Source organism: Durio zibethinus, chromosome 2 (genome assembly GCF_047325235.1).
Source record: "Durio zibethinus cultivar Kanyao isolate XHJ-2024 chromosome 2, ASM4732523v1, whole genome shotgun sequence".
NCBI lineage: Eukaryota > Viridiplantae > Streptophyta > Magnoliopsida > Malvales > Malvaceae > Durio > Durio zibethinus.
This window is the reverse complement of record NC_143163.1, coordinates 34803030-34874113: the sequence shown is the minus strand read 5'-3', so window position 1 is coordinate 34874113 and position 71084 is coordinate 34803030. Positions and strand designations below refer to the sequence as shown.

General features: G+C 31.3%; 6 protein-coding genes and 2 pseudogenes across 12 annotated transcripts; 5 read left to right on the top strand and 3 right to left on the bottom strand.

Annotated features, from left to right (window-relative positions):
- The first annotated feature begins 14026 nt into the window (after positions 1-14026).
- On the top strand, positions 14027-15939 carry LOC111317491 (F-box protein At1g67340-like). The gene is made up of 3 exons (XM_022919924.2): positions 14027-14457; positions 14558-14720; positions 14864-15939. The coding sequence occupies exons 1-3, from the start codon at positions 14216-14218 to the stop codon at positions 15617-15619; spliced, it is 1161 nt and encodes a 386-aa protein (XP_022775659.2). The 5' UTR covers positions 14027-14215; the 3' UTR covers positions 15620-15939.
- A 14040-nt stretch (positions 15940-29979) lies between these two features.
- LOC111317490 (snRNA-activating protein complex subunit-like) lies at positions 29980-34035 on the top strand. Its single transcript, XM_089753841.1, is given in 10 exon segments — positions 29980-30116; positions 30701-30764; positions 31707-31846; positions 31942-32023; positions 32593-32688; positions 33033-33158; positions 33244-33259; positions 33262-33284; positions 33287-33505; positions 33668-34035. Coding segments are annotated over 10 exon segments (987 nt in total). The 3' UTR covers positions 33752-34035.
- A 500-nt stretch (positions 34036-34535) lies between these two features.
- Positions 34536-37182, top strand: LOC111317489 (uncharacterized). Of its 3 annotated transcripts, XR_016333086.1 has the most exons (4): positions 34536-34662; positions 34796-35142; positions 35948-36627; positions 36750-37179. XR_016333086.1 is itself a non-coding variant. In XM_089753388.1 (3 exons), the coding sequence occupies exon 2, from the start codon at positions 34826-34828 to the stop codon at positions 35108-35110; it is 285 nt and encodes a 94-aa protein (XP_089609514.1). In that variant the 5' UTR covers positions 34536-34662; positions 34796-34825; the 3' UTR covers positions 35111-35142; positions 35948-37182. The 3 variants fall into 3 exon arrangements, 2 of the variants coding, with proteins under 2 accessions (XP_089609514.1, XP_022775656.2); XM_089753388.1 differs by having other exon boundaries at positions 35948-37182; XM_022919921.2 differs by lacking the exons at positions 35948-36627; positions 36750-37179 and having other exon boundaries at positions 34796-35246.
- Positions 37183-44869: 7687 nt separating this feature from the next.
- On the top strand, positions 44870-48678 carry LOC111317487 (snRNA-activating protein complex subunit-like; annotated as a pseudogene). Its single transcript, XR_016333323.1, has 10 exons — positions 44870-45351; positions 45591-45643; positions 45815-45881; positions 45991-46046; positions 46335-46523; positions 46832-46972; positions 47068-47149; positions 47720-47815; positions 48165-48290; positions 48376-48678. The product of XR_016333323.1 is annotated as an snRNA-activating protein complex subunit-like (transcript).
- A 1057-nt stretch (positions 48679-49735) lies between these two features.
- On the top strand, positions 49736-51430 carry LOC111317996 (uncharacterized). Of its 2 annotated transcripts, XM_022920589.2 has the most exons (3): positions 49736-49879; positions 50016-50331; positions 51215-51430. In XM_022920589.2, the coding sequence occupies exon 2, from the start codon at positions 50046-50048 to the stop codon at positions 50328-50330; it is 285 nt and encodes a 94-aa protein (XP_022776324.1). In that variant the 5' UTR covers positions 49736-49879; positions 50016-50045; the 3' UTR covers position 50331; positions 51215-51430. The 2 variants fall into 2 exon arrangements, with proteins under 2 accessions (XP_022776324.1, XP_022776325.1); XM_022920590.2 differs by lacking the exon at positions 49736-49879 and having other exon boundaries at positions 49911-50331.
- Positions 51431-51842: 412 nt separating this feature from the next.
- On the bottom strand, positions 51843-53116 carry LOC111317995 (REF/SRPP-like protein At1g67360; annotated as a pseudogene). Its single transcript, XR_016333069.1, has 3 exons — positions 53006-53116; positions 52677-52910; positions 51843-52496 (listed from the first exon to the last, which is right to left on the bottom strand). The product of XR_016333069.1 is annotated as an REF/SRPP-like protein At1g67360 (transcript).
- A 123-nt stretch (positions 53117-53239) lies between these two features.
- On the bottom strand, positions 53240-60861 carry LOC111317693 (meiosis-specific protein ASY1-like). Its single transcript, XM_089753826.1, has 23 exons — positions 60702-60861; positions 60392-60465; positions 60196-60252; positions 59459-59555; positions 59293-59361; positions 59105-59197; positions 58884-59010; positions 58709-58778; positions 58568-58609; positions 58114-58242; positions 57915-58028; positions 57729-57771; positions 57581-57622; positions 57270-57394; positions 57107-57119; positions 56896-56972; positions 56717-56809; positions 56177-56327; positions 56005-56081; positions 55862-55919; positions 55609-55775; positions 55371-55499; positions 53240-55268 (listed from the first exon to the last, which is right to left on the bottom strand). Exons 1-23 carry the CDS (start codon positions 60859-60861, stop codon positions 55215-55217), a joined length of 2061 nt encoding a protein of 686 aa, XP_089609952.1. The 3' UTR covers positions 53240-55214.
- A 696-nt stretch (positions 60862-61557) lies between these two features.
- On the bottom strand, positions 61558-66719 carry LOC111317994 (uncharacterized). 2 transcript variants are annotated; one of them, XM_022920585.2, is made up of 7 exons: positions 66031-66719; positions 64910-65114; positions 64574-64710; positions 64270-64354; positions 63741-64184; positions 62744-63081; positions 61558-62121 (listed from the first exon to the last, which is right to left on the bottom strand). In XM_022920585.2, exons 2-7 carry the CDS (start codon positions 65061-65063, stop codon positions 61903-61905), a joined length of 1377 nt encoding a protein of 458 aa, XP_022776320.2. In that variant the 5' UTR covers positions 65064-65114; positions 66031-66719; the 3' UTR covers positions 61558-61902. The 2 variants fall into 2 exon arrangements, with proteins under 2 accessions (XP_022776320.2, XP_022776321.2); XM_022920586.2 differs by having other exon boundaries at positions 63741-64154.
- Between the last annotated feature and the right edge of the window lie 4365 nt (positions 66720-71084).

The following is a 71084-nucleotide window of genomic DNA, read 5'->3' as shown; positions in this document are numbered from 1 at the left end:
GAATTTCAATTAAGTTTGTGAAAAAAGATATATATTACCATTAGTATAGAGTAGGATTATATATATATATAGTTCAAAAAAAAAAAAGATGCTTATCTAAAGTTAATACATGCGAAATATAGTTAGAAATTGGGTTTAAATAGAATATTTTATGAGTTTATATTTAATACATTATTAACGTATAGATTTTATATATTATTAATAAATTAAATAATATTATATCATTAGTAAATAAATATCAATTTTTAAAATATATACACAAAAACTTAATATCCCTGCTTTATATATATAACTAACCTTTTTCATAGCATATGACAAGAAGTTATGGGTTATTTTGTATTCGTGCGATAGTCATATATGTATTATATACTCCCTCTGTTTCATTCTTTTATCTATCTTTTCCTTTTGGAATGTCCTTAGATGTCTCAAAAAAAAAATTTTTTTTAAATATCTAAAACTTTTACTTTTTTTATTTTAAGATTTTATTTTATGATTTTTTTTACTTTTTGATATTAAAAATCATGAAACTTTAATTTTATAAAAAAATTAAAATTTAATATTAAATATATTAAAGTCAATTTTTTTTAAATTTCATAAAAGTCAATACATAACAAATAATATAAGACAAGGGGAATATTAAAAAAAGAGAAAAATTAATGCACAAGTTAGTTTATATACTAATCTTTTTTTTATAAATTTATTCCCTAATTATTGTTTAATGTGCATTTTAATTTCTGTTTTATAAGTCAGCGACAGATTCAAAAATTTTTTTGTATTAACTTATAATATATATAAAAAATTATTGATGAATTTTTTAAATTTGTAGACAAAATGGATCTCCATGAGACAATTTTGGAGTGTCCAATAAATTTTTTATTCAAATTTTTTATTTTTTAACCTTTGCTAGTATTCAATAAAAAATTTTCTTTTAAATTTATGTTTTATATTTTAAATTTTATGTCTATAGACACCTTTGAAAGGGTGGATTAACCCCTACCATAAATAGCTATCTTATAGTTTAATTAAAGCATGCAAGAAGCGTAGAAGAGTGAAACCGAAAATTTCACCAATCACTACCCTTAATACTTAATAGGCTTTAAATATGGACCGAAGATAGCGTGCAATAGAGTGTATTGGCTTGGCTTACCGTTCCCTTCCTTCCCCGCTTCCAAGTTCTGACGCCATTCTTTTAATTGAAGTTTTACACTCAAATGACAACAGCCATCCACGTGAGGTTGTGGATTCTGCCTTACTTTTGTCCTTTTGGATGCCCACGTACCCGCCTCATCGAAGAATTATTGGCGATCAAAAGATGGTCACGTTTACTTGCTCATCTTTTTTTTTATATTTATATTTTAATATTATATAATTATTAAATAAAATAAAATTTATTATTTATTATTTTATAAATTAATTAATTAATTTACAAATGAGATATTCACATTAAGTGAGATGATAAAAGCTTTGAAAATGAAAATGATGGTGCCAATAATATTTTTTTAACAAAATTATTTTACTTATAGTAAAGTTTTTAAAATTCATAAATAAAGTTAATAGTATTACATATATATTTTATATTTTAGGATATATTAAAAATAACAAGAATAATTAAAAATAAAATATTTATTAATCTTTTAATTTTATTTATAAAATTAAAAAATTACAATACATCAAAAATGATTTTTTTAATAATATTACTATTATCACTTTTTTCTCCTCTTACTTGCCTTGTTTCTTAAAGCACCCGTTCTTTTAGCCGATTTAATGGTCGTGATTGATGGAAAACAAAGTTTCTGGCAGTTGAAGATAAACCCCGAGTTTAAAAAAGTTGGTTAGCGTTTTCCTTCATATTGAATAAAAAAAAAAATCATTTTCTCTTTATCTCCGTTGCCGAGAGGGTATCACAGTGGGACACCACTTAGCTCTCCATCAACCTTGCTTTGAAAACACAATTAATAAACTATAACTATTTCAGGAGTATTTTACAAATATTTGTTAGGATTAATTGAAATTTTATTTTTAAAAATTATTTTTTTCAAAATTTAAAATAATATTTGTTGGTTTGAGCTTCAATTTGAAGGTGTTTTTATGAATGAAAAAGAGAAAGACAATTAGAGGTAAATGTAGAGGATATTTTCTGTGTTTATATTTTGACACACAAGTCAATAAAAATCAGGTCGATAAGAAAGTAAGAATAAGAAAAAAATATAAGTTAAACAAACCTACATTTATGATGCATGAGTTTTTATATTTATAGGTAACCTGAAAGAGACCATAAATGGACAATTAGCACAAGGTTGAGCTGAGGTGAAATTGATCATGTTAAGCCAACCTGACATGTTAAGTCAGTATAAATGATAAAGATACATTTGATTGTCTGCCGAAGGCTTTGAGAGGAAAAAAATCATCATACTCTTATGACTGTTAAATGCCGTTAACCTTTTATTCCTTGATCAGGTGATCTGAGTATCAGATCATCAAATATAGTACCGACATCCATGGTGTAGGATAGATTAGTTAGGGGAATAGATTGGCAGCTTGATTTGTCAAAGGTCGACATTGCAAAAGAAGATCGATTTTAGATGATGACTAGCTTTGAGTTACAGTCCAACCTAATGATTATCCGATCTCATGCATGTATTTTGGATTTAGTGCATAATCGATTTAAAGGTTACCAAAGTGATAATTGTAGGGGGTAGTTTGAGATTAGCTATTTTGATTTAGCTAAGCTTTTTTGGCCAAGCTGAGCTTTTTTAGCCAAGCTAATCATTTTAGCTGAGATGGCCCAACCAAGCATTTATATAGGTAATTTATCGAGATGAGCTCTTTGATCGAAGTGATCAAAATGAGCTCTTTAGTCGAGGTGATCAAGATGAGCTCTTTTGATTAAGGTAAGCTCTTTTGGCCAAGTTGATCACTTTGGTCAATGTGAGCTATTTTAGCCAAGCTAATCATTTTAGCGAGGTGAGCTCTTTTGGTCAAGATGAACTTTTTTGGTTGAGCTAAGCTTTTATGAAAATAATTTATTAAGATGAGCTCTTTGATCGAGGTGACTGAGATGAGCTTTTTTGGCTGAGCTAAACTCTTTTGGTCAAGCTGATCACTTTGGCCAAATGGAGCTTATTTTTGTCGAGATGAGCTCTTTTGGCTAAGCTAATCACTTTTGTAGAGGTGAGCTCTTTTGTTCAAGGTGAATTCTTTTGGTCAAGCTGAGCTTTTTCAATCAATGTGATAACTTTGGTCAATGTGAGCTCTTTTGGTTGATATGAGCTCTTTTGGCCAAATTGAAGAGCTTTTTTAGTCAAGTTAAGAAGCTCTTTTAGCTGAGCTAACCACTTTAGCTGATGTGAGCTTTTTTGGCTGAGCTAAGCTTTTTGGCCAAGGTGAGATTTTTTGGTCGAGGTGGCTGAGCTAAACCTTTATGAAGATAACTTATCAATATGAGCTATTTGACCAAAGTGGTCGAGCTAAGTTTTTGTAAAGATAATTTATCAAGATAAGCTCTTTAGTTGAGGTAGCCGAGCTAAATTTTTATAAAAGTAATTAATCAAGATGAACTCTTTGACCAAGGTGACGGAAATGAACTCTTTCGATCGAGCTAAGCTCTTTTGGCTAAAATGGCCTAATTAAACCTTTATAAAGGTTATTTATCAAAATTAGCTCTTTGACCGAGGTGTTTTATCGAATTGAGCCTTTATAAAGGTATCTTGTAGATCTGAGCTCTTTTGACAAAATTGAATCTGAGCTCTTTGGCTAAGTTATTTGTCAAATGGGTCTTTATGAAGGTATTTTGTAGATCCGAACTATTTTGACCGAGTTGAGTCCAAGCTATTTGATCGAGTTATTTTGTTGAATTGGGTATTTATGAAAGCATTTTGTAAATTTGAGTTATTTTGACTAAGTTGAGTTCGAGCTTTTCGATCAAGTTGTTTTGTTGAGTTGAGCCTTTATAAAGGCATTTTATAAATCTGAACTTTTTTTGTTGAGCTGAGTTCGAGTTCTTTGAATGAGCTATTTTACGAAATTGGACTTTTATGAAGGCATTTTGTAGATTTGAACTCTTTGGTTGAGTTGAGTATAAGCTCTTTAGCTCAATTGTTTTGTCAAATTAGATCTTTATGAAAATATTTTATAGATCTAAGCTCTTTTGACCGAGTTGAGTCTAAGTTCTCTGACCAAACTGTTTCATCAAATTGAACCTTTATGATGTCATTTTGTAGATCCGAACTTTTTTTATCAAGCTAAGTTCGAGTTCTTTGGTCAAGTTGGGTTGGAGCTTTTTGGCCAAGCTAGGTTCAAGCTCTTATGCTTTTTTGTGATGCCATTTCGAATTTAATTAAGAAAAACACTTACTTGGCACGCTAAATATTGGTACCGAATTCCAACTTGAAGGTGTTTCGATGAATGTAAAAATATTAAAGGCAAAAGTAAGAGATATTCCTTATATTTACACTATGATGCGTAAGTTAATAAAAATCAAGTTGATAAGAAAATAAAAAGAAAAGAAAAATATGAGTTAAATGATGAATTTACCTTCATGGTATATGAGTTTTTATATTTATGAGCACGCTGAATGAGACTATAAAGGAACAATTATGATAGGATTAAGCTAAATTGATATTAATTATGTCAGATTAAATTAGTAAATTAATAAAAATATCTCTAATTATTTACTAAAAACTAAAAAAAAAAAAATTACTATAACTTTTTTATTATCAAATGCTCCTAATAATATATACAACATTTGAATATTACAGGTTTTTTTACCTTCAAAATCTAATTCCATGACGAAAGGATACTAAAAAAGGAAAGATATCTTACGGGAGAAGAAGCATCTGGATATGGTTGAATGCAACGTGTCACTTGGTGGGAAGCCTAGTTTCAAACTTAGATCTCATTTATGCTTAGAATAGAAACCCATTTTTTGTTCTACGTCAACGGGTAACCAAATTTTTTGCTCCTTCACCCACTAGAACTGAACTAGAACAATCTGGTACGCATTCACGAGGATGAATCAGTTAGCTATCAAATCAGATTTCAATAACATATTACATAATATACATACATACACATATATATATATATATTTATATATCTTATTATTACTTCATAAAAAAAAATAGAAAATGTTTCACTGTCCATGAAATGAGTTACAAGCACCAGATTCATGTGAATCTCGTAACAGCTTTGGTCCCTATCTAAAACAATTATGATAAGGATCGATTCCATAAATCTGAAAACCCAGATTATTTCGTGAGCGACCAATGCTCTTTTTCTAGAATATAGTTTTAATGGCTGTCCTAAATTAATTAAGCTCTTACTTATCTAAAAATAAATATAGTTATTAAGTGTTATTTGAATTTATTCATATTTTTTTTAATAAATAACATTTAATAAGTCTTAAATTCAAATTTTAACATTTGTTATCTTTTTATTAATATTTAGATTTCGATCTTTTTTATAAAAAAATAAATTTAACTAATTTAATTAACTAAGCTCTCAAGCACGTTGGATTTGTTTGTATCTCCTAGGAACTAAAATTATATTCTAGAAAACATATGACTTAAAAACAATATAAGAGTGAAAAATAAAATAATTTCATTTTGTTAAATTTTCGACTCTGTATTGTTAAATTACTTATCTAATAAGAATTTGTCAATATGAAATTTTTTTTTAATTAGCTTAGAAGTTTCTTATTTCTTATAGTCAAGGGAGAAAGAATGGAGAGAATAGTTCAGAAATAGAAAATATGTAAGGTTGCGTCTGAAAACTTCAATTTTAAAATTAGTGTAAATTATGTAATAAAGCACGTGTAAATATAACTTTTACAATTATTTTTCAAATTCATGAATTTGTTTAATAATTATTTAGTGGTGAATTTAAAATATTTATAGAACTTTGTAAATTTTAAATTTATTTTTTTTATATTTTTAAATATATTAATTATATTAAATAGTAACTAACTTGTACATAATTTATATAATAAATAAATACAAATTCACTTTTTCAAATTCATGTGTTAAAAAATAAAATACTCGTGAAATGACCAAAAACAATCCCGTGAGCAGATAAGAAGCTACAAAATAATATCAGAAGATGGATACTCTTCAAATCTTGTTATTAAAGTAAAATGAAAATCTAAAAAGTATCGAAGACAAAATCCGGAATGATAACTTGGTACGCCTTTGCCTTTGATTCAAACACCACATTTTACTCGAGAAAGCTATCATCCTCCCCTCCTTCCAATTTAAGTTACCAATCTTATAATTTGTAACATTAAACGTACAAATAACCTACTTGTCTATCACGTAATTCAGCTTAGTGAAGCTCTTAAATAAAGTAATGTTATCGCTTAATCAACAGCTAAACTATATTATTAAGTGTCAAATCTAATTTCACTTGTCTGCGCCGCCCCTAACATATATAAATATGATATCCTTTATTTAATTAATTGGAATAAAATAATGTGTAAAATCAGAGCAAAATTGTCTACGTGTAGTCATGTGAAGTGAACTTTGATTATATTTTAAATCGTGCATTAACAATGACGTCGTTTTTGAGAATTCGTATTCTTTTTAAATAAAATATACTTAACACATTTAATTAGAGATCAGTGTTGTAAGGAAAAAAAATTTATATTAAAATAAATAATTATATTATAATTTTATAAGCAAAAATTAGTTTTTGAGAGTCAAAATCCATCCAAATGAGGCTGTACTAATTGAAGAAAAGAGGGCAGCACAACGGCGTCACCGCATCAACAAGTAGCACTCAAATTTTGACATCGAAAATTACGAACCAAAATCGGCTACGGTGACTGCTTTTGTTTCGAAAAGAAAGAAATAAAATAAAAGAAAAGGGACCCACCCGTTTGTTAGCAATCCTAAAATGTTGTTCCCCGCTTCGGAAGGAGCTGTAAGGAGACAGCGAGGCCCACGTGGAATGACACGAGTTGTCGATATCACTCCTTGATATCCACGTCATTCCCCTTATCATCTCTTCCTTTTTTTTCTTTTCCCTCCCTTTCACTTAGTACACTTTGCCTTTCACTATGGAGCTTTGCTACTCCTGCACGCCTATGAGTACAAGAGAACAAAATTTTTTACGAATCATTTTTAATATGTTTGATTTTTATTTATTTATTTATTAAATAAATTAAATATAAATAATTATTTATTTATTTATTTATATTTATAAATAAATAAATTTATAATTAATTTAAAATTTATTCGTTTAATATTTATTTATTGTCCATTTATAATAATATTAATAAAATTATATTTTTATTTTTTATCGTAATCTTATTTTAAAGTTCGTTTATATTTATTTGAATTTATTTATGTTTGTTAAAAATTTATTTATTTAAATTTATTTAATTATAATTTATTTATTATTTATAAATATATTTATTTATATATATTCATAAATATATTCGTTTAATATTCACGAATAAATTTATTAAACTTAATTAAACAAATACTAATGAAACATGAATAATTTATTATTTAAATGAATAAATATATATAAATAAAATAATTTTTTAATAAATATAAACTGAATACAAACATCTTTAAAAATAAATCAACAAATATAAATATACATTCATTTATTTTTATTCAATTCATTCACGGCCCCATACACGACCAACCTACAACAAATAATTTTTTTTATTCTGTATGGATAATTTTCGGTAATATCTTTCTTTTTGGTAAACATTTAATTTTTGTACATACTAATAGTTAGTCTTGCCTCCTCTTACCAGATTTCACCACTTTTTAAAATTAAATTTTAACCATTGACGTATCTTTTCAAAAACTTCAACAATTTATTATATTTGCAAAACAAATTAACTCTTACGATGGATTTATGATAATTGAAAATTTGATTATATGATGATCCAATGATAGTATGTATTTTTTTTATAAAAAATGTTGTAACTTGAAAACAAAAATAAAACTTTTAAATTTTAAATTTATTAAATGTTTAAAAAAATGACCAACTAAATTAAGTGCTAAATTTTATTTAAGATATACTTTTAGAATAAAGATAGATGGAAATTACATTAAATAATCAATTTAATGGCGAGTGCATGTATTACATTGTTCAAAAAATTGAATTTAAATTGTATTTTTAAAAATTAAGGGATTCTATTTACATATTTTTTTAATATTTTATACACTACACTATTAAATACGTTCTAAATTCAAAATTAAAATTCTTATTCTTATTAAAGACACCCCCTCAATTTTTTATTTTTCCTTTCTACCCTTTCACTTTTTCATTTTCTCTTCACATTTCAATAAAAAAAAAAAAAAAACCCTAAATCCACTAAACTAACACAAAATTACCTGTGTTTTTAATTTTTTATTGATTGAAAGTAAGATTTTTAACTTTTGTTTTTCAATTGATTTAGTTGAAATATATGTGAATATATGTTATGATATATAATTATAGTGAATTCGAGTTTCTCAAAAATAAATTTTTAAAAAACTTTAAGTATTTTGGAAATTCATTTTTGAGAAAGCCTAAAACTTATCGGAAATGGATTTTTTTGAAAAATTTTAAGATACAATTATTTGTCTTTTGTATCTAATATCTAAATTGTTTGCTAATTGATCTTATTTTGTTAGTAAAATTTTTAAATTGATTTACATATCATAATATGTTAAAAAAATAATTAATAAAAGTATAAAGAAATTATAATGTGTTCTTAGCAATAGATTTTTGATAATACAAAATAATCGAAAATCTAAAAAATGGATTTATGAGAATTACTTTATATTCCCAAAAATTTTTCAAGAATACAATGCAATTCTCATAATTTTATTTTCAAAAGTTATATTGGATTTTCAAAGATGAATTTTTCAAAAGTTTGGAATATTATTCGAAAATTTTTTGTAATCTCGAAAATGGGTTTTAGAAAACATAAAAAAAATTTAGAGTTGATTAGACGGGATTTTATTACTTTGTCGAGCTCTTTTCTCCTATTGTTGTTTTTTATTTTTAAATTCATTCTTAAACAGTTTGTAAAATTTAACAAAAATTTTAAAATTTTGATTCTAATTTTAAAAAATTAGGGTTTAGTATGTGAGAAAGAATAATGAAAGAGGAAAAATAAAAAGGAAGAAGAGGGAAAAAAGAAAAAGATGATTTACGGGGTGTATGACAGTTTGAAGATGTTTTTATAATTTATTAAAGATTAACTTTTATATTTGATATATAAATATTTTAAAAAAAAAATTTATAAGATGTATATAAAATATTTTGTGGTATAAATAGAAGCTCCCGGTAATTAATTCAAAAGGGAGCGAAATCTTTGACTTACGCTATCAGATAAGTTTCAAAATTTCCCCCAGCAACTAATTAAAATAAAATTAACCTGTCCAAAAGTTATTTTTATGTTTTTAAGTTATTATCATATTTAAACTCAAAATTTTTAATTTTAAAATTAATTTTAATATCATAAACTTTTCTTTTCGAAATCGACTTCAATATCAATTAATTAACAATTCATTTGTAAACCCTACTACACGGTTTCCTTCTCTCTGGGGGAATGCTTATGAGCAGCTCCTTATAAAGTAAAATTGGAGTGGGATCCTATGCTTTAGGTTAGGTTTTAGTGTTCGGTTTCAGTTATTTTCACGTAATAAAATTTGGGGACCGAACCTATGATCCCTTGTTACGACTTTTAATGAAATTGCTAGTAATATATATTTTTAATCTATGGATTTTTTATTTTTTTTAATTGTAACAATTTCCAACCTGCGATCCCTATGCCAAAAAAAAAAAAATTCTCCACTTGATTGCTATTTTTTTTTAATTATGATTCTTAATGTTGAGTCAAGAATTAAATCTGAATTAAAATATAGGAAATTAATAATCAAAAGCCACAAAACACCTTGAAGTTTCTTGAAGTTGAAGATATAATATGCTTGGAATTTGATCGACACAGAGTACGGCAATAATTTATTGAGTAGTTTGGTCCTAAAATGAAAATAGTCCTGTCATCGAACAACAAACATTGTATTACGTATATATAGATGGAAAAAAAAATGAAAAACCAAACTTTTTATATTTTTTTACCAAACCCAGCCTACTAGCAGTCTGTAAAAAGAAGATATGCTCTGGCCTCTGGGGCCACCAAGATCCACAGTTGACTGGAACTCGGTAAAATGATGTTTCAGTGGACCCCCTCGGCGATAAATGTGGTTGATTTACTTGATTGGCTCAAGGATAAAAATAATTTTTTAACAAAATTTTAATAATTGATCAAGTGTTTTTATTATTTTATTATAATTAATTAAATTTTTAAATATTTACTTTTATCTATTAAATTTTTTATTAAATACAAATTGCTTAACCTTCAGGATCAATTTTCATATATTCAATAGCTCAATTAACATTGAAATAGATATTTAAGATTTTAATTGAATAAAAATATATGTTTAAAAATTTAATTGATTTGAAATATAAAATTTAAATTTAATTGATTATAATAAAATATAAATAATTAAATCATTATTAAATTTTTATTTGAAATTTTTTTTATCTTTTACCTACTTGATTAATCTTTCAAACTATTTTTTATAATTTTTTAGTACAACAAAATTAACACCATAAAACTTAAAATTTTGTTTAATTAATTTTGTAATCATTTATAAAAAATTATATTTAACAAATTAAAATTTTAAATTTTAATATTTATAAACTCTTTGCTATCATTAAATTACATTTTTTATAAAAAATTAAATCACTAACACTTGTACACTGTTTGAAATGTCCAATTCAATTGGCAAAAAAAAAAAAAAAAAAGAAGTCCAACTCCAACCTCTGTTGTACTTGGAGATAATTGATATGCGAATTTTTGTTTCATTTGATAATACTTGCAAATCCAAGAGAAAAACTTGACTTTTAATCATAATGGAAAAGATGAGATCCACTTTATAGGTTTGGCGTGATATTTTTTAAAATTTTAAATAGCCTTCCGTATTTTACTAGTATATTAGTAATAATTACAATTTGACACCTTTTACACGGGTGAAAACGAAAAATATTTTATAAAAAAGGTGTGATGAGTAATTTTTTTTATCTAATTCTTATTTTAAAAAATTATAGAAAAACATATACACTTCTAATCTTACATTTTCTTATAACAAATTTATTGTTTTCTAAAAGTTCCTTATTTTGTGTAACTTAATTTAATGACACGAGAATTATTTAATCACTTTATTAATAATATAAATTAGTAAAAGTTTTTATTAATGAAAAGAATCAAGTTAAAAAAAATTATATATTTTTAATCATTAATTTTAATAAATAAATAAATACAAAAAAATTAATTTAATCTTATCATTGAATTTATTACACTTTTTATTTATATTCAATAATTCCAGGACACAAAATTATGTTGAAGAATATTATTACTAGATAATTACAGTTATATATTGCGTCATATTTGAATTTATTCCCGCCGTAAGGTTTTATTAATAAATAAATAAATAAAGATAACAAGATTTTGTGTCTTGGTGGGACCCATTAGATATTAGAATTTTGGGACTTCAAATTTAAATTTCAAAATAAGTGAATTTAATCAAGTCTTATATTAAATTATTTAGTTATACATTGATTCTACAATTAATTTATGTTTGATTTAATTTATTAAAATTTTATATATGATTAATTTTATTTTTAATTAAAAATTTATTTAAAAAATTAGTAATAAATAAAAGGTAATGTGCATTTGTGGTGCCCAAAACCTTTCATTCGGATTCTAGTTTAAATAGTCTCAAACCTTTTCAAATGACATTAATATAGTGCTCTAATCAAATTTTGTTGGAGAATTATATACAGAGGTGATAAATTCATAATTATTATTTTTTGTTATAATACTAAAATATATTTATTGAAAATAAATAAAATTTTTAGAATTTATAAGAATGAAAGATAATTATTATTTTTATCCTTGATTTTAGAAATTATAAGAATGAAAGATAATTATTATTTTTATCCTTGGTTTTAGAAATTTAACTTAAAATAAAAAAACATACATGATAATTTATTTTCTTTCATAATAATTATAAAAATTTTATTTATTTTCTAATAGATACATTTTGGAACGCTAACAAAGAGTAAAATTCTAGGTCCATTATGATTTTATTTTATTTTTTTATTTTTATTTTATCCAATTTTTTTTTTATATTTATAAAATTTGATCAAAGAATAAAAATTTAAATTTTATTAAAAATAAAGCTAGAGTAAAAAAAAAAAAAAAACGAAATGAAACGTGTTCAAATGATGTTTACACTTACTAAATATAAATAAAGAATAATAATTGTAATATTGTCAACGAGGCATTGGTCTAATGGCAAGTAGAAGATCATGAATTCAAGTTTCACTATATATGAATTTAATTATTTAATTAACTTATTATTTGTCAATTAATTTTTTGTTAATGTAATAATGTATTATTCAATTAATTATATGGATCGACGTAATATTTGATTATAAGTGTAATTTCAAATAAAAAATCCCATAAAATATTTTTTTGTAAATTATTACTAGTATAATGAATATAATTTAAAAACTCTCTAAAATTATGCTAATCTAATACAAAAAACTTATTTACTACTATAATATCTTAAGGAAATATTTTATTAGAAGTAATTGATTTAATATCACTTAACAAATAAGTATAGCTTCACAACTGTTCAAGTTTTTAGTTAGAGTATAAATTTATTAATTAAGTATTTTAGTATATATAAGTATTTTATTTTTTTTGAAAAAATAAATGTCAACATTTCGAAAGTCAAAATTATTTGAGTATGTTTCATTAGAAAAAAAAAATTGTAACATTACTTTTAATAGGATTTAATTTTATATTTTATTTTTAAACTTCGTAAATATTAACGAAACAAAATTTAATAAAATAAAATAAAGAAATAAAACAAATTAGCATAATTGATCCAAATTTATTATTATTTAATATGATTCAAAAATGTATTTAGTAGAAAGAAAATAAAATTTTTATAATTATTATGAAGAAAAATAAATTACTATTTTTGCTCATAATTTTATGTTGAATTTTTAAAATTAAAAACAAAAATGAGAGCTCTATTTCGGTTTTAAAAATTTATTTATCTTTTAGAAATATATTTTAATATGATAATAAAAAGTAATAATTGTTATTTATTATCTTAAATTGTAATTCTCTTACTTATCACTGTGAGATTATTATTAAACAATTTAAAAATAAAAAATTTGGGACTTCAAACAAAATTTATCCAATAAAAAAAACTAGTAATTTATCAACAATTTAAGTGAAGAAATTTAAACCCAAAAATAAGTTGGACTAGATTTTAATTTCTTTTAGCTAATTAAAAGGGTAAAACGGAAAATCAGTAAATAAATTGTCATGTAAAACATGGAAGAGCAACTGAATTTATACGTTTGACCTCTGTATAGTCGTCGGGCGAGTGCCCAGAATTCGGTAACCTGAGTTTGTTAACGAGAAGGCGATTTCCACACCCGCAAACCAAGAGCATGCTGCTCACTCCCGAAACGAGAGCCCAAAACAGTCGGCGTTGTGCACGCGCCGGAATTACGTTGATTTTTTATAACCTAAAGCAAAACTGAATTACAGAAAATAACCGAAGTTAGTTGTTTTACTTTCAACAAATTTAACCGCTTTTAAAACAAACCCACAAGCATTTTTTACCTGCACCAAACAAATCGTAAAAAACAGATGAGATGGTAAAAACCTTTTTTTTTTAACCTTTCTCTCAACCGCTCTCTCTTCTGTCTTCAAGTTCATGTAAAACAAACAGATTAAAAATAAAGGATAAAAGAGTGCTCAGAGTTTTTCATTTTTTTTTCCTTATTTTTCTCAGTGTGAAAACCTCAAACCGATGACGAGAAGATCTGGGTCAACGGTATTTGACCGTAGAAACGATTACTAAATAGGGTTAAAAATGTAATTAAGAGTTAATTATTATTAAATATTATTTCATTCGGTTCGGTCGTTGTCATTGTTTTTGCTCTGATCGTCCTTTTAAGGCCATGGCTTGTGCTTTTCCCTTCTTATATATAAGGTCTTATTTTGCTTATCTATTTCCTCTCTCGAGCAGCTAAGGGGGAAAAAAAGATAAGGGAAAGCAAAGAGAAAGAGAACACACAATTTGAGATAAGTTGAGATATAGGGATAGAGAAAGAAAGAGAAATGAGAACAAGGGGAGGGGTTTGTTACCCTAGGGCTGACGTTTGTGTAGAGAAAATAGTTGTTAAAAGGAGAGATTTGGCCGGAGATAATTTGACTTGCCGAAAACGGCAAAGATTCTCGCCGGAGATTGCAGTAAAAAGTCATTTGTTCGATGCTTTACCCGATGATCTTGTCATTTCTATACTCTCCAAACTGAGCTCTACCGCCAGTTGCCCTTCCGATTTCATCAACGTTCTGATTACGTACGTCGACGTTCACTGGACTTTTCGGTTCTTTTTTTGTTTTTGAGGGGAAAGTTTGGATTTTTTTGGTTTCTTACGATTTTTTATTTTGTGAAAACAGATGCAAGAGATTAAATCGTTTAGCACTCAATTCTCTGGTATTATCCAAAGCATCTCCAAAAATGTTTGCCATTAAAGCCAAAAACTGGTCAGAGTCAGCTCATAGGTTCTTGAAGACTTGCGCTGATGCCGGAAATGTTGAAGCTTGTTACACTCTAGGCATGGTGAGTTAACTCAGAAAAATTTTATTTGATTAACTGATATAATTATTTGTTGGCAATTCCAATTTTGTTTCTGCTGCTTATCAAGTTTAAGTCAAGAATATAAATATTCTCTAACGAGTTAACTGCTTTGTGATTTGCCACAGATTCGTTTCTACTGTTTACAAAATCGAGGGAGTGGAGCCTCTCTTATGGCTAAGGCGGCGATTAGCTCCCACGCGCCGGCGCTTTACTCTTTAGCTGTGATTCAGTTCAACGGAAGCGGCGGCTCTAAAAACGATAAGGACCTCAGAGCAGGTGTGGCTTTGTGCGCTCGGGCTGCTTTCCTTGGCCACATCGACGCCCTGCGTGAGCTTGGTCACTGCCTCCAGGACGGGTACGGCGTGCGGCAAAACATCGCCGAGGGACGTCGGTTTCTCGTCCAAGCCAACGCCCGAGAGCTAGCGGTGGTTTTATCATCACCAGCTGCTTCTAACATATCTACGCGCTCTTGGCTTACTTGGAGCCCACACCCGATCCCGCATCCTAACCAACGTCATCCGACCGTACCGGGATGCCCGTTGCTGAGTGATTTTGGATGCAATGTGCCAGCGCCGGAGGCGCATCCGGCTAGCAGGTTCTTAGCGGAGTGGTTCGACGCTCGGGGTGGGATGCCCGGACCGGGTTTGAGGCTATGCTCACACGTTGGTTGTGGAAGGCCGGAGACAAGAAAGCACGAGTTTCGCAGGTGTTCGGTTTGTGGGGCTGTGAATTACTGCTCACGCGCTTGCCAGGCACTCGATTGGAAGCTGCGCCACAAAGCCGAGTGCGCGCCAGTAGAGCGGTGGCTCGATGAAGAGGGTGATGGTGGCGACGGGAACGGAGCTGTTGATGGAAACGATGACGTCAACGCCGAAAGTTAAAAACGGTAACGGCGATGTTAACGGCCTATAGTAATTTATCAGTTTTAAGGCCATAGAAAATGAAATAGTGGAAATGGAAAAACGACGCCAGTTTTTTGTGGAAATTGGAAGGGTAAAAAAAAAAAATTCCACTACGGTCGTCGAAACGGCATAGTCTTACTTTCCCCTTGATTGTGTAGAGGGGTAAATCGAAAAAAAAAAAATTAGGGGGGCTTTTTTTCTTTTCATTTTAATCCCTAAAACTTTTCCTTTTTGTACTATAGAGCAATATTGACCTTAATTTCGGTAAATTAAAATTCAATATCCGGTATTTCCATTTAGTTTTTTTTTAAAAATTTTTTTCCTTACAATGTGGGTTTGGGAACAGCATAATTTTGAAGGCTCCATTGTCACATACTGACTTTGAAAATGCTAATTTCAACTTTAGATCTTGTTGAAGGAAAGTGAATATATGGACTTAACAAAGAACTAATAAAACAAAATTAGGTATGTGGATGGGATGAATAACCAAACTACCATACAAATTTTTGGTTTATGTGCAAGAAACTGGCTTACCTTTGGGGTGAAGGTAATGGAATTCCTTGTCTTCCAATGTCAAAAGATGTGAAGAAATTTTAATTTAAGAAAAATGAAAGAACAATGAAAGGTCAGAAGAATTACTACATTTTTCCAATGGGAAACAGGCAATTTCTGTGGCAGAGAATGGGAAAGTATACTAATATATGCTGAATTTTTATCTTCCGTACACGATTTTTCCTTTTTGTTTTTGAACTCAATTTTTTTTTTTTTAAAGAATGAGAAAAAAGATGTAGAAAATAAAAAATCCATTTTATTTGGATTGATTTGATTTAATTTAAATTTTTTTATTTGAATTCAATTTTTAAAGTTTATAATATTATCTATTAATTGAATAATCAAATTCGATTCTATTGATCTGAAATGTTATCAGCTCAAACTTTTGGTCATAAAAAATGCTCAAAAACACCAAGAGACTGACTAGGGGAAATTCAAGAAGATAGAAAAAAAAAAAAAAAGAAGAAGAATATGAAAGAAGTGGGAGAGACATGCATTTTGCAAGTGGAGGATGTGGTTGTTTCCTGAACTTTAAAAAAGAACAAATACGACCCAAAAATATATATGTATTTGAGCAAAAATGTTTTCATGTGGTGGGGGTGCAATGCACTTGTTCTTTCTTTTATCAGTCATTAGTATTGATCTTTTCTTTTGAATATTTTCTCTTTGTCGAGTCATTATTATTATTATTATTACTTTTTCAAGTGTTTAGAAGTGGGCAGTGAAGAGTGGTCCAAGCCCAACCCATTTAAAGGACATCGTTCGAAATTCCAGCTGTAGTTTGTGAACAAAATTTATAGCCAGTTGCAGCGGCAGCAGAAAGAAGATCCAAAACGTACATACTTCCTGATTCCTTCCCTGCTAAGGACAGGGTTTGACTCTTATCCGGATCCAAACTTCTCAACCAATTATGTACTACAAACCGAACGGGATGGAGAATCAAACTTCTCTTTTTTTTTTTTTTTTTTTAATATTTAGGTTGGATTTATAATGTTTTATTAGGAAGTACAATTTGGGTTAAGCAAAACATCAAAGATTATATTGTCACATCTGACCCATCGAATTATTTTTGTATACCAAATTAAAATCAGCAAGGACCATGGTCATGCACCCTTTCATGCTTTCTCAAACCAAATGTTCTCATTTTCTCGGCTTAAGCTACCTTTGCCTTGTGGACATTCACATTTGCTTTTGAACATTAAATTCGGAATTTGGGTTTTGACATGGACTGGTGGTTTTTTTTTTTAGGACAATTAGTATATCAAACTTTGCTTAAGATTAATTTTGGTATAATCATTAATATTATTGTAAAATATCAAATGTTTTACTTGAATAAAAAAATATAATCAAATAATTTCAAAAGCAAATCCATTCAAATAACTTTTATTCTGTGAATTATTCGACTTTCAAATATTAATCTACTTCATAACGTAATGCAATTAGTATTAATTAATAACATGATAAAGAAAGAATCAATGAAAATTTGAGATACATAAATGTTATATATGTGAATGATAGGTTGTTATTATTATGTAATTATAATTTAATTATTCATACTTATCTCTATTTTTATTTTTAAAATTTAAAATTTAGTTTTTATAAAAAATTAAGTTTTTTTATCGAGTTTGACTTGACATATATAATTAAAAAGGTTAAAAGCAGAAAAAATAAAAATAAAATGGGCAAATTTGGCAATTCGCATAGATCTTCTCCTGGTGTTACCTACAGCTTAAGGCACGCAGTGCATCAAACCAAACAAAAAAGGAAGACAAAGCATGAAGCTTTTCAGTTTTCCACAAGTGATAGTGATTTCACGATTCACCGTGCTCCCCAGATTTTTTCTCTCTGAACTCTCTTTTTTCCTTCATTTTCTGCATAACCAAACACACCCATCACCCACCGGAGAGAGAGAGGATTGAAAAGATCAGACCTTTTTTATTTGAAAAAAGGCAATGGCTTGGAGACGTCTAATCAAACAACTGAAGCTGAGGTAAAGAAAGTGCTCAGGATAAGGAAGAATAATAGAACTTGGAGAGAAATAAAGTTATGTTTTCATTCAATAACTCAACGCCAAATACAATACCCATGCTGCTCTTTTTACACTGGCCTAACGAGTAACGACCATGCCAGCTACCATCCGAGATAGTCGGATTTACAGTACACACTCTCTTTGTAAGCACCTTTTTTTTGTTTGGATTATGCGAAATTTTTTATTGTTAGGATCATCGGGCTTTTGAAACGTTTATTGAGTGTTTTGAGTTTCGAGTAAACCTATTTTAATGGGCAATTTAGATTTTGAGCCCAACTAAGGATTTTATTTTGTTCAGGTTACTCTAACGTGAGCCATGGCCCAGTAATTATTTTTATTTATTTATTTTATTTTTATTTGTCTATTTTGTCTGTTTTATAAAAACTTAAAAAAAAGAAAAGAAAAAAATGAAATCAAGTTTTTTGGTCAATCCCATAAGAAGCTGAAAACTGAAAATAAAATTATATGTTGATTTAAATCAAAGCACCGGATCAAATCATGTGGCAAATAGAATTAAATCTGATAGGATTGATTTTTTTTTAATTAATAAAGCCTTAATTGAATATGGTAGATTCCATTTATTTAGTTAAGGCCCTAAATTTTTGATGAAAAAAGCTTATAAAGGGCACCCTAAATCACATAAGAGAGAAAACAAGGGTTTTGGTGTGTTGAAGGTTTTTTTTTATTGATAGATTTTTACAGTTTTGAGTTTTTGTTTGTGTGAAAATTGTTTTCGGTATTGCGTTTCACAATTATTTGATTATTGGTTTTATTTAAAAAAGTTTGTTTTTACTTTTCTAAAAAAACTAAAAAATTAGGTATGAGAAGAATATTTGAATTTTTCGATTAAAGTTTTCAGTCAAACTTAAAGTTTTCAATTAAATTCCGATGAGCTTTCCAAAAACCAACGATTAGATCCAATTCCTAGCATCTGAATATGGGAATTTTAGAGAGAAATGAAAGAGAAAAGAGCTAGAGAGAGAGAGAGGGTCTAAGGCAGATTGAAGGAAAGCTTGGAAAATGGGCTTTTATACTCACAGAAAACGATGTTGTTTTGCATAAAGGGTTGATCCGCATGATTTATGGAGATCTACACATGACCTGCTTCTAGGTCTGACCCGTTTCGAAGGTTTTCTTTATTTTATTTTATTTTTTGTTATCGTTTTTATTTATTTTTAGATCTTATTTTAAGTTGAACAATCTATTATTATTATTATTATTATTATTATTATTATTATTATTATACCTTTACAAAATTTATTTTACCTATTTATTTTTATAAAAAAATAATAACAAAAAAAATGTTTCCAAAATAAATTTATGAATCCTATCAAACTATTGGAGAATTTTTCATGAATTTAAATTTTTTTAATGAATTTTATCAAATTATTGGAGAATCTCATAAATAAATTTTTATAAAAAATTATTGCTAATAAAATATTTTATTTTTATCCTATCAAACTATTGGAGAATTTGCATATTAAATTAATTCTTACAAAACTATTGGAAGATTTAATTTATTTTCTAAAAATAAATTTATAAGAAAATTTTATCAAACTATTGAGATATCTGCATTAAAATAAATCTTACCAAATTATTGAAAGATTTTACTAATTATTTTCTTGAATAAAAATATATTAATGAACACTACAATAGAGCTTTTTTAGAGTAGGACACTAGTCTCTATAAATATTCTTAAGGTGAAAAAATTATCTTAAATTGCTATCAAACTATTAGAGTAAATTTAGGATTAGTTTCTAATAACTAAATGATTTGATAAAATTATAAAAATATTTTAAGGTTTGGATAATTTGAAATCAAACTAGTATTATCCTTTAAATGGTACAAGTAAGGGTGCTATAACCTTTCTCACATATAATTGTACTCCTGAATCTTAAATATGATTTTATAGATCAAAATTTACTATTTAAAGATACTTAAATCAATCTTGGGACTCATTTTTAAATAGAATAGATTTTGTCACGTGGCCAATCGCACCTTAAAAAAAAAACTTGTGGCAACTCATTTAATAGATGTCTAGCGATAGATCTACGGATTTATATTTTATGACAGTATGGCAACTCCACTGAAAAAATAGTGAGTCAAGCCAATACATTATTTCTAGTTATCCAAGCCTAACTTAATAAATTCAAGATTTTTTTTCTTGCTTGTATTTTATTTCTTTATTTACTTATTCATTTTTATATACCTGTCATTCATTTGTATGAGCATAACATGGACTTTACACTCGAATTCTATCTCTTAAGAGAGAGTAAAGTACTTACGCCATCGTAAGATTTCATATTTTAGTATGATCTAGCAAAATACTCCTACTTAAATTGAATATTTTCTGGTTGTAGCCTATAATGGACAAGGATTGGGGTACCTTATTAGTCTGTGAAAGACAATAATATAAGAAACAATTTGAAAACCTTTTAAAATAAACCCAAGCTTTATATAGTTAACCTTATAAGCCTAACCTATAAGTAGAGTCATGTTTCTTTACCCTTCATAGTTAATTTGAAACTTAGAATCATGTTGTTGTTGTATTCTATTTGTTTTATTATGTTTATTATGTATTTTATATTGAGATAATTAATCAATTTCTTTGTCTTTTCTTGCATATTCATAAACATACATACAGATTGCATGTTATTCCTACATTAAAGATATCTTCAGCAAAAATTTTCATAGAATCTACAGAACGTCAAGTTTGCACCTCATTTGAGTTCTTTAAGTGTGAGTCATGTGAAAGTGGAGTTAGAAAAGAGACAACGAGGGAAAGGAGATTATTTGCCATCTGATTATGTTTTAACCTTGCCTAAAGAGATTCGATTGCTCCTTAAATAAAATGATTTGAAAGACTTGGTAGACATATGAAATAACATGGTTCCTTCAAGATAATAAGCTTTTTGTCAGAAGTTTGGACATGTTGCACATCTTTTGTTAGTGAAAGTTGAAAACTCAATCATTAAGGTGAAAGAACAATTTTTAGACCTTTATTATCGTTGTTTCATTTTCAATGAAATTGATTTGGTGTCAACTATAAATGAGTATTCGATTCTGGTGGGTATGTATCTTTAGCATCTAGATAGAGTATATGTGAAGAAACAAAAGCTGGGATATCGTAAAAAGTTGGCCTATATTTTAGGGATAGGAAAAGAGCTTATAGATTCAAATGTTGAAGAGAAGAGGGGACATAAAGGTATTCCATAGGAGTTTCTTTAAGATTTTATTGTTAAACATCCTGATGATGACCAAGAAATAAATGTGTTTGCTCTAGCAATATATGAGATGATGATCTCTCCCAAAGTCTTAGGTCATATTGAGATAGAGATGGTGGATTTATCTGAACAAATTAAAAGAAGATGTAATCTTTCACCAGCGATATTAACAAAAACCACTAGATCTTTGAATTTTTGTAGACAGAATGATAAAGCACATTTTTTAAGTTGCACACCACTATTGTATTTGTGGATGAAAAGTCATTTTGATTGCAAGAATCGTGCTTTCTCAAAATTTTATTTTCACAATCGAAATTCTATTAAAAAATTTTACTAGAGTGAATGGCCAGAAGTAAAAACCCAAAAAGAATAAGAATATTTGCTCTAAAAGCTCACAGTTTGTCAGGTGAAATGGTTAGTTCTTTGGATGAATCGAAAGCCTATGCTGTATCAATATAGAGATGATATAGAGATTCCACTTTTAAGCTTATAAGAGTCAATAGGTTATGCACCATTAATGGTGATGAGATAGTATAGAGTTGAATAATTTATTTCTATGACACACAGGATCAATAATTTGACTGTTTATATAGAGAACTTAAAACATTTTAAAAAATTGATAATATGATTAAGGCCTGGAAGAAGCCTAAGAGAAAGAGCCCTGGATCATTTACTGATAAAGTCACTCATGAATATTTGGTATGAAAAGTCAATAAGGGCAAAGAGGTTACGTTTACGTTCAAGGATCATTGTCAGTAAATGAATTAAAAGTTGGATAAGGTACCTTCAAAGTTGAAAAGAAAAAATTTGAAGTTGAAAAAGATAAAATGAAACAAAAAATTTTAAAGCTTTAAGAAAAAAAGGGGCAATGGAAAGATAAAGCAAAAAAAAGTTAGAAATACAAGTTTGTAAAATTTTTAAGGAGCGTGATACGATAGTTAAGGATTTGGTTGAACTTCATCAATAACATAAAAGATTAGAGACTGAGAGCAAGACTCAAAAAATTATTAGAGAGTGTGAAAATGCCTTTATGAAATTGATAGAGTTATGACAAGAGTAAAAAAGACTACGCATACAAGTGAATGCTAAAGAAATAAATATCACTGATTTTACTTGTAATAATGAAAAATTGAAAAGAGAATATTTTCAAATGAAGGATAATTATATGAAAGCTTAACAAAAAAATAAGATGCTTAGAAGGTATATCTAGACACTAAAGCAGAAATTAAATAAGCAAAAGAATCATATCATGGCACTCACAAAAGAGCATAGAGAATTATCCTATCAAGTATGGCTTGGCAAATGAGAAGGGTTGAGAAGGCAAAGGTACATAAAGCATTTAGCAACCCAAATAAGCAAGACAGTGACTAAGGTAAGAGAAATGGTGAACGAGGCTAAAATATTGAGAACTTTGGTCACACTAATAGGAGAGCATAGGCAATGGCTATTGAACTTCATTGAGGAAGTCAAAGATCAGTATGAGCAAATTAAGCATTTTTACAAGTAAAGAATATTAGACTTGATGTAAAACAAACTTTATGTGGAACAAATGAAAATTTAAATTTGTTAAAGTCTTAAAAGGGGCAAATATTTTTTTTCTTATTTTTCCATGCATTACATTCCTTCATTCATAATTAATTCTTAATCATGTTAGTTCATAATAAGATCACTAATTTTAGATTGTGATATATAAGATTCAAGGATAGCTTAATATCAGTATAATATTCGAGCTTAAGTAAGAAAAATGAAACAAGACATTACGAGCCATATTAAAATGTTGTAAAAAGCTCAAGAGGAAATCAAGAGAGAACTGAGTAAGATCATTGAATCTTTGGTAAGCTAAACAAGGGAAAAATAGTGGAGGAAAATGTTTCACACGAAGTCACTGATCTCTCTCTTTTAAACTTTATTTTTCCTGGCTCTTAATATATCATTTCATTTTGGTCTGTTTATTGTTTATATATTGGATTTCTATGATACAAAGTTCTGAAATTTGGGGATTGTGGAAACCCTAATTTTGAATAGCTTAAAAGTGTTACATTTACAGTTGAATTGATACTCATTTGCTAAAGCTGATTGGGACTTTTATTGGCACAAAAAGTTTTAAGTTTTTTTTAAAAGATTTCAATTTTTATTTCATCAATGCACATACTAGTAAATGTAGTTTTGCACGAGGTCTTCTTGTTATAAACTAGAAATTGGGTTTGTGCAGTGAGCTGGACTAAACTAGACAGGTTACTTTGAAAACAGAGTTGATAGTTGGGTTTATGTTGCTGCTTGACTTCCCTGACTAACATATTTGGTCCAAATCAAACAACTATTGAGTCACAATCCAAAGTAGTAATGTAGTTCATTTGGTTTGGATCACTTGAGGCCTTCTTTATCAACTTTAATTGAATTACAAATAGGCTGAAGCCACCTAACTGCACTACTCATACCTCTAATTTTTCCTTTTTGCTGGCTATTCTTTTGTTTCACACTTACTTAATCTATTCAGTTTCCACAAGCATAATCCAATTTCATTGGATTTCTTCTTTTTTAATTTTTTTATTACTTCTCTTATTTATTTATTTTAGAAGAAAGAAGAAGCTTGTAGGATAAAAAAATGGTGGCGAATGGGAACAAGGTAGAAGAGGAAGCAAATTGCTCACCCTAAAGGGTGGCCTCATTTATATTACGAATCACATAAATAATCTCACCTCGTACCTGAGTTTCAATACTCACTTCTTTACCAACTCTAAGTGCTAAATTCTTTTACATTTGGATTACCAACTTTCTTTTCTAAAATCATATCTTTTACAGTTCTCTGCTATAAGTTACTTTTTTTTTTTTCAGTTTCTCCTTTAGCCTTCACAGTTACTTCTCATCTCGTTACTCTTTATGGTTTTTAGTATTTTTTTTTTTGTTGTGTTTAAGAATTAGAGGCTAAATTGAGTTCAACTCAACTCATTGATGCTGAGGATATTTGGTTAGTATTATTGTATCCTTCACAATTCCACTCCTTTTATTATTATTTTTTTCACTACTGGTTTAAATTTTTAATTATGTATCTTCGTTCTTTAAACAATGCATTCTCTTCTCATTTTTGCCTATCTTATGATTTTGATGTTGGGCCTGAAGTAATAAACACAATAATATAAAAACAATATATTGCAATAAACTCACGATAATATATAACAATCAATAATCAATAACACAGACAAAATAAAACACATCAAGATTTACGTGAAAAATTCTTTAGTGTAAAGAAAAAAATCACAGACCACTAGAAAAATCTCCACTATCAAATAATGGATATACAAAGTTATTCTCTAGCTATAACTAGAGTTAATCAACAATTAAAGAGACTATTAGAGAAATATCACCAAAAAAGTGACTCAACAAATACACCTTAGATTTGTTCATAGAAAGCTTCAGATCTGATCTTCACCATTTAAAATGTAAAACTCTGAATCATAAATCTGCTGATAAAATTTTAGCTTAATCGGACCACGCATCAACATTCGTTAAACCAACTCTTTATTTTCTTTTTTCTCTCTATTTTTTTGGCTTTTCTTCTTTTTTTTCTTAGTTTGCGATATCACCTTAAAATAGCCCCACCTTTTTTTATTAAGTAGCTAAGGCTCTGTGTAAAAATAAAGACCAAGGCCCATGGCCTTTGATTAGTCAAAAACTAATTATATGGGGCTATACCCCTTTTTTCAAACAATCTCCCCCTCTAGCCCTATTAGAAGGAGATTAATTACCATAGCAGTTTCATTTGGAACTTACCTTGGCCAAAGAACTTATTTCGACCAAGTTAATACAGAGCTTAAGTTTTTTTCTGAAAAGTATCTTAGTCAAAATATCTATTACATTCTCATCAGTATGAATTTTCTTCAACAACAAACGTTGTTTTTCAATCATTGAATGTAACTAGTGATATCTAACATCAATGTGCTTTGTTTTAGTATGGTATATGGTATTCTTACTCAAATCTAAAGCACTCTGGCTATCATAAAACATAACATACTATTTCTGATTCAGTTTCAATTAAAAAAAAAATGTTTCATCCAAAGCATTTCTTTACTTGCTTCAGTTGCTACAATATGCTCAGTCTCTGTAGTTGATAAAGTAACACACTTTTGTAACTTAGACTATAAACATATAGCTTCTCTTACAAAAGTGAACAAATACCCTAAAGTATATTTCCTACCATTAAGATCACCTGTTATGTTAGCATCAGTAAACCCCTCTAGAACTAGTTGTGAAACTCTATAACTCAAGCACATTTTTGAGGTACCTTTCAAATATCTAAAAATCTATTTCACTGCTTCTCAGTGAATCTTGGATTAGAAAGAAATTTGTTTACTACTCTAGTTGTATGAATAATGTCAGGATGTGTACAAACATAAGATACATTAAAGAATCAACTACAGAAGAATAAGAAATATTAGACATAGCTAATTGCTCTTCCTTAGATATCAGACAAGATTTCTTATTCAGATGAAAATGCTTGGTAAGTAAATTGCTAACTGATTTAGCATGTTACATGTTGAATTTACTAAGCACCCATTCAACATATTTTTTCTATGACAATCACAGCTTTCTAACTCTCTTATCTCGAATAATGTCCATATTGAGAATCTATTTTACTAAACCTAAATTTTCATGTCAAAGGACTTAGATAATTATTCTTTCAACCTGTAAATCATATTAACATCTTGTTTCACAATCAACATATCATTAACATATAATAAGAGAATAATGAAGTTACAATCAAAATTTTTTTTAACATATACACAAGGATCTGTTATCATTCTTTTATAGCTATGATTTACCACAAAAGAATCAAACTTTTTGTACCACTGTCGTGGAGCTTATTTCAAGCTATACAAGATTTTTTTCAATTTGCAAACTAAATACTCTTTCTCTTTTACTTCAAAACCCTCAGGCTAATTCATATAAATATCTTCCTACAAGTCACCATGCAAGAATGCAGTCTTGACATCAAGTTGCTTAAGCTCAATATTCAAACTAGCTACTAATCATAGTACCACTCGAATGAAACTCATCTTTACAACTGAAGAGAAAATCTTATCAAAATTGATGCCTGATTTTTGAGAAAAACTTTTCACCACTAATTGAGCTTTGTACTTCACTAACTTGTCACCATCTTTTTTTAACTTGAACACTCATTTATTTTTTAACGGCCTCTTTCCTTTTGAAAGTTTAACAAGATCATAAGTATCATTTTTTCGTAATGACTCAATCTTTTTTTTTGTTACTTTTCATCAGTACTTTCTATCCGATGTAGCATGTACATCTTGAAAGCTCTCTAGCTCTATTTCACTGATAACTAAAATAAAATATAAACTTGGATACCTAATAGATGGCCTGTGCTCTTTAGTAGATCTTTTAGGCTGAAACTCTATACCACTTGATGTCGAAGGTAGCCCTCTTTGCTCAACACTTTTTGGTGGAAAAGATTATTTTTCTTACTTAAAACTGATTACATCTGGCTCATCACTAACTATGACTGGCTCATCACTAACTATGACTGGCTCATTCATATCTTTAAGTTTTATTTTTTACTCATTTTCACCATCTGTGACTTTTTCCTGTGAAACTCCTATCGGTGTTGAAACATCACACTCAACAGTAATCCGTGTAATCTTTTTATTTTTCTCAAAGTCTACTATTATTTTTTTTATGAAAGATCACATCTTTACTTTTGATTGTCTTTCTCTTCATTGGATCCCATACCTTATAGTTAAATTTTTCATCACTATATCTTACAAACACATACTGTATGACTTTACTATCAAGTTTTGACCTCTGCTGTTTTAGCACATGCATGAATGCTTTACATTCAAAAACTTTTAAATAAGAGTATGAAGCATTTTTTTCTGTCCACATTCTTTCTGAAATGTTAAAACCTAAAAGAACTGATGGTGATTTGTTAAATAAATAACAAATTATGTTGACTGCTTTACCCCAGAATGGCTTTGATAATTTTGTCATCATCAACATACATCTGACTTTTTTCGTAATGGTGCAGTTTATCCTTTTAGCTACATTATTGTGCTACGGTATTCTAGGTTCTATCATCTCATGCCTGATCTCATGTTTTGAACAGTACTCTTTAAAGTTTTTGCATGTGTATTTTTCACCATTATTAGTTTGAATACACTTCAAAGGTAACCCTATTATTTTTTTCACCATGGCATAAAACTTTTAAAAATACTGTAATATTTGATTTTTATTTTTCAATATATATACCTAAGTCTTATGTGAAGCATCATTAATAAAAGTAACAAAATACTTGCTACCACCTAATAACTTAACCTTAATGGGACCACATACGTCAGAATAAATTAATTTCACTTTATTTTTTTTTCTTTAAAAACTTTTACAAAAAAAAAACTCTAAGATGCTTACCAAATAAATAATGATCACATGAATTAAGAGACAACTTTGGTCAAGGGAATGAGAGACTATCTTGCCAAAACCTATAACATTTTCTTATTCATGTGTGCCAGCCTCTTATGCCAGAAGTTTACTGAAGCATCATCCTCAATGGTATTTATCTGGTTATCATTCAATTATATCCATGTCTTATACATTGTGCAACATAGTTTTTCCCTTACAATTGCCATAGATCCTTTGAGAAGCTTTCACTATCCATTTTTTTGTCGACTTTCATATATTTCTTTATCAAAGACATTAATAGCAAGTAAGTTCATTATCATATCTGAAATGTGTCTGACTCTTTTAAAGTTAACATGTAGCCTGTACTAGTTGTACAACAATATCACCAATCCCAATAATCTACGACACTATTATTTTTCATCTTGGTGTAACCAAAATCTCTTACTTTGTAAGTTGTAAACAACTTTCTCTTAAGAACACAATGATATACTGTTCTTATGTCAACTATCTATTTAACGTCGGGATCATCAACATGATTACAATCACCATGTGTACAAATCAAAGTAACTAAATCACCATATCAATTTACTGCTACAATATTGCCATCATCTGAACTCTTACCTTTCTCATCTTTTCACGCTTGCTTCAAGATTTTACAGTGTCATTTTATATGACCTACTTTATCACAATGGAAAGACTTCATTTTATTTCTAGACTTGTAACTATGTTTAGACTTACTATGGCCTTTTGAGATCTGACTTTTATCGATATTTTTACCCCTATTCTCTGTGACTAGAGCTTGATTCTTAGGGTTTACATCTTTTCATCTTGCTTATTTATTAAGCATATTATCTTTTACCATTTTCAATGTCACCTTATAATTAAAAACTGAATTTATTAGAGAGATAAACCACACTTAGAGTCTATGAGAGCACACCAGAGAGCCCACACATATATGTTAGACACCACTTGAGTCTAAAAGCTTAAGCTTGGGTCTTTCATGTATGTATAGGATATCTCATTTAGATTTTCTAATGATATGAGATTCTTTACTCACATATGAATTATATCCCAACAATCTCTCCCGTTTACTTATGAGTTCTGATCAAGTCCTATCTTAGTTCCCCCGTGTGAGTAAATCTTATCAACACTTCCTTTGGGTCAAGCAACCTTACATCTTTAGTGTACTTTTGAGGCAAACCATAACACTCAATCTTACCACATAGGTTGTCTTAGTACTCCCTTATGCTTACACTTTAAATTGATTTAACATATTGCCTACTTGGGTATTCTGCTTCTGCATATTATCATATACTTGTTGCATCTAAGTCAAACTTTTTAGTACCGATGTTTAAGCACATGAAGTTGATGGACACAGTTAACCTCTAATCTGTCAATAATTTCTCTTTCAGTAACACTACTGAGACTTGAACCCACCGTAATTTTGGCTCTAATATCACTTATTGGAGAGATAAATCACACTTGAAACTTGTGAGAGCACATCAGAGAGCCCATACATACATGTTGGATACCACATAAGCCCAAAAGCTTAAGTTATTAGGTTTTTAGATCCTTAATGCATATACAAGACATCTCATTTAGATTTTCTAATGATATAAAATTCTTTACTCCTATGTGAATTATATTCCAACAGAATTAAAAACAATCACAATAGAGTATTTCAGCTGTCTAGCAATAAACTCAAAAGAAATAATGCCTTCATTTCATCATCTATCTTAAGCTCTATAATAGTCATATGATTAAATATGTCTTGAAAATCTCTCAAGTGCTTTATAATCGATCGATCATCCCTATACTGTAAAGTTGTAAGCTTTTTAACAAGCATAACTTTATTCATACTTATTTTTCTCTCATACAATGCTGTCAATTTTTTTCAAATAATGTGAGCATCTGTCTTCTGCGCTACATGATGAAACAAATTGATATCAACTTATTTTTTTATTATAGCCAGCGTCTTTCAACCTAATTTTTTTTAGCTTTTATCTTTCATATCTGTTGGTTTAGCTGAATCACCTAATATCGACTCATACAAATATTTACAGTATAAATGATCTTTTATCATAAGCTTCCAAATTGAATAATTTGATATTGTCAATTTTATCATGAAACCTATATCACCCTTCATGATCTCAAACATAATTTACTTCTATCTTGAGCTATTTCTGTATCGTTATTTCAAAATAACCCTCGTTCTGATATCACTTGTTAGGCCTGAAGCAATAAATACAACAACGCAGAAGTAATATATCGTAATAAACCCACAATAATAGACAACAATCAACAATCAATAATGCAAGAAAAATAAAGCACACCAAGATTTACATGAAAAACCCTCCAGTGTAGAGAAAAAAATCTTCACTATCAAATAATGGATATACAAAGTTATTATCTAGCTAAAACTAGAGTTAATAAATAACTAGAGAGATAATTGAAAAAATCTCATCAAATAGATTACCAAATAAATACACCTTAGATTTGTTCTTAGAGAGCTTTAAATCCGATATTTACTATTCAGAATGTAAAACTCTAAATCATAAACTTACTGACAAAATTTAAGCTCAATCAGATTATGGATCGACTTTCGTTCAACCAACTCTCCCTTTTTTCTTTTTTCTTTATTTTTTTTGGCTTTTCTTCTTTCTTTTCTTAGTTTGTGACACCATTTTAAAATAGTTTCATATCTTTTTATTAAGTAGTTAAGGCTCCGTATAAAAAGAAAGATAAAAGTCTAAATTTTTGATTGATCCAAAACCAATTACATAAAGTTGGATCCTATTTTCCTAACATTTGATTCATTTTTACTATTAATTATATACTTTTCAGTGTTGATGACCTTAAAATTCTCGAGGAAGAGTTAGTAGAAATGGCTCCCAAGGAAGCTTTTAAGGTATGTGATGCTATTATAATGAACGCTAGAGTCAAGTAACTACAACCGGTATAGTAGTATTGCTCTAGTTTAGTTTGTTTTCAAATTTTAGTTATGGGTTTCGTTGCAGGAGGATGAGCATATTGGAAATACTGTTCAACGTTTAGACAACGGCTCCAATTTGGGGTGAGCTCTCTGTTAAATTTCTTGTCAATCATCTGGGCCTTTTTAGTTTATCTAGAATACAGCTCATATTAAAAAAAAAAAAAAAAGCTTTTGGCTTTCTTCAAATATGTTTTCTGATCTTGGGATTTCTATAATTATTTCCTACGTCCTCCTTTTTCCTTGAGTAAGCCCTTACCTTATGTTATTTCTTGGCTATAGATATCGATCTTCATGTTTTTGAGAGCTATGTCAATCCACTTTCAGCTTTAGTTTTACTCACTTGTACAATTTATACAACAGTGATCGTAGAATGTCAGGAAACAAACTTGCACTTGTTTAGAACAGAGGAGTACGGAATACTTCAACTTCAATGGAGTCCACAAATGGGAGTCCTTGTGATACTGATTTGGAAGGAGATGCAATGGAAAAGAAGAATGGCTTGAAGAAGCGAAAGATAAGGAAAGCAAATAACTGTCTTGTTGATGTACGGTAGTGATCAGATTGAATTTTTTATTTAAAGTATTATGATATAATCATATTTGATTGTTACAGGTTATTATTCTATTCTTATTTTAATTACGTTGAAATTTGAGAATTTGATGTTTTGAAATTCTAAATGTTTACTATTCTTGCTAGATGTTTAATTTACTTGCTTGATGATTTGCATTTTTTTTCTTCTGTGTAAAGTCTAAATATGAACTGTTTTTGCATCATTTGCTTTCTTGGCTAGTATATGCTTTTAAAGTGGATTGCTTGTAAGAATAAAAGAACCATCACAAACATATCTCATAATCTCTGTTCACTTTCCTTCTTAACAAAGGAACAAAGTTATTGCTGTTGAATTTCCAGAATATGTGTATAAAAAAGGTGGAGCAACTTGCAAAAATTAAACAAAAGCAGGATGAAAACAAAGCAACGGCAGGGTTGCATTCTTTGAAGTTTGTATTGAGATCTGTCTGCGGCATTCTTTAATTTATAAATCTTTTCTGATTCTTGCTGATTGTTTTCTATAAATTTGGTTCACCGCCATCAGCAAGATCAATGATTGTGCCATTCCAATCTCCGATAAAAATGAAAGGATGAAATCCCTCTGGTCTCAGAATTTGTCTGGAAAGGTTTGCCTGAAAGGTTCCTTAGTGTATTTATTGCAAATGGTTTTATAATTTAGCTTTGTGAATCTGAAATTGAGCATGTGGGTGCTTTAAGATTTTACTTGTATCGACCTTTCTCCTAGAAAGCATTTCTTTATTCTGACTCTATTTTGCTGTTGACTTCTTTACTACTTTGATAACTCTAGAACGCTTGAGAATATTTTATCTATGTCATTAGATGACATCCACAGCTAAGTACTAAAACAAATTGAATTTTAATTGAACTTTCTCAACACAAGGAGTTTGTGGGTTGGAATTCAGCACATTGATATTCTTATAATAACTTTGTTACTTTAAGAGATGAATTTGAATTGATGATAACTTCCACTTGTGTTCTAATTCAAAACTTTAGATGCCTATCCATACAGTTTGAATAAAATTTCCTTCCTGCCTGGTGATTTAAGATAATACAAGGATGAGAATCTTTAAGAGGTGCTGAGGCACTCATTTCTTAGCACTGAAGCTTCGGCATAGTGTTTTTATTTTTCATGATACTTAAGTAATCTTTCTTGTTTCCTTTGGATGAATGACAGGTAAAGTCATGGGATGTTAAGGAGCACATAGCAGTGTTATACCCAGACGTTGTGGTATGCGTTGAGGTCTACCATAACATACGAAAATGGTCAAAGGTATGGTGTTTTGCCTCTAAGTTCTATATCCATTAGTTGTTTGTATTGGATTTTTATTTTTCTTTTCTTATAATCACTTATATTTGTTACTTATGAGTTATGAGCCATCAAGATCATGAACTTCTGCTTGGTTGGATTTCTGATAGTTTCAGTAGATGAAATCTATAAGGTTTTATTATATGCATTAAAATACCTATCGAGCATATATAAGAACCATGGAAAATTAAGTTCTCTTAGTAATATAGAATGATGCTAACAGTCGACTTGAACGGTATTATTCCTTTATCATTTGTTCTTTTGCCCCTCCCATCTGCTGATATTGACATCTTCTCGGATTGTTGTAGATCCAAGAGTTCTTGGTCCTAGGCCACCAAACCTTGTCTGAACCCAAGAATCAGATGTATTGCTTGACAGACCAGGTGATGCTGAAGGCTGGCCTGCATGATCCTTCTGGTTATTTCCTTATCGAAGTAAGAAACCCTGTTCATTTGCTTCATTCCTGTGGTGAAACATTTTTGTTATTATAGTGTCTAATTGACTGCTCTATTTCTGTAGGATATGTTTTTGAATGATTGAAAGATCCCTCTGCTATAGATTATATAGTAAACCTATATTTAATTGGTTAAAAAACTCCAAGGATGATGCTCTTAAAAAATGGGAAAGGATCATTACTGGTGAGCTGGAACAAAAGCATAAAGCAATTTTAGGCAGTGTAACACCTTCAAGATTGCCCCACTTCAAAGCTGTTGACATGCACAAAACACGGTTTTGTGACTTGAGGCTTCCACTCGGTGCTGGATATCTATATTGTCACCGGGTATAGCTTTTTATGCTTCCTCATTTTACAGTAACTTCAAAAGTAGAGTTATCCATCTTATCAGTTTGTTTTTTCTGAGAATCATGAATTTCTATCTGGTATGAGATGATGATAATGCTGTATGATGTATGTTGGTGACTGCAAATATACAATCGTGATTAGGGACATGAGGTTGATTCAACCAGAGGATGTACAAAATGGAGCAGATTATCCAATAATCATCTTTCAACTAAAACCGCGTGCTGAGAAATGCAATAGATGTAAGATTAACAGAGGTACAAAAGTAACTGCAGATGAAAAGTGGGCGAGGGAGAGTCCTTGTTATTTCTGTGATTATTGCTATTCCCTTCTTCACTCCAATGATGATGAGTGTCATCTATATGGCGAATTTTCTGTATATCATTATGTACATGATTAGAAGCTGTCCAATGTAAAATTCATTATAATGCTGCCAAAAAAAAGTAAATTCTTGCCTTTCATCCCCTAGCGGAAATGAGGGAAGCCTGTACCCTTTAGTCTGCAAATGCTTTAGCACATTACATCTTTAAGCCATTAAGACTTAGGCTCCATTTGGATAGATAGTGAGATTTAAGACAGTAATAAAATTTATTATAACTATGATTGAAAAAACAAGTTAATTGTAGTTGCAATTGAAAACAAAATTTTAATAAAAAATTTATACTAATTTGACTTTACTAGAATTAGTATTTGGATTTAACTGATAATAAAATAAGATTAATCACACTGCATCGAAAGTACGGTAGTCCAAATGGGGATTTAATCTCAACAGAAAATTAATTCAGACAAGTTATTAATTTATTATATGTTAATAATAAAAAATCAAAATAGAAATAGGGGGCATTTTTTTTTGTTGACACTAAAAGTTGAAAGGGCCTGAATATTATAGACATTGTAGTATTTTGGGGCCTTCGCCCATGTTAGGGTCCAGTGGGCTTAGTTCAACCTTTTAATCTGATCCAATCAAAGCCGCCCATTATCTGAAGAATCTAGGCCTGAATACTAACAACAGCATCCAGAGTTCTTGAGGCTTGGCCCAAGTTTGGCTCTTAATTACTCTGCGCCTATAATGCATTTGCCATTCTTTATCTTTCCTTGGCAAATTGAAGACTGCTACTGGCCAGTTGATCTTCAAACAGGTTCTCTCTTACTCATTTGTTAAATCATCATGTAGCCATTCGATTTGATTAATTGCAGTATTAAATTAGACATTGATTTTTTTTTGCTTCAGCTTTGATATATATTTTTGATTGAGTTATTTGTTAAATTTAGGGTTTCAACTCTTGAAGAGAAGAGAAGAAAATGGGTTTCATAATGGAATTTGCAGAGAATTTGGTATTGAGGATGATGGAGGACCCAAAGGAGAGGGATAAAAAATTTAGGGAGCGCCTTTACATGAGGAAGGATCGATGCCAAAAAACCAAAGAGATGTGGAGTTATCCTCTGCGACCTTATGGATTTTGGACTTTTGAGCGCCACAATTCCCAGCTCTTTAGGGATGCTCAGATTAGCCAAGCTCCCGGCCGCAGGGATCCTTATGATGACCTTCTTGAAGACAGCTATGCCTCCTCCTCCAAACGAAACTGAGTTTTGATTATTCACTAGCTGTTGGATTTTGTGTATGGCTAGTTTTTTTTTTTTTTGCAATAAATTGTTTATGAGCATTGGAGAATGAGAATGGTTTTTGTATTTCTATATGAAGGCTGGGATTTTAATGCTCTAATCATGACATTGAAAGTTTTGGACCGATTTAGATTTTAGATCGTTGGGACGGAGAAAGTTTTATTGATTTGGCTTAAGTCAAAACTCTGTTTCGTTTGAACCAAAATTCCAGGCTTATTGAAATATAATAGACAGTTTTAGCAAATCTGGTTTCCACACGGTGATAGAACTTAATTATCGTTTTCGAAGTGCTCTATCTCTACATTGCAATACTTTGCACTGGGTTTTTAATGGATTAATAATCATGATTGTAGACTTGCTAATCAGTATCCTGACTTTCCCTTCCCAACTTATTTGCACTCTCTATGATGCTTAGAATTTTGGAATGAAGGAAATGTCATGTAATTAGTTCAATTTCAAAGGCTGCCTTTTGCTCTTTATATGAGAGGACGAGTAGAAAATTGCATCCAGCTTTAACCTGAATCTGCTGAAAAACATTCTCAAGAAATGATAATTTTTTTTTCTGTATGCTAACCATTTGCCATTATTCTTTGAAAACTGTGAATTAGAATGTATTGCTTCCACAGAAGTTTTAGATGTCATTCTCAATTATTTAACAAGAGTGATGCAAACTAATGGTTGCAAAACGAATTCCTTAGAAGAGTGGTTCCAGATCAACGGAGACACTAAATGAAAAGTAAACATACAAATTACTGTATCCAATCTTGAAGTAATTACTTTATTATGTTTTCATCGATGCAGGAATAATGTGAAACCATTGGAAGATGAACGTTGCAAAGAGTTAACATAAGCATACAATTTACAATGGCCAACCATTTATAACATCCACATTGCCTCTACATGCCCAAAACAGTAAAACTCAGACAAATTAGCAGCTGTAGGAACAACCTTCTCTGCCACCGAGTGGAAAGCTGAGGTGTGATTCAGTTTAACCCACAACTTGGTTAAGTTCACGAGAAGAAACTGATTGTACTCTGCTGCAGCGTAGTGCAAAGCTTCTCGCGGTCCATTGGTTCGAGCCTCGTCTATTAGTTTCTGAGCCTTTTGTGCTGCCTTGTGAACCAAATCTTGGGCTTGGCTTACCACTTGCTTAGCTGCTGGTGGTGCATGCTCATAAAATTTGTGTGCAGCCTCATCTACCTGCAGTTATTTCAATTAATCGTTACATCAGAAAATTGAAGGAAACGAGAGGATTTCGAAAAAAGCCAGAATTATAAATTTCAATTCAGAAAATAGCAGAATCAATTAATGAAATTCAACAAGAGAAAAAGTGATTTTCAGATAAGGAACATTGCTTCCAGATTCTTGCAACAGACAGAATGGAGTAGTTCGAACCACTTATGGCTCTGGCTACTCCACTGTCATCGTCTGGGATGAGCTACGGCCTAAGCAGATGAAGGTTGCTGGCACAGGCTTATCAGGTGCAAACTTCATTTTCCCAAGCATGCTATCATTGCGTGGATGACCATCCTTAATAGGTTCCCTACTAAGGTTAGGCTGATCTCTTGGGGGATTTCTACTGATGGGGTTGTGTTTTATGCAGGCAGGGGATGGAGAATAGGAATCACATTTTCTTCAGTTGCAGATATTCTAAGTTTGTATGGCAGCAATTCAATTCTGCATCTTTGCAACCTGCATAAGGAAGTAGCTGATTGGGAAGATGAACTTCGATGGGCTGTTGGCAGACTTCGAGTAAAGGCACTAGTATCTGTTCTAATGCGTTTGACTTGGGGGGCTTACATTTATCTGATCTGGCAGGAAGGAATAAAAGGCTGACGAGAGCTGGCTTTGAGGCAGATCTAGGATGGATCTAGGATGTTGTCAGAATGAGATTGGCCGGATTAAAGAATGGTGCTTTCCATCATATTAATAAGGAGGCACGTGAGAGATGGTGTCTAAGTAACTATATGTTTGCATAGTAATTTCCTGAATTGTTGCATTTGATGCTTCTGTAACTGTCATTGGCAGCAGTGACTAATTCTTGGATAATGAAATTATTACTTATCTGAAAAAAAGGAAGTAACTTGTCTATGATTTACTTATTAAGGAAGTTCACCAAGCAATTTTGAGTTTGGTTCACGCATTAGCATCACATTCCTCATGCCTTTCAAACAACCTGAGATTTCTGGCGCTTCATGTACTGAAGTATAGGCTCCTTCACCTGCCAAAGAATAAAAATGGTAAGAGCCAACGTACGAGGAAGCGTAGAATTTTAACCACTGCTGGAGCTTCATGCAGTCAGTAAACTACAATGGATTTAAAGCATACCATGCTTGCTTTCCTGCCTTGCTTATTGTGGGATTGTCTACTATACACGACAGTGTCTAGCTCATCGCAGTTTTCATTCACTCTAATGTTCTCACCTCCTAGGACAAAGCTCTCTCTTGAAACAACTGGCTGATAATTACAAGGGAAACCTCTTAGTCACTCTGTAAAATACTTGTCAAATCAGAGTAAAAACTTGCTATGAAGTAGGAAACAAGAATGATTTCAATTTGGCACTAGCATCAGCCCTGCTGATGGGGGTGTTTCCATTATCCCTGGTCTTCGAGATTGTCTGTTCACTCCTGATTGAACCATTTTGGTTTATGTCAGATCGTCCCCTCACGCGTGTGAGATCTGAACCAATAGAGTGGAGGACACCGCATGTAGACACATCCCTGTGGTTGCTTCCTAATAAACGGAGAAATATGTCCATAGCTCAAGACTCTGAAGAATATACTTTATTTTCGAATCTAATGAGACTGATTGAATATGAGAATATATCTATTGAGCCCCATTAGGAAACTATTAAGAAGATCAATTTTGGGGATAATGAGAACAAAAAGGAAGTTAAGATTGGCATGTTGCTTTCATTTACTGATAAACAAAGGTTAAAGAATCTACTTTGAGAATTTGTAAATATGTTTGCCTATTCTTATCAGGATATACCAGGGCTTAGTATTGAAATAGTAGAACATAGGCTACCCTTTAAGCCCGAATGTAGGCTTGTTCAACAAAATTAAGTAGGATAAAGCCTGAGATACTCTTAAAGATCAAAGAGAAAGTGAAGAAACAGTGTGAAACAGGATTTCTACAAATGGCCAAATATCCTAAGTGGGTGGCTAATGTAGTACCTATTCCTAACAAAGATAAAAAGGTACAATTATGTGTAGATTATCATGATTTGAATAGGGCTAACTCGAAAGATAATTTTTTTCTACCTCATTTTGATACATTGGTGGATAATACAGTCTAACATTTTGTGTTTTCTTTTATGGATGGATTTTTAGGTTATAATCAAATAAAAATGGCACAAGATGAAATGAAAAAAATCACATTTGTAACTATATGGGTATATTTTATTACAAGGTCATGACCTTTGGATTAAAAAATGCTAAAACAATATATTAAAGGACTATGGTGATACTCTTTCATGACATGATGCATAAGGAGATCGAGGTGTATGTAGATAATATGATCATAAAGTCCCGTGAAAGAGAAGACCATATAGCTAACCTTAGAAAATTGTTTGAGAGGCTAAAAAAATTTTAGCTCAAGTTAAATCCATCCAAATATTCATTCAGAGCCAAGTCGGGGAAGTTGCTAGGCTTCGTGGTTAGTGAAAGGAAATTGAGGTTGATCCAGACAAAATAAGGGATATCCAAAATTTATCTCCTCCAAGTATGCCAAAAGAAGTCCGAGGTTTTTGAGGTAGATTGAACTACATTTTTAGATTCATTTCCCAACTGACCTTCAAATGTGACCTTATCTTTAAGCTCCTTCAAAAGAACAGCTCTAGTGAAAGGAATAAAGAATGTCAAGAAGCTTTTGATAGGGTTAAGCAATACCTGTTAGTGCTAGTATCATATATTCTAAAGAGACCATTAATTCTGTATTTAATTATATGTGAGAAGTCGATGGGATATGTGTTGGGGTAATAAAATGACTCTAGTAGAAAAGAAAAAGCAATCTACTATTTAAGTAAGAAGTTCATAGAATATGAGTCAAAGTATTCATTATTAGAGAAAATATGTTGTATATTGTCTTGGACAGCTAATTGGCTCAGGCAGTATATGCTTTACCATACCACTTTATTTATAGCTAACCAGACCTAATTAAGTACATTTTTTAGAAACCATCATTATTAGGAAGGATTGCAAGGTGACAAGTAATGCTCTCAGAGTACGACATTATGTACATGAGTCAAAAGGCAATTAAAGGAAGTGTCATCGTAGAATTCCTTGCAGAACGTGCTTTTGAAAGCTATAAGCCAATGAAATTTGATTTTTCAGATGAAGAGTTAATGGTTGTTTCAAAATTAGAGAAATAAGATAATGAGAAGTCATGGAGAATGTACTTTGATGGGGCTGTTAATGCCTTGAGGCATAAACTAAGGTAATTCTGATATCTCTTGAGGGATGTTATTATCATGTCACAGCAAGGTTAAACTTCAATTGCACCAATAATGTGGTTGAATATGAGGCTTGTGTTATGGGTTTACAAGCTGCTTCAGATAAAAAAATTAAAACACTAAAGGTGTTCGAGGATTTAGCATTAGTTATCTATCAATTGAAGAGAGGATGAGAGATAAGATATTCGAAACTTATCCTAAATCATAAGTACATTTTGGAATTGCACAAGCAGGTCGAAGTAGTCCAATTTGAACATTTGTCTCATGAAAAAATTAAATTGCAGATGTCTTGGCCACTTTGGTTGCGATGATTCGGGTTGATAACAATATTGAGATTCAGCCCGGCAAGCTAAATGTCAAAGACATGCTAATACATTGCACCAATATAGAAGAGGAAAAAGATGGAAAGCCTTAGTATCATGATATCCTACAATATTTAAAAAGTCACAATACTCAGATCTGACAACAAAAAGTGATAAAAGAGTCTTAAGGAGATTGGCTATGAGATTTTTCTTAGATGGAGAGGTTCTTTATAAAAAAAGTAGAGATCAAGTGTTATTATGATGTGTAGATGTAACTGAAGTAAAAAAAAATTATTGAAGATGTGCATGATGAAGTGTGTGAAGCATATGCAAATGAAAACATAATGACGAGATAGATTATGAGAGTTAGATATTAGTGGTTAACAATGAAAGCTGATTACATTGATTATGTTCAAAAGTGTTATAAATGTTATATATGTGCTGACAAGATACATGTTTCGCTTACTGCTTTACATATTTTGATACCATTTTAGTCGTTATCTATGTGAGGTATAGATGTCATTGGGCCTATTACTCTAAAAGCATTAAATGGGAATGAATTCAATTTTGTGATGATTGATTATTTCACAAAATGGGTTAAGGTATGCAAGTGTGACGTGATCAGTAGTTTACAAGTTTAACAAGAGAAAGATAATATGCAGATATGGACTCTCTGAGAGGATTATCTCAGATAATGTTAAGAATCTGAATAATAATATGATATAAAAATATGTGCTAAGTTCAAAATTCAACACCATATCATCCAAAGATGAATGAAGCAGTAGAAGCTATAAATAAGAACATAAAAAAAACTTTGGAGAAAATGATTAAGATGTATAAAGATTAGCATGAAAAATTACCTTTTGCTTTACATGCTTATCGAACGATAATACACATTTCTACTAAGGCAACTTCATTTTCTTTCATTTATAGAATGAAGGTTGTATTACCAATAAAAATTTTGTCTTTGAGGGTTTTACGAGAAGTAGGGATAGAAAAAACTAAATGGATTTAAGACTGTTATAAGTAACTGAATTTCATTGAAGATAAGAGATTGGCAGCCTTATATCATGGTCAACTATACCAAAAAAAAAATGATGAAAGCTCATGATAAAAAGGTTTGATCTCACTAATTTCTAAAAGAAAAGTTGGTTCTAAAAAGAATTCTTTTGAACTAACATGATAACAAAAGAAAGTGGACACCAAATTAGGAAAGGTCGTATGTTGTAAAAAGGGCTTTTTCAAGAGAAGCATTGATCTTAACAGAGATAGATGGAGATGATTTTTTTAATCCCATAAATTTTGATACTACAAAAAAGTACTTTAAATCAAAAATCCGAAAGGATGATTTAGACTAAATAAGGGTTTATTTAAGTTGAAAACCTAAAAAAATGATTTAGATAAGATGAGTACAATATTGTTTGAGGATCATGAAGTCTGAAATGAAAACGAGTATGCTTCAAAGAATTCTAAAGTACTGAGGGCATGGCATGATTGAGTTTTTGGAAAGAATATGGGATTTGTTATCATGATTATTTGAATGTTTATTTTGGAGCATTGTTGCCCCAAACAATAATCCTTGTTTACCTTTACTATATCCAATTAACAAAATTATCCCAAATGGTCATCATTTGTAACCTATTTTCTTTTTCAAATAAAAATGTTCATTATTTATATTTCACTTTCAATTTATGCATTTTTTTTAAATGCTTTGCAATAAATAAGAGAAATGTGTGATTTGTATCTTATATGTCATAAACTTGGGATAACGGTTGATAATTGATTAATATCATAGAATATTATGTATTACATTAAAAGAGGTGAAAGGTATGTAGGCAAGAGATAAAACTTTCAAAACCTGGTACAAACTTTTATTCCAAAATACGAATGTCAATTTTAAGAATGGAGTTGATTTTATTCCTATTGTTGAAGACATGAAGGGTTCGAATAAAAAAAAAAGTTTTGAGGATTTGTGTACCATAATTGATAATTCATTTGCACTACATGCATTGCATTCATGGATATTCATTCTATATAATAACATCCTAAATCCAGCATAAAGAAAATGAATGCAAAGATTTTGATCATAACAGAGAAATGATCATCGAGGTAGGCTATTCTAAATCCTCGCCTCTAGTTAAAAGGCTATTTTAAAGTTGTTTAGCCTTTGAATAAAGGAGCTCATTTCCTATTTTAAAGTTATTTAGCCTTTAAATAAATGAGTCTATTTCTTATTTTAAAGTTGTTTAGCCTTTGCTCAGAGAAGTCTGTTCCCTATTTTAAAGTTATTTAGCTTCTGAATAAATAAGCCTATTTCTTATTTTAAAATTGTTTAGCCTCTGAATAAAGGAGCCCATTCTCATTTTAAATTTGTTTGGCCTTTGTTTAAAGGAACATATTCTCGTTTTAAAATTGTTTAGCCTCTGTTTAAAGGAATTAAATTTTTTTTTTTAAAATGCATGCCTCTGTTTAGAGGAATTCTTCAATTTTTTTATAAAAAATGCATGCCTCTATTTAGAAGGTTCTTGGACTGGACTTAATGGTTGTCCTTATCTTTACATCATTCATATTTAATAGAAATATACAAATAGGGATAGCTGTAGACACCCTTTTTCGTCTAGGCTTGCACAAAATTTTTGATTATTAGGACAGTCAGCCTTTAAAACGTCTATCGGACCTTTTAGGTTTTGACTAAGCCTACTCTAATAGGTAATTTAGATTTTGAGCCCAACTAAAGGCTTTTTTTTGTTCGGGTTATTCTAATATGGGCTATCACCTAGTAATTTATTTATTTATTTTATTTTTATTTTTTTTGTTTTGTCTATTTTATAAAAACCTTAAAAAAAAAAAAAAGAAAATGAAATCAAGTTTTTTGGTTAATCCTGTAAGAAGCTAAAAATTGGAAACAAAATTATATGTTGATTACAATCAAAGCTCTGGATCAAATCATGTAGTAAATGAGATTAAATTTGACAGGATTGATTTTTTCTTAATTAATAAAATCCTAATCAAATATGGCAGATTTGATCTATTCAATTAAAACCCTAAAATTTTGATTAAAAAAGCCTATAAAGATCACCCTAAATCACACAGAAAGGGGAGAGAAAAAAAAGGCTTTTAACGTGATGAAATTTTTTTTTTGCTAATAGATTTTTGTAGTTATGAGTTTTTTTTTATGTGAAAATTGCTTCTAGGGTTACGTATCACAAGGATTTGATTACTGGTTTTATTTAGAAAAATTATTTTTTCTAAAAAAATCTAAAAATCTGGGTTTAGGAATAACATTTGAATTTTTCGATTGAAGTTTTTAGCCAAAGTTGAAGTTTTTGGTCAAATTCTAGTGAGTTTTCAAAAACCGATGATTAAACCCAGTTTTTAGTAATTGAAACTTGTGATTTTAGAGAAGTAAAACAAACAAAAAATTAGAGAGAAAATGTTTAAGGCAGATTAAAGGAAAGCTTGAAAATTGGGCTTCTATACCCACAGAAAACGACATCATTTTGTATAAGAGGTACCACATAACCTATGAAAATCCATACGTGACCTGTTTCCAGGTCCAACATGTTTTATAAGTTTTTTTTTTTCATTTTATTTTTTGTTTTCATTTTTATTTATTTTTAGATTTCTTTTATTTTACATATTATTATTATTATTATTATTCTTATTTTAAGTTAAACAATCTATTTTTTTTTACCTTTACAAATTTTATTTTACTTATTTATTTTTATAAAAAATAATAACAAAAAAATGTTTTAAAAAAAATTCATAAATCTTACTAAACTATTGGAGAATATTTCATGAATTTAAATTTTTTTATAAATTTTACCAAACTATTAGAGAATCTCATAAATCAATTATCATAAAAAATTATTGCTAATAAAATATTTTTTTGATCATATCAAATTATTGGAGAATTTGCATATTAAATTAAGTTTTAGAGATTTAATTCATTTTCTAAAAATAAATTTATAAAGAAATCTCACTAAACTATTAAAAAATCTGCATTAAAGTAAATCTTATAAATTATTGAAAGATTTTAATAATTATTTTCTTGAATAAAAATATATTAATGAACCCGACGACGAAACTTCTTTAGAGTGAGACATTGATTTTCATGAATACTCGAGGTGAAAAAATTATTTTAAATTATTATCAAACTATTGGAGCAAATTTAAGATTGGTTTCCAATAATTAAATAATTTAGTAAAATTATAAAAATATTTTAAAGTTTAGATAATTTGAAATCAAACTGATATTATCTTTTGGATGGACGTTATAAGGGTATTATAATAATTTTCACATGTAATTATATTCCGAACCTTAAATTTGGTTTCGTGAATCAAAATTTACTATTAAAAGATAACTAAATCAATCTTGAGATTTTTTTTTTAAATGAAACAGATTTTATTAAGTGATCAATTACATCTAAATAAAAAAATTTGATAATAACTTTTTTAATAAATATCTAACAATAAATCTACAAATCTATATATTATAACATTCTTCTTACTCTCTATACTTAACTAAAGGAATAAAATCTATAAGGCCTTGCCAAGGCATAGGCCCTACAAAGTAAACAACCCAACATTAACACTTCCTCTCTCTTTTAAACTTCGTTTTTCCTAGCTCTTAATATATCATTTCGTTTTGGTCTGTTTGTTATTTATATATTGGATTTCTATGATACAAAGTTTTGAAATTAGGGGATTGTGGAAACCCTAATTTTGAATAGCTTAAAGGTGTTGCATTTAACAGTTGAATCGATACTCATTTGCTTAAGCTGATTGGGACTTTTATTGGCACAAAAAGTTTCAGATTTTATTTAAGGGATTTCAAGTTTTATTTCATCAATACGCGTACTAGTAAATGTAGTTTTGCCTGAGGTCCTTATTATTATAAACTAGACATAGGGTTTGTGCGGTGAGCTGACTAAACTAGACAGGTTACTTTGACGGCAGAGTTGATAGTTGGGTTTATGTTTCTGCCTGACTGCCCCTACTAACATATTTGGGTCCAAATCAAACAACTATTGGGTCACAATCCAAACTAGTAATGTAGATCATCTGGTTTGGATCACTTGGGGCCTTCTTCGTCAACCTTAATTGAACCAAAAAAATAGGCCGAAGCCACCCAACCGCACTGCCCATGCCTCCATTTTTCCTTTCTGTTGGCCCCTCTCTTTGTTTCACACTTTCTTAATCTATTCAGTTTCCACATGCATTATCCAATTTCGCTGGATTTCCTCTTTTTTTAACTTCTTTATTACTTCTCTTATTTATTTATTTATTTATTTTTGAACATTGATTCCTCCCCCACCCCTCTTTTTTTTAAACAATTAGAAGAAAAAAAGAAGCTTGAAGGAAAAAAGAATGGTGGCGAATGGGAACAAGGTAGAAGAGGAAGCACACTGCTCAACCCCAAAGGGTGGCCCCATTTATAATCCGAATCACGTAAGTACTCTCACCACCGTACCTGAGTTTCAATACTCACTTCTTTACGAACTCCGGTACTAAATTCTTTTACATTTGGATTACCAACTTTCTCTTCCAAAATCATATCTTTTACAGTTCTCTGCTATCGGTTACTTTTTTTTTTTCAGTTTCTCCTTTAGCCTTCACAGTTACTTCTCATCTCGTTGCTCTTTATGGTTTTCAGTATAATTTTATTTTATTTTTTTGGTTTTGTTTAGGAATTAGAGGCTGAATTTATTTCAGCTCAACTAACTGATGCTGAGGGTGTTTGGTTAGTATTACTGTATCCTTCTTCAATTCCACTCCTTTTATTATTATTTTTTTCAGTGCTGGTTTAAATTTTTAATTTTTTATCTTCGTTCTTAAAACAATGCATTCTCTTCTCATTTTTGCCAATCTTATGATTTTGATTCATTTTTACTATTAATTATACACTTTTCAGTGTTGATGACCTTAAAATTCTTAAGGAGGAAGAGTTAGCAGAAATGGCTCTCAAGGAAGCTTTTAAGGTATGTGATGCTATTATAATGAAGGCTAGAGTCAAGTAACTACCACGGGTATAGTAGTATTGCTCTAGTTTAGTTTGTTTTCAAATTTTAATTATGGGTTTCGTTGCAGGAGGATGAGCATATTGGAAATAATGTTCAACGTTTAGAAAACGGCTCCAATTTGGGGTGAGCTATATGTTTAATTTCTTGTCAATCATTTTGGCCTTTTTAGTTGATCTGGAATACAGCTCATAATAAAAAATAAAAAATAAAAGCTTTTGGCATTCTTCAAATATATTTCTGATCTTGGGATTTCTATACTTATTTCTTACGTCTTCCTTTATCCTTGAGTAAGCCCTTACCTTATGTTATTTCTTTATTTCTTGGCTATAGATATCGATCTTCATGTTTTTTAGAGCTATATCAATCCACTTTCAGCTTTAGTTTTACTCACCTGTACAATTTATACAACAGTGATCGTAGAAAGTCAGGAAACAAACTTGCACTTGTAGAGAGCACTGGAGTACGGAATACTTCAACTTCAATGGAGTCCACAAATGGGAGTCCTTGTGATACTGATTTGGAAGGAGATGCAATGGAAAAGAAGAATGCCTTGAAGAAGCGAAAGATAAGGAAAGAAAATAATTGTCTTGTTGACATACGGTAGTGATCAGATTGAATTTTTTATTTAAAGTATTATGATATAATCAGATTTGATTGTTACAGTTTATTATTCTATTCTTATTTTAATTACGTTGAAATTTGAGAATTTGATGTTTTGAAATTCTAAATGTTTACCATTCTTGCTAAATGTTTAATTTACTTGCTTGATGATTTGCATTTTTTTTCTTCTGTGTAAAGTCTAAATTTAAACTGTTTTTGCATCAATTGCTTTATTGGCTAGTATATGCTTTAAAAGTGGATTGCTTGTAAGAATAAAAGAACCATCACAAACATATCTCATAATCTCTGTTCGCTTTCCTTCTTAACAAAGTAAAAAAGTTGTTGCTGTTGTTTTTCCAGAATATGTATATAAAAAAGGTGGAGCAACTTGCAAAAATTAAACAAAAGCAGGATGAAGACAAAGCAACAGCAGGGTTGCATTCTTTGAGGTTTGTATTGAGATCTGTCTGCGGCATTCTTTAATTTATAAATCTTTTCTGATTCTTGCTGATTATTTTCTATAAATTTGGTTCACTGCCATCAGCAAGATCAATGATTGTGCCATTCCAATCTCCGATAAAAATGAAAGGATGAAATCCCTCTGGTCTCAGAATTTGTCTAGAAAGGTTTGCCTGAAACATTCTCTTAGTGTATTTATTGCGAATGGTTTTATAATTTAACTTTGAGAATCTGAAATTGAGGATGTGGGTGCTTTAAGATTTTACTTGTATCGACCTTTGTCCTAGAAAGCATTTCTTTATTCTGACTCTATTTTGCTGTTGACTTGTTTAATACTTTGATAACTCTAGAACGCTTGACAATATATTATCTATGTCATTAGATGACATCCACTGCTAAGTACTCAAACGAATTGAATTTTAATAGAACTTTCTCAATAAAAGGAGTTTGTGGGTTGGAATTCAGCACATTGATATTCTTATAATAACTTTGTTACTTTAAGAGATGAATTTGAATTGATGATAAATTCCACTTGTGTTCTAATTCAAAACTTTAGATGCCTACCCATACAGTTTGAATAAAATTTCCTTCCTGCCTGGTGATTTAAGATAATACAAGGATGAGAATCTTTAAGAGGTGCTGAGGCACTCATTTCTTAGCACTGAAGCTTCGGCATAGTGTTTTTATTTTTCATGATACTTAAGTAATCTTTCTTGTTTCCTTTGGATGAGTGACAGGTAAAGTCATGGGATGTTAAGGAGCACATACCAGTGTTATACCCAGAAGTTGTTCTATGTGTTGAGGTCTACCATAACATACAAAAATGGTCAAAGGTATGGTGCTTTGCCTCTATGTTCTAAATCCATGAGTTGTTTGTATTGGATTTTTATTTTTCTTTTTTTATAATCACTTATATTTGTTACTTATGAGTTATGAGCCATCAAGAACATGAACTTCTGCTTGCTTGAATTTCTGATAGTTTCAGTAGATGAAATCTATAATGTTTTATTATATGCATGAAAATACCTACCTAGCACAAATAAGAACCATCGAAAATTAAGTTCTCTTAGTATAGTATATATAATGCTGCTAACATTCGACTTTTACAGTATTATTCCTTTTACCATTTGTTCTTTTGCCCCTTCCATCTGGTGATATTGACATCTTCTTGGATTTTTGCAGATCCAAGAGTTTTTGGTCCTGGACTGCCAAACCTTGTCTGAACTCAAGGACAAGATATATTGCTTGACAGACCAGCTGATGCAGAAGGCTGGCCTGCATGATCCTTCTGGTTATTTCCTTATCGAAGTAAGAAACCCTGTTCATTCACTTCAATCCTGTGGTGAAACATTTTTGTTATTATAGTATCTAATTGACTGCTCTATTTCTGTAGGGTATGTTTTTGAATGATTGAAAGATCCCTCTGCTATAGATTATAGTAAACCTATATTTGATTTGCTTAAAAACTTGAGGGATGATGCTCTTAAAAAATGGGAAAGGATCATTGCTGGTGAGCTGGAACAAAAGCACAAAGCAATTTTCGGCAGTGCAACATCTTGAAGATTGCCCCACTTCAAAGCTGTTGACATGTACAAGACACGGTTTTGTGACTTGAGGTTTCAACTTGGTGCTGGATATCTATATTGTCACCAGCTATAGCTTTTTATGCTCCCTCATTTTACAATAACTTCAAAAGTAGAGGTATCCATCTTGTCAATTTGTTTTTTCTGAGAATCATGAATTTCAATTTGGCATGAGGTAATGATAATGCTGTATGATGCTTGTTATGCACCATCTTCTATTCAATTCAATTTTTGTATTAATATTTTGTATGATGAAATCACCTGGTGCAGGGTGACTGCAAACAAACAACCGTGATTAGGGACATGGTTGATTCATCCAGAGGATGTACAAAATGGAGCAGCTTATCCAATAATCATCTTTCAACTAAGACCACGTGTTGAGAAATGCAATGTATGTAAGATTAACAGAGGTACAAAAGTAAGTGCAGATGAAAAGTGGGCGAGGGAGAATCCTTGTTATTTCTGTGATTATTGCTATTCCCTTCTTCACTCCAACTATGATGAGTGTCATCTATATGGCGAATTTTCTGTATATGTTTATGTACATGATTAGAAGATATCCAATGTAAATTCATTGTAATGCTGAAAAAAAAGTAAATTCTTGTCTTTCATCCCCTAGCGGAAGTGAGTGAAACCTGGACCCTTTAGTTTGCAAATGCTTTGGCACATTACATCTTTAAGCCACTGAGACTTAAGCTCCATTTGATGGACGGTAAAATTGATTGCAATGAAATTGAAAACAATAATAAAATTTATTGTAATTGCAATTGAAAAAAAAAATGTTACTATAGTTATAATTGAAAAAAAATTTAATGACAAATTTATATTAACTTGATTTCATTAAAGTTAGCATTTGGATTCAACTAAAAGTATGATAAAGTTAATCATATCACAATGAATTTGCGGTGGAATTCAAACGAGGACTTACTCTCAATAGCAAATTATTTTAGACACGTTATTAATTTATTATACATTAATAATAAAAAATCAAAATAGAAAAAAAAAAGTTTAAGGGCTATTTTTTTTAGTTAACACTAAAAGTTGAAAGGGCCTGAATATTATAAACAATGTACTATTTTGGGGCCTTAGCCCATGTTAAGGTCCAGAGAGCTTAGTTCAACCTTTTAATCTGATCCAATCAAAACCTCCCACTATCTGAAGAATATAGGCCTGATTAGTCACAACAACATCCAGAGTTCTTGAGGCTTAGCCCAAGTTTGGCTCTTAATTTCTCTGCGCGTATCATACATTGGCTATTCTTTGTCTTTCCTTGGCAAATTGAAGACTGCTACTGGCCTGTTGATCTCCAAACAGGTTATCTCTCTTACTCATTTTTTAAATCATCATGTAGCCATTCGATTTGATTAATTACAGTATTAAATTAGACAATGATTTTTTTTTGGCTTCAGCTTTGATGTATATTTTTTATTGAGTTGTTTGTTAAACTTAGGGTTTCAACTCTTGAAGAGAAGAGAAGAAAATGGGTTTCATAATGGAATTTGCAGAGAATTTGATATTGAGGATGATGGAGGACCCGAAGGAGAGGGATAAAAAATTTAGGGAGCGCCTTTACATGAGGAAGGATCGATGCCAAAAAACCAAAGAGATGTGGAGTTATCCTCTGCGACCTTATGGATTTTGGACTTTTGAACGCCACAATTCCCAGCTCTTTAGGGATGCTCAGATTAGCCAAGCTCCCGGCCGCAGGGATCCTTATGATGACCTTCTTGAAGACAGCTATGCCTCCTCCTCCAAACGAAACTGAGGTTTGATTATTCACTAACTGTTGGATTTTGTGTATGGCTAGTTTTTTTTTTTTTGCAATAAATTGTTTATGAGCATTGGAGATTGAGAATGGTATTTGTATTTCTATATGAAGGCTGGGATTTTAATGCTCTAATCATGACATTGAAATTTTAGGACCGATTTAGATTTTGGATCGTTGGGAAAGGAGAAAGTTTTCCTGATTTGGCTTAGGTCAAAACTGTGTTTGGTTTGAGCCAAAATTCCAGACTTGTTGAAATATAATAGACAGTTTTAGCAAATCTGGTTTCCACACGGTGATAGAACTTAATTATTGTTTTCTAAGTGCTCTTTCTCTACATTGCAATACTTTGCGCTGGGTTTTTAATGGATTAATAATCATGATTGTAGACTTGCTAATCAGTGCCCTGACTTTCCCTTCCCAACTTATTTGCACTCTCTATGATGCTTAGAATTTTGGAATGAAGGAAATATCACGTAATTGGTTCAATTACAATGATTGCCCTTTGCTCTTTATATGAGAGGACGAGGATAAAATTGCATCCAACTTTAACCTGAATCTGCTGGAAAACATTCTCAACGAATGATAATTTTTTTTCTCTATGCTAACCATTTGCCATTACTTTGAAAACTGTGAATTAGAATGTGTTGCTTGCACAGAAGTTTTAGATTTCATTCTCAATTATTTAACAAGAGTGATGCAAGCTAATGGTTGCAAAAGGAATTCCTTAGTTCTATTTTTTTGACCTCTTATACAGTAACAGTAGTGGACTTTTGTGTTAAGAGTGGTTCCAGATCAACGGAGACACTAAATGAAAAGTAACTATACAAAATTATTATATCCAATCATGAAGTAATTACTTTATTATGTTTTCATCGATGCAGGAATCAGAAACCATTGGGAGATGATTTGGAGCTTGGCCTGCAGATGGCGAGTGGACATTTAAGCATCTTCTGTTTGTTTGAATTTCCTTTCTTTTGTGCTAAAAAAGTGTCAGCTTGTTTTTATTATTGCTTCGATGTTTTGAGACTGCTTTATGGTTGAAAAAAATTGTCCATGTATTTCAAAGGCCAAGATAAACAATGCTTTACTTTGGTGAATTTTTGCTGCGGTAGCCACCATGTCTGATTCTTCTACCTTTTGTTGCCCTTTTTCTTCTTTGAAGAGGGTGGTTAATTGTTAAAATCAAGGGTAAGCAGGGATGGCAGGACAAGCAGCGAGCTTCTGAGAGTCGGGTCGCTGTATGTACAGTTTTAAGTTCATAAAAATGACCACAAAACACTGGTAACTCGTTGGGATGGTATCTGAACTCGGAATCCACATTTTCTGTTGGGTTTGGTGCCTCTAATAGGTTGCCTCCATTAATATAATGCCTCAAAAAGAATGCCCTACTTGAGTCACCAGCTATATGAGCGTTTCAAAAGAAACTTGAAGCAATATTAGGTAATCCAATTTCTAAATGGACCCAGCTCTGCCATATAACCAAAAGAGTAAACATCAAATTGGCAGCACTTAAATGAACAATTCATCTTCATTCATGTTGCAAAGAGTTAACATATATGCATACAATTTACAATGGCTGACTATTTATATCATCCACATTGCCTCTACATGCCCGAAATAACAGAAACACCCACAAATCACTTAGATTTAGCCAGACCAGAGACGCACAAAATAAAAGCACATTTCAAATAAGATAAAAGAAATAAAACTCCCTAATCAGAATCTGAATCTGATTTATGAAGTATCAGCATCTACATGCCCTTTGTCCTTTGCTTCAGCTTTCTTAACTGCCTTGCTTAACTCGTCAACTGGAATTAGAGGCAAATACCCAAAGACAGGATAACCTTTCCCACTCCTGTCTTTAACTACATAGTTATACTTCTCAGACAAATTAGCCGCTGTAGGAACAACCTTCTCTGCCACCGAGTGGAAAGCTGAGGTGTGATTCAGTTTAACCCACAACTTGGTTGAGTTCACGAGAAGAAACTGCTTGTACTCTGCCGCAGCGTAATGCAAAGCTCCTCGCGGTCCATTGGTTCGAGCCTCGTCTACTAGTTTCTGAGCCTTTTGTGCTGCCTTGTGAACCAAATCTTGGGCTTGGCTTACCACAAGCTTAGCTGCGGGTGGTGCATGCTCATAAAATTTGTGTGAAGCCTCATCTACCTGTAGTTATTTCAATTAATCGTTACATCAGAAAATTGAAGGAAACGAGAGGATTTCTTAAAAAGCAGAATTATAAAATTTTAATTCAGAAAATAGCAGAATCAATTAATGAAACTAAACAAGCGAAAAAGTGATTTTCAGTAACTTTTTATGCAAACAGGAAATTATAAAAACCGTAACCTTCTTATCAAGAAAGCCAAGAAGATGATCTGGAACGTCCTTAAACTTCTCGTACACGGGACCAACGACGGTAGTAACGGCATTCTCGACGGTCCCAACAGCGGATCTTAACGGCCCGGAGTTTTGTTTGCCGTACTCGTAAAGATTCGACACGCAAACCAGCGCGTGGATCGCAGCCACCCTCACGAAGGCCAGGTGTTTCAGGCCTTGATTCTTGTTCTCAGACTCTACCTCCTAAAATTTTAAAAATACAAAAAAAAAAAAAAAGCTGTATAACTTTTTCAACGCAGAAAAAAGAAGAAGAACAAGAAGCAAAAATATGGATATACCTTCACCATTATTGCCAGCCTTTTGATCACAGATTATTGATTGAATTTGTTTGCTTTTTTTTTTTTTTCAGTTTTCTGAGAGAAAATACACAAAGTTATGATACTAAATCTACGGTCAAGACGGAATTGAGGTTTAATTTATAGATCAACGTACAAATATCAAATATTAATCAGGACCGTTGACAAGATCAACGGTTGATATTGGATCAAAGGATGGAAGAAGTGAAAGTGGACCTTATATGAGGAGTTTTCTGGGACAAAATGGAGGTTTCTAGATGGACAAGTGGAGAGAGGTGACATGTTGGAGATGGAAAATATCGATCTGGGACCCATATCTCTCTACCACATTGCAAGCTGGTGGGGTCCACTCTCTCTCCTGATTGCGTTCTCTGAACTTTTTTTTTCCCTGAGTTGAAGCATCTGTTGGATCGGAGACGGAAAAGACAGTTTCTCTAAGCTGTGGGCTGGAAGGCCTGGACCAAGGTCTACGATTAATCCATTCAAATGAAAACCATTGGAGATGACGTCTTCTCTTTTCTTGGCCTTTTTTTTTTTTTTTTTCAAAGCATTATAATTTGGTGGGTGGAGAGTGGTGGCAATGAGATATGTTAGAATAATCTAAGTCTGCATCAACATTTTGATTACGTGATTGAAAGAAAAGTTAGCCTAAATTGCCTTTTTTAAATTAATCCTCTAATCAGGGCTGAGGAGCTTTTAGTTGTTCAGTTCCAGGCATTTAAGGTTTCATGAAATCTCAAAGTTAGGTCATTAAGAAATCCAATTTGGAAAAGCTTCCAATCTAGTTGCATGGGTTGCCGTCCTCGATTTTCCCACTAGTCGACATTAAACAGAATGTCATTTCTTCATTCCTGAGCCACTGCCTTGGTCCAGTCTTGTATTATTAAGACCCACATGGCCATGCCATTGACTTCCTTCACATTAAGCCCTGCTGTATTTGCAAATAAATCTCTTTTTGGGGTGAAAAATGTTTTCCATCTCCAACCAATTACTATAAATCACAAAAGATATTACTAGAAGGTTGCATAAGTAAATTCTCACCTAGTAACACATCATTTTGGCAGTTAAAAATTGAAATCAAGCGGTTGATATTTGTACCTTGTTTTACCGTGAACCACGTTATAAGAATCTCATCCCATTAGATGAAGTACCAAAAATGGAACATTCACCAATTTCTACATCAAACAAACTAAACTCTAGGGATTATGGTTATTAACGTGTTCTCTGAGCATAGTCACCGGTAGAAAAAGGAAGCAGTAAACCATGAATATTTTATCCAGGCTTCTGGATATTGCTGCCTCTTATGGTATTTTTTTCCTATCATCCAATTACTCAAAGCAGTAGCTGGTGCATGAAAAAGCTACTTCAGATGAGGAACATTGCTTCCAGATTCTTGCAACAGACAGAATGGAATAGTTTGAACCACTTATGGCTCTGGCTACTCCACTGTCATCGTCTGGGATGAACCACGGCCTAAGCAGATGATGATTGCTGGTACAGGCTTATCAAGTGCAAACTTCATTTTCCCAAGCATGATATCATTGCGTGGATGGCAATCCTTAATAGGCTTCCTACTAAGGTTATGCTGATCTCTTGGGGGATTTCTACTGATGGGGATTGTGTTTTATGCAGGCAGGAGATGGAGAATGGGAATCACATTTTCTTCAGTTGCAGATATTCTAAGTTTGTATGGCAGCAAGTTCAATTCTGCATCTTTGCAACCTGCATAAGGAAGTTGCTGATTGAGAAGATGAACTTCGATGGGTTGTTAGCAGACTTCGAGTAAAGGCACTGGAATCTGCTCTATTGCGTTTGACTTGGGGGCTTACATTTATCTGATCTGGCAGGAAAGGAATAAAAGGCTGACGAGAGCTGGTTTTAAGGCAGATCAAGGATGTTGTCAGAATGAGATTGGCCGGATTAAAGAATGGTGCTTTCCATCATATTAATAAGGAGCTATGTGAGAGATGGTGTCTAAGTAACTATATGTTTGCATTGTAATTTCCTGAATTGTTGCATTTGATGCTGTCTGTAACTGTCATTTGGGAGCAGTGACTTACTAATTCTTGGATAATGAAATTACTACTTGTCTGAAAAAAGGAAGTAACTTGTCTATGATTTACTTATTAAGGAAATTCACCAAGCAATTTTGAGTTTGGTTCACGCATTAGCATCACATTCCCCATGCCTTTTAAACAGCTTGAGATTTCTGGCGCTTCGTGTACTGAAGTATAGGCTCCTTCACCTGCCAAAGAAAAAGGCAAGAGCCATCGTATGAGGAAGGGTAGAATTTTAACCACTGCTGGAGCTTCATGCAGTCAGTAAACTACAATGGTTTAAAGCATACCATGCTTGCTTTCCTGCCTCGCTTATTGTGGGATTGTCTACTATACACGACAGTGTCTACCTCGTCGCAGTTTTCATTTACTCTGATTTTCTCACCTCCTGGGACAAAGCTCTCTCTTGAAGCAACCGGCTGATAATTACAAGGGAAACATGTTAGTCACTTTGCAAAATACTTGTCAAATCAGAGTAAAAACTTGCTATGAAGTAGGAAACAAGAGTGATTTCAATTTGGCACTAGCCTCAGCCCTGCTGACGGGGGTGTTTCCATTATCCCTGATCTTCGACATTGTCTGTTCACTCCTGATTGAACCATTTTGGTTTATTTCAGATCGTCCCCTCGTGCGTGTGAGATCTGAACCAATAGAGTGGAGGACACCGCATGTAGACATATCCCTGTGGTTGCTTCCTAATAAACGGAGAAATATGCCCATAGCTCAAAACTCACATCCTGGGCTAAACTCTTAATAATAAGACATAGCTTCAATCGAGTACCTGTTGTTTGCAATTCCGGATTATTAGTCTTGTTATGTGGTTCATTGGTATCGCCATCCTGCTTCATTAAGAAGAGTTAGAGAATAATTAAATATTATGCAGAAGATGCAGTGTTGCACAAGTAACAAAAATTATAACCTCACCATAGCGTTGTTGTTTAGAGCTTGCTTGACTTCCAGGAGCTTTTTCTCTGTCAGAATGGAGCCGATAACACGCTTGCCTGCATTAACAATGGATCAATAACAAAGTAAATTTACCAGGACTTACCCTCCAAAATCATGTGGAGCACATACTTACTAAGGTTGCAACACGTACCTAGCCTACGGTTGCCTTTGGCTTCAAGAAAACCATCTCGAGTCATCTTATTTATAAGCCTTCGAACAACAATCTGATTTGCCTGTCCGTCCAGCTTGTTCTGAAGCTTTGCAACTGACACATATTTCATTGGAAGAGCATGATACAAGGCCTAAAGTTACAATTGAAGTCAGAATGTGCCATAGGAGTCATAGTCATAACTCACAAAATGCCTACGATATACTTGCAAGCTAAAAGGAAAACAATTAGGCAACCTGTAACAAAGACTCATAGTTTCTTTATCGAAAGAAGCCAGTGAACGACAGAAAATAAACAAAGGGTTTTCATTAATTGGCAATGAATTGAAATTGCGAAGCTCCGTGCAAGATTTGGTTTTAGTTACAAAATGTTGAAAACTCATAAACATACAGAGGTGACAGGCATACTAAAGCGGTGCAACATTATATGTTTCAGATTGTAACAGAAGATACAATCGAGCAAAAGACAGTTAAGCTTCTTGTTGATCGGTCAGAAAATAGAAACAGAATCAAACACGATTACCTTCATATACAAGTGATCTTCAACCTTCGGAGATTTCTGAACAATCTGGACTTGACCATCCATTTCTTCTTTAACCGTGAACTCATATTCAGACTGCTGATATTGTCTTTCATCAGATCAAAGAGAGTGATACGAAACAGGTAACGAGGATACAAATTTCAAATTAAAAGAAAAATAACCTTCTGCTTGTTTATCGTGTAACTGTCTTTTCTAGTGCTTGATAAAACACCTTCCTTCACAAGTTTGTCCATTATTTCTGAAATTAATCAAAAGAAATTAAAAATGGTAGTAGTAAATGTAGAAAACATATTATTATAGAAGTTGAAATCCAGCACGGTAGTGTACTCCCTTTCTGTTTAAACTTTAATGTGGACCAAGTCTTTAATTTACCTTCAATTAAAACCTGTATTTGTGCAAAATGGTATGATTAAAGTCTGGATATTGTGACAATAAGAATGGATAAAGAAACTGCAGGATCTAAAAGACGACCCTACTGCTTATTTCTGGCCCTATTGGTCAAACATAAATTTAGGGAAAAAAATAGCACCCTTACCACTGAGATATCTGGGAAATTTGAGAGAACATCAGTAAGTTCAACAGCATCAAGATGACGATTATTGATCCAATCCTTCACCCTTGCCAATTGTTGTTCATCTTCCATGGGATCTTGTGTATCATCTATGCAGTAGATAACAGATTATTAGTTGTAAAAGAACCTAACCTAGAGATAAACAAAGAACTTAAAGAGAAAGTGGTAAGGTGAGAGGAAAATTGAAAAAAATAATAATAATGGCTTTCCCATCATCTTATCAATTTCAAGGGATACAATGTCTGACTCCTATTCTTAAAACTTTGAAATGTTACCTTCATCAACCATGCTATTATCTTCTTCTGAGTGTTGCTTATCTGACAGAATAACCAATGTTACTCACTGATCAAATTCCCTCAACAAAAACTTAGATAGGGACAAGATAGGGGGACAAAGTGACTAGTAGGCTAACAGTTTAACTACCTACTGGTGCCACAATAAATTGGTCTTCTTGTGATTCATTAACCTGAGATCAGGAGCACAAATTTAAACAAAACCACAACACAACTCAACAATTTTAATAAGATGACGTCATTTGGTTTCATGTAAGTGCTGCACATGCTTTCGAGGGCAATGTACATAAATTGAACAAACGATACTGTTATTTACCTCATTATCAGAGTCAAAAGATTCATCTCTTTGAACAGAGTCAGCTCCTAGGCTCACTTCATCATCTTGAATGTCATCATTTTCATCCCCACAAGGATCAAGTACACTTTTCACCTGTACAACTCACCAGTAACAAAAACTTTGATTGAAATATGAACCACAATGTGATACCAGCATCCAAAAAGCCTTCAACCCTTACCTTGAGAGCTAATACAAAATGCTGGCTGTTGACATTTCCAACCTCCATTTTTAAAGGATTTTTGGTCCATGGATTATGAGCTTCCTCTTCCGTACAGCCTCTAAAGAATGGAGGCTCATAGTCCAATGGCTATGCTTGGTGAAATTAGTGCATTACCATTGTTAGGGTTGAATATAAAAAACTTTGTCAAAACAGTCATGTAAAACAGGAAAAATCACCACTTAGTCAAACAACATTGCTTGAGTTCAATATGCGTTACAAGGATGCAGCAGCTCATAACTTTTATGACAAACATTTGGAGAAGCAAACACATGCTTAAACAGTGAAGTCCACATACATGGAAAATAAGAATATTATAATTAATTTCCCATCTTTTATCAAACAATTGGGAAATTTTATACTAAATTAGCCATCAAGGTAAATTTAACCAAGGAGAAAAATTAGAAAGCCATACCGTCACATCATCATAGTAGAGGAGTTTCATCAATATGGTACGCTGAAGCAGAAGATAGAATAAATATGTCACGATAAAAATAATAAATATAGTTCAAAGTAAAATAAACCTTTTTAAAAAGCTTAGTAGCTAAAAATTTACCTCTTCTGGCATCCTATCCAGAGTTCTCATCAACTGAACCAGAGTGCGGACCATTTTACATGCAGAACTCCTGAATTTTTACATTGTCGCAGAAGTTACAACTTAAAAAAGGGCTATCATCAAACAAAAATTGACAGAAAATTAAACTGTTTTGAACGGATCTAATTTACACCACCTCATTTGATTGGGAGTAACTTCAGTGGTAGAGTTACACTTCAATGTCCCTCCTTGTTTCTTGTTTCCAGTGCGATTAATATTCATCGAAACCTCTTGGCTATCAGAATTAGAATAACTAAAAGAAACTGCATTGAGAAGGCATATTCAATTTATTAAATCAAGAATTGAACCACAAAAGCTTTGAAAATTATTATAAAATGGGTGAATCAGAAACTTTACATGAGTATTCCTCAATCATTGCTCCATCTACTGATTCGCATATGCAGAACAATAGTGTCTTCAGGTACTTTTTCTGTAATGCATCGTAGACGCCTGAGAAGAAGAGATAAATAATCAAATAATTAAGGTCAAGGAGGCGAAAATTATGACAAAAGAGAAAAGTGAAGAATCAGATGAAAACAACTTGCCTTTCTCCATCCAATCAATCAGCCTACGAGACTCTGCATCCAACGGCATTAGCTTCTTGATCTTCATCTCTGTCGAAAATTGTCACAATTTTTCAAGAAATTAGACAAACAGATTTTGGAAAATCTAGAAAGAAGTTTGAGAAAATCTTAGAAGGAAAAAGCTAACCTAGAGCAGGAACGGATTTATCATTGAAATACTTTTCAGGAAAAAGGGCTCTGATATAGCTGATATTGAATATAGCAATACGAAGCAAGTTTCTGGTCTGTTCAAAGAAAAACCAATCAAGAAAGATGAGATCAACTTAAATATCTTTATTATTAAAGCTTCAAAGCTTCTGGACCTAACTATTTGACAACAAAAATAAGAAACTCTAATCCATTTTGCAGCAATACGAGAAAGAGAAAAAGAAAGAAAAACAGAGCATTTTTTTCTCGTGAAGTTGCAGATGAAATGTAAGAAAACAGAATTGAAAAAACACAAACAGCGAGCTCTTATATATAGCTCAAGTCACAAATTATTGGCAAACAGACTCAAGGAGACTAGACATTATCATCTATGTGCAAAATTTTCATCGAACATACAAGCGGAAATCAATATGCTCAGATCAGAAGTACATTGGGTGCAAATAAAAGCGTTTTAGATCTGACCTTTTTGGAATGTTTAAGTTTCAGCGAAAAGCAACTAGAAGGGAGATTTTGATTTCTGCTTATGTTGCATTTATCAGATCGACGAACTCAAAATTTGAAGAAAAGTAATCCAATCAAAAAAGTTTTGTGGATTAAAGAAATTGACTAGGAACTTAGTATAAAACAGAAAACGAGCAAACTCGATGCTGTATTAAGCCATTAAATCCAGGCCAAGAAAAAGAATGAGCTAAAACTGGAGAGTTTGAATTTGATTACCAGAAGAAGCGAGTCCTGCTCAGTAATCTGCGACTCTTTAACTTTCTGTGCAACAACCTGAACCGATAAAACAAAAGAAGTTAATACGAGATTAGAGTAGAGAGAATATGACCGAAGACGTGAAATCGTGAAGATGAACCGAAAATGAATGGATTCGAAGGGATTTCAATGCTCACCATTGTTGGAGAATTTTAACAGAGAGGGAAAGCTGAGAATTCGAATGGGACAATGAGCTAGAGAAATTTGGAGAGAAAACTGAAGCTCGTTTCGCTTGGAAATTTGAATCAAAGTAGAGAAAAAAAAAAATGAAGGTAACGGCGGGAAGAGAAACGAGCTTGAGGAGACGCTATTTATACATGCAAATGCCAAATGGTGAGTGATGAACGATGAGGGTTGAAATTGTTGTTTTACATGAATACAAAGGGTGTTTTGGTCTTAGAGGACTAACGTGGCATCTTCTGCTTGGCCTATAAGTCATCGACTAAAACCCTCATTGTGTTGAATACCAGAATCGAGTCTGTTGCAGCTTTGGACCCACTTTTCAAATGGACGCTTAAGAAAACGAGAAACCGTTACATGAAAAGTACAGGTGAGCTCAACTCCCTTGTTGATATTGGAAGAGTTGCAACACATTGAGTTAGCAAGCTCATGAAGTTTTTTCACCATCTTTCCTTTTTATTTTTTAAGTTTTTTACGATCTACGTCTCCCAAATATTTTCCAATTAACATATCTTTCAAATAATGGTATCAACACCCGTTAACTATTTAAATTCATTAATATTCGAATTTAATACTTTTATTTAAACTTCTAGAATAACAAATCAAACACTGTTTATGTACTTCAATTTTTTAAAATTCAACTTTAAAAAATTGACAAATTTTGAGTTATTTATATTTAATATTTATGATTATACTGAATTGATTGAATTGAATTAAAACAGTTTTATCAAACTTTTTGATTAAGTTTAAGTAACTAAAGTAAATTATAAGATAAATTCCATCGTAAATCTCCATTGAGCTTCAAGCTTAGATGAGACAATTTTAGCTCATTTCGATTTAAAATGTGATTAACAGATTATTTAAACAGCTATGAATAACACAACGCTAAATGTGAGTTATTTTAGCTCATCTCCAACTCACATGAGCAAATGGCAAGTTAGACAGAAGAGGAGATTAATCCAAAATAAGCATTCATAGAAAACATTTGCACCAAAATAAAAAAAAAAGCACTGATTTAGTTTCTCAAAATAATCCATTACCATGCAATAATAAATTAAGAAATTAGCAAAAATGATAACAGAAATGCAATTTCCAAATCCAATTTTTGGAAGGCTCCCTATTGGTGACAATTACTCAAGAAAGTTCTGAAACAAAGGGTACTTTAAATCACTTTTTAGTCCATAACATGATTCTATAAATTCTATATTTATTTATTACAAAAAAAAAAATTATTTCTGGACTAACATCATTCAGAGAATGCACACTGTCACCTATGTTATCCTTTCAGACTGTCCAACACACGACTACACCTTGAATTGTTTCTCTCCTTTCTGATTGAAATCACACTTTCAATTTCAAACCCTGATCATTCAGACAAGCCTCAACAAAGAGAATGGTATTCCTAGCAATAACCGTCTATGATACAGGACAAAATCAGTCCTATTCAAGCTATATAGCTTGGATTTGGAGTTCAGTTCACACTGACGTTCACCTTTCAAAGGGGTCTCCCCTGTTAGAATTTAAAGTAGGATAAGCAGCTGCAGCAATTTTCTCCCTTAGATTGAATTTCTTTGCAATCACTGGTCTGACATCTTCAACACCAACCAAGCTCTCCAAAAACGGAAGTAGCAAAAGCAGTTCTTGATCTGAACGGTCGTCAAACCAGCTCTCAATTGGTATTCCATTGTCTACTTGGAACCCAAATGCCTAAGAAGAAAGCCAACAAACACCTTGGTTAAATTTCAGTAACAATGCTTATCATGTCTTTGTACAGGGCAGGGCACAACAACATAAGAAATTGGCATGGTTTCATACAATTTCAAGTGCACAAAAACACTGTGCCATTATCAAGAGAGAGCATCACAGTTATGATCATGATAATAGAGTGTTATTCACCAGGAGGAAAAATATCAGACTCCACACACTTACACTCAGTGATTCTAGGCATGACCCCAGCAGTAAACAAGCATGAGAAGGATTAAACTATACCCCAAATTCGCTTTAAGAAAAATATTAACTGTTTGCCAAGACACAAACTAACAGTTCCATAGTTTCATCAAAATTTTGCCAAAGTGTAATCAACCACAGAAATATAATAACCAATAAGAAGACATTGATGTGTCTATGTGTCTTGTGTATTAAACCTGGATATGAGAACAATAGCAAACATCAATTTTCTTAATGCTAATACCGTTACATTAGTGCTGAATGTGCATTAGTGAATCTAAAAAGTAACCTTTTTCCCCCTTGTTTAGGGGATTCTTTCTTTTCCAGTGTGCAGCAGAAGCACTAGGACAAAGTCCACGCAACAGAGGAACTCTGAAAGTACCTGTGGAGAGTTGTCAATAATGATAACACGTGCCAGATCACGGCCAAGGACTGATAAATCTTTAAGGTAATTGCCATCCACAAAAACACATGATTCCCGGAAAACACGATGGCGAAATACTCTCCTCTTTGGATCAAGCACATTTAGAAGTTGCTCTGCATAAATACTTTGACTTGCTGTAAATATAATAATCTCAAAAAGACTGGAAACTCTTTCCATAAAATCTCTTAGGTGAGGACGGCATCTAACATAAACAGTATGTTCCTGGAGATTAAAATTTACAGGGAATGTGAAGTCTGCATCATCACAAGGTTCTAGCGAGGAATGAACCAAAGTTTCTGCCAAGCAATAAAATTCGGTCAATACCCCAAGGTAATCATCACCAATTATAGGTAGAAAATTCAAAGCAAAAAAAATGTTAAAAACAAACTAGCCTAGAAAATATGAAGGAATTGGAATGACACCTCAAAAGTAAGCTTAAACTTTTTTAAGCAAAAAATCAGTTGTAAGTTGAGATCTTCTTAAATATTAAGACAAGGAAAAAAACAGTAAATGTTCTTTCAGTGCCTATTTTCCACTAATATTCCCACAACCAACACAGAATTATACCTCAATATATCAGTATGTCAGTGACCAAGCAATGTAAATTCAGTTTGGAATTCAGATTTTGTGACTTATTACTGCAGACATGAGCTGCCATGAAATTGACTTAACAGCTGTCAGTGCTCCTTAACAATTAACTAGATAAGGCAAGAAAAAGATAAGGAGCATAAGCAGCAGAAATTTAAACAACTGAATGGAAAAGACAGAAAAAAGATAAGGAGCTTAAACAGCAGGAATTAATACAATATAATTAGCATATAGACTCTTTCAAGTCTAAGAGCTTGACAATAGATTTAAATATAAATCTAAAACTTGTTGAATGAAGACTTAAGAGTCAGAATTCAACTGTAAGTATAAAAATTCATCCAATTTAATTTTCTAGAAGTATTCTCACCATCCAAGTCCAAGACAAGAGTGGTAGGTGGGCAACTCCGGGTCTGCTTGGGTAGAAGCACAGGCCGAAAAGTAGGAACAACGGATGACAGCTCCGGTAAGTTCTTTATAAATAAATAAGGATCAAAGTCATCAAATTCCTCATAGTATTCATCCTCCAAACAGACATCGGTTGACATAGAATCTTGACCATGCTCATCAACACATTCCAATTTTGAGTTTTTCATGGCCAGGTATATGGCTGAGACTTCAGATGAAAGGAAAGCTCCTGAATCTGCATTACAAATCACAGCATTTGTGTCTACAACAAGCAATTCCTCTCCAGAAGTAGACTTAAGAGATTCTCCGGTAATATTAGCATCCAGCATATCAACCTGCAACTCCTCTATTCCCCCATCTTGATGGATTTTTGAGTCTTCCCACCAAAAGAATTCAACAAAGTCAACTATATAGAGTATATGCATTAAGGTTGCATAAGATAAAGAAAAAGAACATGACAAGTATTATGATTGATATATATATTAACCTACCTACACCTGGAATCTCCCCTCCACAATTCTTAGGTATGTGAAAGCCTGGAGAAAATATAGTACCTGTCCTATGGTGATCACTGCCCTGCAACACAATTAAAGAAATTAGCAAAATCTCAACAGCATAGATGGTTCCCTTTTTTTCTTTTCTTTCTTTTTTTCATAGGATTTTCGCATCTTTCTAATTAATTGCCCCAAGCACAAGTATAATTTAAGTAAAAATATGACAAAGAATCATAATCGCTCCTATCCCTCTGCACACGTGAAGAAGCCACATAAAATAAAATAGAGCAAGCCAAATTACCTTATGATCTACATGCGCACCATTAGCCACATAAGATCCCAGACAAGCATCGGAAGCCTCATCATGTAGAAAGCCATATCCAGCATTTAAATTTGTAGGCCCAACAGGCACTTCATTTTTCTTTGGGAGGGTTCCGGCTGAAAGTTTCATTAGTTTCATAAGTTAATTCACAGAAAATTTGACAGTTAAGGACAGACTTTACTTGAAACCACGTTAAATTAAACCTATTGTACTACACGTAAAGCATTGTCACAACAATATTTTTCCTTTTAACCAAACAAAGGAACATTCTTTTTAACCACAATAAAACCTACTGAGACAAAATCAGCAATATACCAAGTTTCTGCTTCCTAGCAGATGCAATTAGCTCCGTTGCTTTCTTATCTGGTCCTTGTACCTTTTCAGATACCTTCTTCTGAGATCTTGAAGCCTTGGGACTGGCATGCTCTCGAGAAGCATTTCTTCCAGAAATTCTTTTCTTTGTTTGCATTGCACCAGGAGTCTCTTCCCAAGCTTCAGGATACTATCACTACCCAGCGTGCTTGAAATAAATAATTAAAATTTCCCGGGTTATGATTCAAATTTCAAAACATTTAAAATACACTAAAAGTTTTCAAAATAAAATTAAACTCCTGTCATACCATGCTCTCGCCATTTAATTTGGACTGTAACAATTACAATAACAACCACGTAAAATCTTTAGCTTAACATTTTTTTAACACTTAAAAGGAAAAGCAAATTTGGCATGGGAGACTCTTAGCATATATAAGCATGCTTATTCAAAAAATTTAGATATAGATGACCCAAAGCAGTCACCATTTCTCATTTAAGATTGTTTTCATTCAAAACTAGATCATACCCAGAGCCCTCCACCTAATTTAGGTGCACAAAATGCAGGCTCTCATTCTGGGACCTTAACTTACAACATTATAGCCCCTTAAGAATTCAAATTTCCCTACAACATGCAAGCCAACTTCAACATGATAAGTACAACTTACCCAAACGAACAGCAAATTACTAGTATGAAAACAGTCTACATCTAAAAGTGCAAACCAAATTTGGACATAATCCACCAAGAACATTTCAGATTTGGATGAAGAAAATTAGAGCAACCCATTCTACTTAAATCACAGAATGAGGGCCGAATTTTAAAACCCTAACTACCACCAGCTCCCCCAAACAGAATACTAAACTTACAAATTTTTGTAAAAGAATCACCCAGAAATGAGAAATGCATCAAATCAACTAAATCCTATGCATTTTCGAAGAAGAATCATTGAACCAGTACAATAAATAGATCATTTCAGTTAATTTAAATCGAATTTGCTTGACCAAAAATTTGAACCCTAGAGAGAACGAAATTACATCAAAACTAAGCTGTAAGCAACAACTAAAGCTACGAACTTCAGCTAGAAGTGACTTAAACAAATATATATATATATATATATATAGCGTACCTGAAACAAAATCGAACCAGACAAGATCAATTAGTGAAGAATCTGAGCTCGAACTAAATGTTTCAGCAGATGAAGAAAGGAAGAGCAAACAAGTTCAAATAAAAATTTAAATAATTAGAGAGAAATAGAGAAGCAAAACTGAGTAAACTAAAACCCTAAAATTTGTTACAATTTGAGGTAGAGAGCTTTGTTTTGGGCTTTTTGTTTTTTTGGAGTTTTCCTTTCCCCCCAAAGACGGGAAAAAGAGAGGGAAAACGAAGAGGAGGATCGAAAATAATTTTCGCCTGAATTATAAGAGTTTAGATCGTAAAATAAAAATGGGGATTTTATATTTTCTTTGTTATGACGATAATATTGAAACTATTTTTCAAAATTCTTGTGCTTATCAGAAAATCACCTACTCGCCGTTGATGATGAAAAAAGGTACTCGCTATAATCGACGTGGATGGATAACGTGGCCATCCAGATATGGCGAGGGGTTGTAATTGCTATTTGGGAGAGTAGGAATTGAGCGTCACTGTGTTTTGCTTTAGCCTGATTAAGCTTCAAACGGCGCCGTGCAAGAGTGATTTCCTTTTCCAATTTGGAGTGTAGGGAGATTTTTTAATTTGTTTTTCTTTTCCTTTTTTATTTTCGTCCTATTATGCGTTGCCATTTTTGTCCTAATCTTTTCTGAAGGGTGTCTATACTTCCTAAATTTATGTGAAGAGCCCTCGTTTCTTAAATAACTTCTAATTAACCCCCCAGAGCTAGGACTTAAAGCCAAGCTCAATTTATATCTATTTCTTTCTCTTTCTTTTTCAATAAATTTTATCTCTATTTTCTATTTGCTACGTAATCTAACCTTGTGTTTTTTATATGTGAAAAGCAACAATAAAAATGAAAATTAAAAATGTTGAGATATTTTTGGATTGATAAGAATGACTTATGAAAAGTTGAATTGATAAATCAGTTAAACCTATCAAAAAAATAGAAAATATTGGAATTAAAACTCTAAAACTTATTACGTTGCTAAATGTCTTAAAGAAAGCAGATTAAAAGAGAAAAAAAAAAAAACTTCAACAAAAAACTTGAAAAATAAAGAACGCAAACAAATATGCTTGCACTGAAAACAATATGCCGAACAAATATGCCGAACAAATATTTTAGCTCTATAGTTAGCTGCCACGTAACAGATTGAGAATGTGTCGACCAAATTTGTATGCTAGAGATTGGGCTGGGCTGGAATCCAGGACTCTGCAGATTCGGTACTAAATCTGCCCCGTTGCTGTTCTACCCATTTTGTCTTTGTTTTCCCAGGCCTAGATTCGTGGTGGTTGTCCACCTCTAATTGTACCGGTTAATGCAAAAGGAATTCGCTTTTTCTTTTTTAAATTAAAAAATGTAATTTCATTGTTCTTATTTCTACTTACAATACATATCCACACGGATTATATTTGGTATACAATATGATATATATGATAAAATAATAATTATTTTATATTATATTTAATTTATATTTAAAAAATAATAAATTATAAAAAAATTTATCATCTTCTTAATACAAAATAATTCAATCATTTCAAATTGAAATGAATTATTTTAAATTCATAAAATTGAACTTAAATTTACTATTTTATCTTTAAAATTATATAAATAATTTAAATTATATAAATTAAAAAAATAATTTTGATTAATAAATAAATTATTTTATTTAATCTTTATACGATCAAGTATAAAATAAAATTATATTATTTATTTTAATTTTATTTATAAAATCATTTTGTTATATTTTATTATAATCTTATATACTAAATATATTCGTAATCCGTAGGTGTTAGAAAATTTATATAGAGAAGTTTGTCTTACTCAAAAGGCACATGAAAAATCAAAATGATTGTGAAAAAAAAAAATTAAATTAAATCTAATCCGGCATTTTAATTGGGTCATAAATGTGTGAGTTAAAATTGCATCAATAAAGATTCATTACTTATTCAAATCTCAATCTATGATATAAATATTACTAAGATTGTAAATGAATCGAACATGAGTGAACAAACATATGTTTGTAATTTGTTCATTTATTTTTAAAGTTATTCGAGCTCAGTTCATGTTTAATAAAAAATTTGTTAATTGTGTTCAAGCTCGCTTCGTTTAAATAATAGAATATTCACGTTCATTTGTGTTCGGTTTGTTTTTGTCTAAAAATACTTTTAATAATTCATATAAAAAATTTTGAAAGAAATTATTAAAAATATTTTTTTACTAAAAACGCATTTAATAATCCATACATAAAATTTTGAAAATGATTATTGAAAATATTTTTTGTCAAAAATGTCTTCAATAATCCCCTTGATAAATTTTTTGTATGGATTATTGAAGGTGTTTTTATTTAAAAACACTTTCAATAATCTATACAAAAAATATTGAGAGAGATTATTGAAGGCATTTTTTGTTAAAAACGCTTTCAATAATCCTCTTAATAAATATTTTGTATGGATTATTGAAGTCATTTGCATTTTTATTCAAAAACATTTTAAATAATTTATACAAAAAATTTTAGAAGAGATTATTAAAGGTATTTTTGATCAAAACTATCTTCAATAATTCTTTCAATAAATTTTTTATATGGATTATCAAAGTCGTTATTGTCTAAAAACACTTTCAATAATTCATATAAAAATTTTATGAAAGATTATTAAATATGTTTTTATTCAAAAATATTTTTCATAATCCATATAAAAAAATTTAAAAGAGATTATTGAAAGCGTTTTACGCTTTCAATAACTTCTATTAAATTTTTTGCAATATTGTTGTTAACTTATTATTATTATCAAACAAACGAATAATAAACAAATGAGTTTAAACATAAATAAAAAAATAAATAATTATTTGTATTTAATTCATTTAATAAACGAACATACAAATGATATTTAAGATCGTTATTAAACTTAATAAACGAACATAAACAAATAAAAATTAAATATATTTATGAATGATTTATCAAAAACTCTTACACCTTTAAAGATTATGATTTCAAACCCGAAAGCCGAAGCCGGGAAGGCTTGGAGTTGGAGGTCCCAGACGTGGACTTGCTCCTTGGAATCTCTATACGACTTTGCAATTGCATTAAAGCCATTGTGGCTTTTTGTGTGAGGCTTTCCAATTAAAAAAAAAAAAAAACAGATTAATTTTAAAATGCAAGTTGTGTCAATAACAAAATGAGGATCATCAACCGATTGATGTTGGTTCAAGGGAAAATGTAAATTTTTTTTTTTTGTCATTTATGTACGAATTTATTAAAAATTTATGAAAAAAATAATATTTTTTAAATTCGTTAATCTTATCTAAACAAATTTTTATTTAAACCAACTTGAAAAAACAAACCATTAATTAAACTTAAAAACTCTTCTTCAATAGAAAAATTGCTGTTCATCAACATTCAACAATAAAGCTAACAACAAATTTGGCCGATCTTTATTGTTTTCTATTTTGGAGATCACTTTCGCAATGCACTAACGGAAAAGGAGTATGCACGATTTCTGATGCAAATGGCATGGCCCCCATGGCAGATGCTATTGCTAGATTATTTTTTTCATGCGGCCGGGAAGCTGTCAAATCGTCTCGTCGTTAATCAAATTTCAACTGCTGTCCCTATAATTAGTGAGCTGGACATGATAATCCAAATGTTAAATAAAAAAAAAAATCAATTCGAGGGTACGCTAATGCTAAGTGCAAGGTTTATTCAAGGAGTTGAATCAATAAAAAGGCAGATATTTTTATCAATTATTTTTAGGCGAAGCCAATATCCATCTTCACTAAAGAAAAGCATGCTCAAAATTCTTTTTTGAAAAGAAGGATGAAATAGAAGAGCAGCACATCTCAATAAGGATTCCCAGCATTGCGGGGTGGTCCCATTTCAATGAGAAATTAGATTTGTGGAGCATTAACATATTAATACATGTTTAAAATCAAATGAAAAAGCTAAAGGGCTTTGCCTTTCAAGTTGTCTGAGTATTTTGTATAGCAAAAGAAAACAGAAAAGAACAAAAAAAAAAGCAAAGAGCTAGAGATTTGGATCTTTAAAAAGCCGAAACTTTAGGGTAGCTATATATCATGGCTTAAAATTCTTTATAATTACTTATTTAATTATATAATAATTTAAAAACAGTACTAGTTTTTAAGGAAGGTGGTTGGTCCAAAAGACTTTGTTCTAATCATGTGTTTTTTTTCAACCAATAATGCCCCCCATTTAGAATCTCTAATCGACTTTACAATTGCGTTAAAGCCATTGTCGCTTTTTGTGTGGGGCTTTCCAATATATATGCAAAAAAAAACTTTAAGAAAAGGAATAGAGGGGATATATGTTTCTTTTTCATACATGTCTTAATAATTTTGTTTTTTAAGAACCTTTCGTCATCCGTACAAATCAAGTAAATTTTGATTCCTCTGTTTAACGAAAATAGAAAGTTCTTTATTATATATATTCTAGCATCACTGAAATTTAGACAAAATTTTTATTTTTAAGTAAGATTAAGATGATTACCTTTTTAAATCTTGATAAATAACGATTTTATCACAAATCAAATCTTTGAACATGAGTTTTAGAGTTATGCTCAAACCAAGATTGCAAGAAGCTAAGTTTAGTCGTGGCTCATGTGCTACTTTTAAAGAGTTTATTGGATCCTAAAGAGAGAGAGCATAAAATTAAAAAATATACATATGAAAACGATTTGTGTGTCATATCCTTCTCAAGATTCCTTAACTCGTAAAATTTGGAATGAACTGATATGATCATATGGCTATGTTATGTGACTTTAGTGCTCTCCATGTATCAATGGAGACAAATATATTGGAGCGATGCTTTTACATGCTTAACCTTCTTCCTTTTCCTTTCTCCATAAGTTTTTTGAATTTTGTTTTTTTCTTTTTTTTTTTCAACGATAAAGTGACGCTGACGATGATGCCCTAACGTTTCCAAATTTCTTACTTATGAAGGAATCCTATCCAAGTTTAGTCAATTGCTGCAGGCCGGAGGATTATGCTATAAGTGACCGGTGTTAATGGGACTATTC

Coding starts and splice junctions, on each gene's coding strand:
- LOC111317491 (XM_022919924.2), top strand. CDS start 14,216: ATGAGAACAAGGGGAGGGGTTTGTTACCCTAGGGCTGACGTTTGTGTA. Junction 14,458..14,557: donor TTCATCAACGTTCTGATTAC/GTACGTCGACGT, acceptor TTGTGAAAACAG/ATGCAAGAGATTAAATCGTT. Junction 14,721..14,863: donor CTTGTTACACTCTAGGCATG/GTGAGTTAACTC, acceptor GATTTGCCACAG/ATTCGTTTCTACTGTTTACA.
- LOC111317489 (XM_089753388.1), top strand. CDS start 34,826: ATGGGTTTCATAATGGAATTTGCAGAGAATTTGGTATTGAGGATGATG.
- LOC111317996 (XM_022920589.2), top strand. CDS start 50,046: ATGGGTTTCATAATGGAATTTGCAGAGAATTTGATATTGAGGATGATG.
- LOC111317693 (XM_089753826.1), bottom strand. CDS start 60,861: ATGGTGAAAAAACTTCATGAGCTTGCTAACTCAATGTGTTGCAACTCT. Junction 57,623..57,728: donor ATTTATTGTGGCACCAGTAG/GTAGTTAAACTG, acceptor TTATTCTGTCAG/ATAAGCAACACTCAGAAGAA. Junction 57,395..57,580: donor TAATAGCATGGTTGATGAAG/GTAACATTTCAA, acceptor TCTACTGCATAG/ATGATACACAAGATCCCATG.
- LOC111317994 (XM_022920585.2), bottom strand. CDS start 65,063: ATGCAAACAAAGAAAAGAATTTCTGGAAGAAATGCTTCTCGAGAGCAT. Junction 64,355..64,573: donor GTGCGCATGTAGATCATAAG/GTAATTTGGCTT, acceptor ATTGTGTTGCAG/GGCAGTGATCACCATAGGAC. Junction 62,122..62,743: donor TTATTGACAACTCTCCACAG/GTACTTTCAGAG, acceptor CTTTCTTCTTAG/GCATTTGGGTTCCAAGTAGA.